This window comes from Cibotium barometz, chromosome 23 (assembly GCF_041138505.1).
Source record: "Cibotium barometz isolate CiBa-2024 chromosome 23, ASM4113850v1, whole genome shotgun sequence".
Lineage (NCBI taxonomy): Eukaryota > Viridiplantae > Streptophyta > Polypodiopsida > Cyatheales > Cibotiaceae > Cibotium > Cibotium barometz.
The window spans coordinates 48,323,874-48,395,962 of NC_141068.1; the positions used below are offsets into that span (position 1 = coordinate 48,323,874).

The 72,089-nt window shown below is 39.2% G+C and overlaps 1 protein-coding gene across 1 annotated transcript; it reads right to left on the reverse strand.

Moving 5' to 3' along the window:
* Positions 1–21,221: 21,221 nt before the first annotated feature.
* LOC147626032 (1-aminocyclopropane-1-carboxylate oxidase 5-like) lies at positions 21,222–22,911 on the reverse strand. The gene is made up of 3 exons (XM_086817595.1): positions 22,220–22,911; positions 21,794–22,121; positions 21,222–21,640 (listed from the first exon to the last, which is right to left on the reverse strand). Exons 1-3 carry the CDS (start codon positions 22,816–22,818, stop codon positions 21,380–21,382), a joined length of 1,188 nt encoding a protein of 395 aa, XP_086673721.1. The 5' UTR covers positions 22,819–22,911; the 3' UTR covers positions 21,222–21,379.
* Positions 22,912–72,089: the final 49,178 nt, after the last annotated feature.

The following is a 72,089-nucleotide window of genomic DNA, read 5'->3' on the forward strand; positions in this document are numbered from 1 at the left end:
TCACCATAGATGTCATATATGCATAGTGCATAGCAAAATCTCGATATGTCAATCTGTCAACTGGATATCTGACTCTCTGGGATCTCCGCGATGCATGTGGGTCACTCTGTACACCTGTAACTCTAGCATGTGGTGGCACATATCTATCCTGCCTAGCACCAGGTGTGCGTAAAACAGGTATGCCAAGCTCCTCATCCAAACTCTCCGAACTAGATGACTCATAACCTGTGATTCCAATTCCTTCAACTTTCTTCTTGCCTTTATCCATAGCACTACTCCCAGTGCTCACACTCTCATGCCTCAAACGTCCTGACCATGGACGTACACTGCTACTCTCAGCTTCTGCTGCTGGCCCAGACATAGAAGTAGAACTAGAACTTGCTTGTGGCAAGTTCACAGGCACATCTACCTCAAGTGACTCAATGACACCCTCATCTTTTTCTTTGTACCAACTAGCAAGCTCATCAAACACCACATCTCGTGAGATGACCACTTGTCTAGTTTGTGGGTTGTAACATTTGTATGCCTTTCGATCCTGTGCATATCCAACAAATACACATTTCTCTGCCTTAGGATCCAACTTCCTTCTTCTTTCATCAGGCACATGTACATAAGCTATGCATCCAAAAACTTTGAGGTGTCCAATGTCTGGCCTATAACCTGTAAGTTGCATTTCTGGCGCTGTAGGTGTTTTGTTCAGTATATACACTGCAGTAGCACATGCTTCTGCCCAATAGTAATCTGGCATGCTCTTTTCATTGAGCATTGCCCTAGCCACTTCACATATGACTCTATTCTTTCTCTCAGCCACACCATTCTGCTGAGGTGTATACCTGCAAGTCAATTGTCTTCTTATTCCATGCTTCCTCAAGAAATGCTCAAAAGCTTTTGAGGTGTATTCACCACCTCCATCTGTCCTCAAACATTTAATCCAACAGCCATATTGCTTTTCTGCAAAAGCTTTGAAATCCATGAACTTTTTCAATACTTCACTCTTCTCTCTAAGAAAGTATATCCATGTCATCCTGCTAAAGTCATCAATGAATGTCACATAGTATAAACTGCCTTTGATAGATGGGTTTTGTGCAGGACCCCATACATCACTATGTACAATCTCAAGTGGCCTACTACTCATATTTCCTTCTCTAGGAAACCTCAACCTTGCATGCTTTCCAAACTGACAGGCTTCACAAACATGCATATTTCCATCATATTTGAATCTAGGCAATCCACTGACAATGCCTCTTGTCTGCATGTTCTTTAATCTTTGTATATTGACATGCCCAATCCTCTTATGCCACATATCAATGTCCTGTACCACATTCCTGCTTTTAGAGAACATGGCTGATTTTAGCTCAAGAATTCCAGCATCCAGCTTAAACAATCTGCCTTCTTTCTTGCCTTTAGCACAATTACTCTACATCCATGTTTGAAATCTTAAACGAAGCATCCATGCTCGTTGAAACGAACCTGTAATCCCTATTCCACCATTTGACCAACTGAGGCCAAGCTCTTTGTGATAGAAGGCACATACAATACATCAGACATAGACTTTGTTTGACCATTGTGCATAACCAATGGTACACTTCCAACATGTGTAATGACATGCTGGGTATCATCACCTGTCTCCACATAGCCTTTTACATCCATAGGCTTCATATGCTCAAACCATTCACCATGACATGTCATATGGTTTGATGCTCCTGAGTCCATATACCATGTGTCATCATTCTCAGCATTTGTCGTCATAGAACCCACAACATGCTTCATGGCAAACAAATGATTTGCAGTGCCATCATTACTGCTTGATGCATAGTTTCCACCATGTTGATGCATAATTTCCACCATAATGACCACCACGTTGTGCTCTACCCCCTCTCAAATCATTTTGTTTGCGGAAACAATCTCTCGCCATATGTCCAAATTTGCCACAGTAATGGCATTCCACATCTTGCATAGAATTTTGTTGGCCTTGCCAACGTCCTCTACCACGGGGGTTACCTCTGCCTCGCTGAGGTGCATATCCACGACCACCTCGAGCACCATATGAAGGCTGAAAATTTTCTTGTGGAGGCCTGTCCTACCATCCACGACCATTACCACCACGTCCACGTGATGCGAATCTCCCCCTGCCTCTAAAGCCTCTCTGAGAATAGAAAGCCTGATTTCTGCAATCATCATGGCTAGTAGATGCATCCAGAAATGAATCACTGAGTTTGATTTCCTCAACAAGTAAGAGGGAAACCAACTCATCAAAGTCCGGTAAACCTGTACTCCTCACACTGAGATAGGATAGATGTATCAAAAGATTTATATTCCTTACCAAGACCACGCAAGGTAATATCCACCAAATCATCATCAGGCATGGGGGCATTTATTGTTGCCAATGCATCTGCAAACTTCTTGATTTCTTGCACATAATCATGTATGCTCCTTTTATTCCTTTTCACATTATGTATCTACTGTCGCAACTGAGACTTGCGAGCACTCGTATCTGTATCAAACATCTTGACCAAAGTATCCCATGCATCTTGACCAAAGTATCCCATGCATCTTTGGGATTCTCAGCATCCTGTATGTGTATGAGCATAGCATCAGAAATACATATAGACAGATAATGCAGCACTTTGAATACTCTCTCTGACCATTGCTTATGAGCAATAAGCTGCTGTTGTGTAGGTTGTCGAGGTAGCTCAGGCGCTGGCTCAGCACCTGTAATGAGATTGCAAAATCCTTTTCCTTTCAAGAAACTTTTTATCCTGTACTTCCATGCCTGGAAGTTCTTCCTATCCAGCTTTTCACCAACAATTTGTACTGGATTATCCGACATGTTTGATCAATGTGCACCTTCCGCACTCTTCCAAATCTGTAAATGAGCCTTCCTCAGCTCAACCACACTCCAATGAATGTTCCAGATACTCCAAAGTAACCACAAATCTTCAAATTTGATGTAGAAAATCAACCTGTATGCATCCAAGATGAACTGTCTCACACATAGTCAGAGATACCCTGCTTTGATCCGCCTTCCAAGGCTCTAAATCACAATGTAGTGGTGCAATCAAGTATGGGAAACTTGCATTGACACCTAAACAACCTCAATGTAGAATATCAACACCATCTGACATGTGTACATATCAATTTTTGAAAACCCCTTTCTCTGTTTTGGGAAAAACCAGAAAAACCAAAAAAACCAGTAGGAAAATGGCTCTAATTTCTTCAATATTTGACCAAATTGAGCAACCAGGCATTCATTAGCTTAGAAATAGTGTCCATCAACTTCATGTAAGAGGAATTTGTCCAATTGTATAAGACCAAGGATTAATTGCTCAATTAAAATGACCCTGTTTCTCTGCAACTAGTGGACAGCCTATTTAATCAGCTCATTCCCAGCCCAATTAAGCATAATTCATCAATCCAATCACATAGCCCTCTTCTCCAAAGTGTATAGCAACCAATTGCTAAAGCAATTGTGGAAGTAATCAACCAACCAAGTATTAATTGGCCTCCTTGCTCCAAAATGAACACAAACTGCCCTGTTTTCTCTGTGCTGGTTGCGCCGCCTGCTGTAGAGGCCTTTGGGAAGGTTTGAATTGCTAATTGATGAGGTAATCAAGTCTCTGACACTCCTAGGTAAGTGTGTGACCCATCAATGCTTTGATTTTTACCAAAAACATGCTCTAATTTCATCAATTTTTGGCTTCCTTTTCTCTGTTTTGTGAGAGCTCAAAAACCAAAAATTTCCACACATTTAAATGCATCCAAATTGCTCCAAAATGAGTTTAAGGCTTGCATAGGAGTTGCCAATACATCCCTCTTTGTCAAATACATGTGTCTTTTTGCCAGAATCACTTCTATTTCACCATACATCAGTGTTTCCAAGCTTTAATGGAAAGCTTCCAAAAAACCAAAAATTTGCTTTGCTTTGAGTTGCTCTAAATTGCTTTGTTTTTGCCTGTATCACCTGCAATCCGCTAAAGGATGTTTAGAAGACCTTACCCGGTAGGCCAAGCTCTCAGATCTGATAGTAGTTGGTGTGCTCCAAGCTTCACAGCTCTAATGGCAAGCTTCACAGCTTCTTTTCACAGCTTCTTCTCCCTCTTCACTCACTCACTCATAAACCCTAATAAACAGCACAAGGCTCTGATACCATGTTGAAAGAACGGTAGAGGGGGAGGAGACACACACACAGGAGCAAACCCTAATGTATATTGCAAACCCTAACCATAGAGGGAAGCCATCTCCCTTCTCACACAATGCATAATGCAATAATCCATAATCCACACAACACCCTATGAGTTGTGTCCACACACATCTAACCCTAGCTAATGTCCACACACTATGACCAACTGGACACGCGGTCATTTATGTCTCACACATGTTCCTACCTAATCTGCCAGCACATAGCATAGCTGGCTCACACTGACATCGAGCTTGAATCTCAACAAGTCCCAGGGGATTCACTCTTAGAAAACTTATGACATCACATGAGTGTACAAGAGGGGTTTTTTTTCAAATGAGAAATAAGCTTATAAGGTAGGGGTAAGGCCATGTATTTAGGTGAATACTAAATCTTAAATGATATTGAGGCCATATCACATTAGGGTTATGTGAAACCAAAGAGAAGAGTATGAAACACTTGAAAGTGTTTCACTGTAGGGTTGGGGCAGTATGTGAGAGGTGGCCAAAGCTCAAAACAAAAAAAGGAGTGTAGAAAAGTATAATAAATAAATGATGTGTAATGAATCCTAGGTGGCAGGAACAACATGGCAGTGAGGATAAGAGCATGTGCTAAAAGACCAAAATAGAAGGCGCATGCATAGGTGAAGGAGGAAGACAGCACAAAGGTTCCAAAAGGCTGCGAGGTGGCGACGGGGCAAAAGGGGTTTTTGGGATGATTTACGGGATGGACAGGGAGAAGAGATAGAGAAAAAACAAGAAGCATAGGAGTGAGTGAAGTGGGAAAAGTACCTACAGTGAAGAAAGCTAGCTGCAGACAAAAGATCTTCTTGTTTTCGAGGGGAGAAAAAGTGATGTTCAAAGCAATCAAAGTGAATTTGGGTAAATCAAAGCAAAGAAGACGCTAAGACCTAGAGAATCAATCAAGAGAGCTGTTCTCAATGGTTTCTGTGAGGTGTCTCTATTAGAGATGTTCTCAATGGTTTCTGTGAGGTGTCTCTATTAGAGACGTGATTTAATCCAAAAGCATGTTCAATTGTTGCTATTGTAAGTCAATTGTGTGCTAAGTTGAGTCTATCTAAGGAGGACCTACAGTCTCTGATAGTAGTAAACTCACTGTAGCTTGAATAGTAGCTAGAGTCTACAAGTGGAGAATCCCTAAGTTTTTGAGTGTATGTTATCTGATATGTTTGAACCCATTTTCTTAGGGGTGTTGAGACAGTCTTTCTTTGCTTTATGAAGACAACAGTGAGTTTGAAGATTGTATCTGTGTCATGGTCAATGAGAATTTATGTTTTGGAGCTTGGTTTGAGTTTTTTTGTTTGATTTTGTTGAGATAGAACACGTGTGAAGAAGTGTCTAATGATTTAGGAGGTTTGAGCTACTTCATGATTGAAACCATCTTTTGCTGTTGAGAATATGCTGCCAAAAAGGGTTAGAAGAGTGTACAGGTATCCGTGTGTCTAGGGTTTCAGTAGATGAAGTAAAAGCATCCTTTTGATCATTTTAGGTACAAGTGAAGCTATTCTGAGTCGAATCTAACAAATTGTAGTCTTACAGAAGTTAGATGGGTTGTGGAAAAACTGGTCATTTTGGAGTAGTTGTGACTTGATAGTGATCAATTGTATGTCTAGAGGGTCATATTTTGGTTTGGTTTGTGTGTTTAGAGGGTTTAGAGGTCTTGGAAGACTCAGAATTAAGAAAGTTTGCTTCAATTAAGTCAGTCGTTTCACAACAATCAACAATCAGAGGTCAGATCAGTCTCAATAGTAGTCAATTGTTGACAACAAAGTGTCTTTGGAGTCATATATTCATGAAACTAGGGTAGTCTAAGGGCTAGGAGGATACGGCGGACATAAAAGAGAGAGTTCTTGATATAGATGGGGATTTAGTGTCGGTTGGTTCTGTCTCCAAGAGAAGAATTGATAATAGTTCAGACCAGTGAGATCACTGTCAGAGCTAAAGGTTTAGCAAAGCATAAGGGGATGCATAGAGTGGTTCTCGGGTTGAGAGATTGATGCCAACTGGATCAGGAGGACAATAAGGGAGCAAGGAGGACAAATATTAGGGTTAAATTCTACGTCAGTCATTTGAGGTCATTTTTTATCAATTTTTTTGTCAACATGGGATTAGAAGGGTGTTCGCCAAGAGTTTGGTAAGCCTCCGGGGTAGTAGCTATAGGGTTAGATAATGCAAGAGGATTGAAGAAGATACAAGAAGACTCACTTTGGACTGGAAACATAAAGAGGATTTTGGAGGCAGTTTTTGGTCATTTATAAGTTGAAGTGAATTCTAGTCAGTAGAAGGATGCTAACGAGTGCTATGGAGTTCTGAAGCAAGTTTTTAAAGTGTTTTGATATTGGTAGATAGTTTTTGTCATGGGGTCATCAGCTAGTGTCTGTTTTCAGTAACAGTCAACATCTGATCTATCTGGGGTAGTCGGGAGAGATTTAGGCTAGCTTCTTGTCAGCTAAAGATTTTGGATTAATGATCTAAAGTCTTGGAGGTTTGGTTTGACCATGGAGGACAGTTGGAAGTAACAGCCCAGGTGGATTGAAGGTGTAGTGGTGACCATTTGTGTCAGCCAGAGGACAAGGGATAGAGTCTGAGCTAGGATCCTAGTATCCCCAAGTTTTGATCCTCTTACATATTCTTCTTGTGTGTCTGTTGGTTGGTGTTATACATGCCATCACCCAGCCCACCACACAACGCATACCCTCCTAATGTGTGGGATCTCACATTACAAGGAAACTTCCATCACCAGCTTGATACACCCTTCAAAATCAACACATGGATCACCTATTTTCCCAGTGGAAAATCAACCAACACCATAGAAGGCTAGCACTTTGTTGATCCGAGGGACTACCCACAGCCCAAGTGGCGCATGGCCTATCTCCTCAGTTATCATCACCAAATGTTGTGAAAAGGCATTGCCACACCCCGAGAAGGTAGAACCCTAGGTACATGCAAATCAAAAGAAGGTAGTCATGGTGCAAAGGGCTCCACCCATCTATAATTTCCCATATATTGATGGGCCCACATCACTCCCCACCATAGAGATACAACTCCAAATGAGAAAATTTAATGACCTCTCCTACACCAAGATCCCCCACCCCACTATAGTAGCCACATGATGTCAATTCTTCCAACTCATCATCCACCTCCTCATCCTTGAAGAGGTGCCATGGAACCAATGGGGACAAGCAAAGAGTGGCTAATCTTCAACCTCAATATGAAGGCCCCAACTTTTGCCAGTAAATAGGTCTTTATGGCATGGTCAAATACTTCCATGAACATAGATTGGTCACTTTTTAAGATTTGTTAAATATTGGGTTCTAGAGGAAACCCTTTGACAACATCATGCATCAAGCCAATATTTAACATATTTAACTCATTCTTCCAATCACAGGGTGCGAGTCACTTTTATACCACAATCGCCTGAATTTGAATGGCCCAAGCCATTTTCACAACAGATGGAGGCCTCGTGCACAACAAAATTCTACTTCACATCTACCTTTCATGCCATCTCAACAAGTAGCCTACCGCCTCAACAAGTATCCTATCCCTTGGGCTATCCAAAGCTTTCACCAATATGCCTTGCCTTGCATCTGGTTGTGCGGATCGGTCCCAAACCATATCACTTAACCTTGCATACCACCTTCATTGGGTATCTTGGACCATCCACAGTTTCCTCCTTGGCAGTAGCTTCACCACCCACTGATTTGGCGGTCATGCAAGGCTGCAATTACCATTAGAAAGGGGGCTATATTAACCATTACATAGGTTAACGTGGTTTCACCCTCCCGACCTACTGTAAGGTGCTTTGCCATCTTACTCGCTCAAATATGGAAGGAATAAGGCGAGAATTCATCAAGAATTAAGAAAAGGAGTGGTTGTATCTAGAGTAAAGGGAGTTGCTGTACACCAACGACATCCAATTCTAGTTTTCATGGTTATACATGTAGTTTTATAAGTGTGTATAGCCACATTTGTACCATGAGATGCCAACCACATTCTAGTTTTTGTGGTTATACATGTAGTTTTGTAAGCGTGTATAACCATGTTTATACCATGAGATGATAACCACTTCTCTCACTCCCTTCTCTCTCTTAAGTGTGCGGTTAAGTTTCACTGCTAGACCTCCCATTCTCTTGTAGTGTATCTCGTCTACTACACCCAATCAAACATCTTTTGATTTGACTTAAGTGAGCTTTGATGCTTTAACCTGCCTCCTATAGTAACAATAGATAGCATTGGAATATGATAAAGTGGCCTTACCTTGAGCTTAATGTCCAATAGGAAAAGTCTAAGGACTTTGTATACATACTTACTTAAGACTAGTAATTGAGGCCGGATTATTTTTAGGTTTGGTCAGCCAAGTGTGAAAACTAGTCAGTTGTATATAAGTCATTTTTTACACTAACAATAACAATCATTCCCCTTGCAATAGAATACTTGTGAGCTCCCCTTATTCTATGTTCTTTCTTGCTTTTGATGGCTGTATGCTAGATAGGTTGTTTGTAGGTTTTTCTCTTACATTAGCTTCTTCTTCTTCCCCCACCTTTTATAAGAGAGAACCATCACAAAGGCTATCTCTCTTTACCTCCATCTAGGCATCATAGAGAGATCTACATTCACCCCATTGGTAAAGGAGTATTCTAGTGTGACAACATAGCAAGGACACAAGATGGATGAGCTACCATATCCATATCAGTAAGTTGTAATTGTAGCTCAAAGGCAAGGACTAAGGACACATGATTCGACAAGGCTAAGGTAAGCTCTTGACTTGAACAGAATGTTATAGACACCCATCCAAGTTGTAGATTTGGACATTGTTGTTTCATATCTTAATCACATACATCCTTTTAGTGTGTTTGTGTTTACTCTTTGATGTAGAATATTATTGGAGCAACTATTAGTCCCAAAATGGCCAACCATCGTGACCAAGAATTTAACAATAACTAGAATATAGATATAGTAGCTCTTGAGGTATGGATAATGTGAGTTTGGGTGGTAGTGCTAACATCACATTTGGTCCACAAGTTGAAGGGGTTTTAGTGGTGGTGTTTGGTTGAGTCCATCCCCTTTTTGGGATTGCTTTCCAAATATCATCCATCATGTTTTCATGGTTTTCTTCTTTTTACAATATTGATCAAAAGAGTGTAGATTTGAGACTATGATTAAGTTATGCAAAGTGTTTTTCTCTTTAATGAGGAAACATCGCTTCATTTGTGTGTAATTGATTTTCTCCCTATCCTTGTTTCATGAGTTAAAGGTTTTCAAGTGAAAAATGTAATCCCTTATAGTTTTCTTTAGTTTTTACTCTATCATGTAGAGTTTTATGGTTGCATTTTCCACCTAAGGCCTTTCTTCAAGTATCCATACATGAAGGTTTTTTTTAGTATTCTTAAGTTTTCCTTAATCCATGGCCTCAAATGATAAACCATCGCATGGCCTTGTGAAATGTATTAAACCAAGATTCATGAACATATGACCAAGATTCAAGAAACATGAGAAATTTATGGAATTATTAAGAAAGTAGAGTAAATCCATATACACATGTAGCAAAGGAAGATATGTGCATAGGCCTAAGTGATTTAACCTCTCACATGAGGATAGCTATCAAGCTAGCCCATGAGCCCTAGACCATGGAAGTCCATCTCCAAGAAAGGAGCCAAGGTACATGTAATGTCCAAGATATGAAAATTTCCTACAATGAACCCAAGGCCCTATTTATAGTAGCCTTGCCATTCTTTACATATTTTCAGACCTTAGTCTTGCCACATTACAACCATCCCTTCCCAAAGATTTTGTCTTCAAAATCATATAATATATCTACAAGTCATCATAGCCTCAAACGAACTCAATGGGAAGTGATGAAGGCCCAAATATGCTCTCCAAATGTAAGAAAGTCCACAAGTCTTCATCTTCAATGCATATGTGTGGGACTGTTATGGGCAGCCCTTGTTGTAGATGAAATCCCTTTAAAAATTCTTCATGAAAACTCCATGGATAGGCTGCAAATGATGCATACACTTAGCTAATCATGTCCCGCATCATCATATCCTTCCATTGCGATAGCTAATGAAGCTTGTTAGGGTAGAGCATCGACCCCAAAAATGGACTTAACCAAAACTGTCCAGAAATTACAACATGCATGCTCTCCAAAGTATTGCCCATTTTCTCCATGCAAATTATGCCACTTGGTCAAGCAACATCTTCCTCAAGTAGGCCATGTTGTTGCACATACTCCAAAGATTTCCAAGTAGCCTCATCCATGGGTAATTGCTTCCACTTGACAAGGAATGCTTCAATGTTCCTATTCATCAACTCCCTTATCCTGTTATCCACAATCCTTTCCGGATCATATATAATCTCCCCTTCTTCATCCATGGGTGGTAGCTCTTCAATTTCTTGTGGAATAGTGCCCACAAATCTCTTAAGATTGGACACATGAAACACATCGTGAATTCTTGTAGAAGAAGGAAAATCAAGCTTGTAAGCCAAGTCACCCACCTTCTTGACTACCATGTATGGGCCATAATATCTATGAGCCAATTTTGGATTGGAAGATCCCTTGAGGAGGTTATGAAGGCTCTTAGGAAGCTTCAATAGCACATAGTCACCTTCTTCAAACTCCATCTTTTGTCTATGCTTATCCGCACTTGCCTTCATGACATTTTGAGCCTTCTTCATATTGTCCTTGCAAAGTTGAAGAAGTTGTCCTCATGAAAGGAAATAGATGAGACATTTACTTGATACCCATAGAGAGCCTCAAAATGTGACATGCCTATACTCAAGTGCTTGCTTGAATTGTGACAAAATTCAGCAAGATAAAGCCACTCATCCCAAGGTGTTTGCATATCATGACAATAATGTCTCAAATACACTTCAAGCCATTTGTTTTGGCACTCCATTTGCCCATCCGTTTGAGGGTGATAGGTTGTAGATGGAGTGATTTGGGTTCCCAATATCTCATATAATGTCCTCCAAAAAGTACCCATGAACTTGGTATCCCTATCACAAACTATGTTAAGTGGGGCAAGCCATGTATCTTGAATAGATGTTCCATGAATTACTTGGCAATGTGAGAAGCCCCATAAGTAATCTTTGAAGAAATGAAATGGGATGATTTTGTGAGTCTATCCACAAATATTTGATCCCATCCATGCTTTATCTTTAGTAGACCCGTAATGAAGTCCATAGAAATGTGAGTTAATTTTCCATTCGAAATTGGCAAAGGATGAAGCAATCCACTTGGAAGTTGATGTATATCCGTATTCTTTTGGCAAGACACACATTCCAACACAAACTTCTTGACATCTCTCCACATGCCTTTCCAATAGAAGCTCTTGCTCACTTTGTCAAAAGTTTTAAGCACACTAAGATGACCCAAAAAGTGGTGAAGAATGCATCTCATATATCACCTTGGAAATTTAAGATGAGGTAGGAACCAAGTACACCTTATCCTTGACACCCTATGATCACTTCCCACCTTGAAATGTGCACCATAAAGATAGTGATGCCATTTCTTGATTGCATGAAGCATGGCCAACATTTCTTGCTCATAAACATGCAACCCCATCTCCTTCTCGGAAAGCTTTCTACTCTCAAATACAATGACACCATGCTCTTAATATAAAACTACCCCAAGACCTTTTCCACTTGCATCTGCTCTCACATAAAATGTCTTTGAGAAATTGGTACAAACAAGAATAGGAGCTAATGTGAGCAAGGTTTTGAGATCATTAAAGCTCTTATCGGCAATTTAGCATCCCAAAAGAAATCTTCCCTCTTGAGTAAATCAATTAGAGGTGCCACAATAGTTGCATAATGCTCCATGTCTTTTATAGAAAGAAGACAATCCCAAAAATCCTCTCAATTGTGTTGTATTGTTAGGGGTTGGCCATTCCTTGATGCATGCTACTTTCTTTGGGTCAGCCCTAATGCCTTTCTCTCCCACCAAGTGTCTAAGATATTCCACTTCATTATAACCATAAATGCACATTTTGATTTACAAAAATTTTACCATGAGCCCATTTTTGTAGAGAGGGAATGTGTAAAGGGCCCAATTTGAGTCTAAATTTAGCTCCTTCTTCATCAAAATCCTTTTCTCCAAAGCTTGCAATAGTCAACCAATCCAAAGAGAAGAAAAACAATGCCCTTACCAATGCATGAACAATGCAAGAGGCATCAAAAGTTGCATACTCTTCTCTAGCTCAGTCCAAATGTTGATCCCATTTACATGTATAAGGAAAAACTCATTGGAGAATTATATGGAAATTATAGAGAACAAGTAATGGATCAAGGGAATGCAAGCTATATGCATGGAAAGGATGAGAATCCCATGATATGCAAGAATCTACCCTAAACCTTGTTTCTTTCCAAAACCCTAAAAATTATGATCATTGTTATAAATCATTGATATGAGAGGGTAGAATAGTGATAGGAAAAGAGAATTATCCCCCTGGATCACAAAAGATTTGGAAGGAAACCCTAATTTTCAAGAAAGCCCCAAATCACTCAAAGAGGCAAAGAAACCCTAAATGCAAGTTGATATCCAACATCAAGCATATGTATGGGGAGAGGAAAGCATGAGAAAGTAGATTATGATAGTAATTTTTGGATTAAATGGATTGAAACCCTAATTTCTCGTGGATTCCAAGATATGCAAAATGGGGAGAAATTAAAAGCATTAATGATGAAAAGAAAAGCTTGCTTACACTTTGTAAAAGTCTGCCAACATTGTAATCATTGTAATGGTGTGATATTTTTGACCTCCAAGCTCTCACGTAAGCGCGCGGCCGCCAGCAGCCTCACGGGCAAAAAAAAAACGTGACTTTTATGGCCAAGAAAAGGTTCTCCTTCAAGCTCACAAGATGGCTAATACAATGGGAGAAGAGATGGGAAGGATTTTGGCTTATGCAAAGGGTTCCATGGCCATCAAATATCAAGAAAAAGAGTGAAGGAAAGAGAAACATTTTGGATTAAGAAACTAATCAAGATTAGCAAAAAGTTTTCTCCAATTTTGGTCCCAGTCCCAAATTTGATCCCAAAATTTAAAATTTGGTCCAAAACCCATACACAACACCCTTAGAACTTGATCAATTGAGGTAAAATTTTCCATATCCACCCTCTTCCCCATCAACATCAAGAAAATCCAAGAAAATACAGACAAAATAACATGCAAAAATCAAGAAAATTATCAAAATCACATGTAAATTGCTATTTACTTGCAAATTTCTTACCCAAATGCATAAGAAAGCTCCCCAAAATCAAAATCAAAGCTCTGATACCAATTGAAATGAATTAAAACCAAGATTCATGAACATATGACCAAGATTCAAGAAACATGAGAAATTTATGGAATTATCAGAGACAGTAGAGTAAATCCATATACACATGTAGCAAAGGAAGATATGTGCATAGGCCTAAGTGATTTAACCTCTCATCCATGAGGATGTCTATCAAGCTAGCCATGAGCCTTAGACCATGGAAGGCCATCTCCAAGAAAGGAGCCAAGGTATATGTAATGTCCAAGATATAAAAATTGACAAAAGGTTCCTACAATGAACCCAAGGCCCTATTTATAGTAACCTTGCCCATGGCCCATTATTTACATATTTTTGGACCTTAGTCTTGCCACATTACACTTTGTGCACTAAGCATAGAGCCGATGCATTTACCAATTGTTTGGTAGGGTAATTCAAATTTCCAAAAGTTCCACATATCTTGCATAGATTGAACAGTGTCAATGGTTCCATCATATTTCCCCACCATTAGCTTGGAAATCTCTAAGACCATGAGTCGAGATGATTTGCTTGGGCCATGTGCAACTCTTTTGTGATTTAGAGTACCATTAATGCCTTGTGCAACCCTTCCTAGGTTATGCATAGTATGGCTAAGGTTTGGGCATCTAGGGAGTATTATTGGATATTGACTGTGCTAGCATTTACAACAGTTTAGGACTCAGGGTTGTACTATGTAGAGGACCAACAATCATTGGGGGAATCGGAGTTACCAATTAAAACTTGATGGCATAATCGGATGCATAAAGTGGGCCCAATGCACAATAGAAGTGGCTAGAATCTGTACTTGAGACATGGACCTCAAGGGTTGGTATATTGTCATCCCCTTGCATTTATCATTTTTACGGATGTGAAAGATTGATTTTCATACATGTGAAAAAATCATTTTGTATAATTTTCTATTTTTATTTTTTAAATGTAAAAATTGAGTTTTTAGAAAAATGAAATTGTTTTTTGGGCCCAATTTTTCATGGTGTGAATAACTTAGTCAATTTTGCGAAATTTTTTTGGTCGAAACTTTAAAAAGTGTTGGATATGATCCATCACATGAACACATAAACTTCCCCTTGGTAGAGCTCAAACTCAAAGGTCATTAAGGTATTAGTATTGGCCCTTTTCACTCTTGTAACAAGGTCATAAAGCAACCATAATAAACATGTCTACATCCACCTTCATTGGAGATATTCTTGGAGACAAGAGGTGGAGATAATCAAGGAGTTAATGTAGGAGGGGATTATGGAACAAGATTAGTACTTAATCTCATGTACCTAGAGCCTATTTAAGAGGCATCGAACTAATGGAATCATGCATCTCTATTTTCTATTATTTGTAGTGTTATTATGATTAATGTTAATTGCTATTATCAACCTCCTTAAACAACAAAAAGTTGGTCAACATGAAAAACTAAGTCAACGTGAAAAAGTTTTTTTGGGCGTGGTTTTTCACGGCATGAATAACTAGGCACATTAACATGAAAAATTGTTAGATAGTCAACATGTGAAAAACTAAATTACCACTAAAAAGAACTATGTTTTTTTTACATGCCTAGTTTTTTCTACAACGATTTTGAGTACATGTGGTTTCAGTTTTCATGTTGGTTTTTGAAATGCAAGTTTATAAAGGATATGGTTTCCCCATCACTCTGTCTTACACCCTCTTACACAACATATATTCCTACAAGAGGATAAGGTTTTCCCATAAAAGGTAAGAGGGAATAACAAGTTAACACTCCCTCTTACACGGCATAAGGACACCAAATGTGTATTCTACCCAAACCACTAGGCATCTAGTCATTAAATGAAATGTGTGTAGAAAAAAGTGATTAAGGGCTTAATCTATTGGATTAACGTAGCCCTTAATAAGTTGTGGAAAAAAATTATTAAGAGCTTAATCCATGATTAGCTCTTTCACGAATTGTTTTTCCTTTTGGCTTGATTTAGAGACTCTAGGTAACCACTAGGTAATTAATTTAGAGACTCTAGGTAACCACTAGTTAATTAATTTGTAAGTTTTTTCACACACAATTGAATAATTAATCCAATTTCTAATCATGCTACACACTCAAAATAGAGATGATTTCTAGATTGTTATATACAAAGCAAGGGTTACAAATGGATTTATCTTAAGGCTGTAGAAGAGGGGCAGCAATGCACCACTTCTAATCCTTGTCCAAGTCTCTTGTCTCCAAGACACATTGTCATGTGCATGACATGCTCATGTATATTCTCAGGGCTAATCCAGAAGGGGCAGCCAAAAAAAGACCATTAGAGCTAGGACTTGGAGCACAAGATACAGAAGTGGCTAGTGTGGACTTGAGGAGCAAGACTTGGAGGACTTAGAGGGCTCAATCGGCTGCAAGAAAAGTGGAGTCGGTTGTACCAAAAGAAGTCGGCTGTAGTAGGCGCTTCAGTCCGTGGAGAGGCGCAGCAGCCCGACCAGCGTTTTATGGAATTCAAGCCAAGTCGGCCAATCGGCCAGCTCCTCCAATGTTCAAGAAGACTATATAAGGCATTGAGTGCTCATTGGTAGAGTCATTCGCTCCCATAAGGGGTGGGTCCTTAGGGTCCTTAGAGTAGGACAGATTTTGGTGTTTACCACCTTTTATGCAAGGCAGCCTATGGCTGTAGATTAGGTATCTTTTTGTACCATATGAATATACTGAATTTTCAGCATTTCTCTCACTCTCTACTCTCCCTTCTGTCTGCGTTTTTGCATCAGCATGTTCTCAGTGGTGTTTAGGGCTAAAAGAAGACCCCCCATTAGGGAAAATGTGGACTCATTTTTGGGCCCTCTAAGAAATACCAAGTCATCATTCTATTACGAAAAGGGGGATCGTGTGGATAACTCTATCCATAGTACCTCAAAACTATATCATGTAACATATCATTGGAAAGATCTTGAGATGAGAGGATTCTAACGCACCAACCTCCGACAAGTTTGGAGTTTTTATGCTCAAGTTATGGCCTCCCCACTAAAAAAGTAACCTCAAAAGTTCCGTAACGGAAGCCTCACCCTCATTGGTCCTTATGGAATATTTCCTAGAATTTCAAAGAGGTTAAAAGGCCCAAAAGTGAGTCCTGATTTTCCCTAATGCAGAGCTTCCGTGTGTTACATTGGTATCAGAGCATCAAGCTCGGCAAAGCTAAACGCTAATTCAATCCCATATGATGGTGTATAGGTCCAAGGTACAAGAAAGTATAGAGATACAAAGCCCAAGGCAAGGAACACAGAATCGGGAGGAAGAGCTCCCACCAGGAGGTTTGTTGGTGACGTTCTACAAAGCCAAAGGGGATGGCAGTCCTGTGAGCCAGATAGGTTCTTGGGCAATGGTCCCAAGGGAGGATTATCCTCCAAGGGGGTGATGTGAGAGTGCCAAACTCATTTCTCAAGAATGAAGACCAAGACAGTGTTCAGAGTCAGGGCAAGAATGGATTGGGGACTGGAGGGAACAGATGCATAGATTTTATTTAGAGTCGAAGTGGTTTTGGAGACCGAGCCGAGTTTCAGAGAAAAAGGTTGCCAGGGATGGATGGATGACAGAGGGACTTTGGGAAAAGATTGGGATGATGACAGTCATCCAAGGAACAAGTTGGAATCCCGTCTCATCAAGTTTAGCAAAGGGGGATGTCATGTGCATGACATGCTCATGCACATTCTCAAGGCTAATCCAGAAGGGGTAGCCAAAAAAAGACCATTAGAGCTAGGACTTGGAGCACAAGATACAAAAGTGGCTAGTGTGGACTTGAGGAGCAAGACTTGGAGGACTTAGAGGGCTCAGTCGGCTGGCAAGAAAAGTGGAGTCGGCTGTACCAAAAGAGGTCGACTGCACAGCAGGCGCTTCAGTCCATGGAGAGGCGCAACCCGCTGACCAGCGTTTTATGGAATTCAAGCCAAGTCGGCCGGCCAGCTCCTCCAAAGTTCAAGAAGACTATATAAGGCATTGAGTGCTCATTTGGTAGAGTCATTCACTCCCATAAGGGGTGGGTCCTTAGAGTAGGACAGATTTTGGTGTTTACCACCTTTTATGCAAGGCAGCCTATGGCTATAGATTAGGTATATATGAATATACTGAATTTCTTGCATTTCTCTCTCTCTCTACTCTCCCTTCTGTCTGTGTTTTTGCATCAACATGTTCTCAGTGGTGTTTAGGGTTGAAAGAATACCCCCCAGAGCTTCCGTGTGTTACATTGGTATTAGAGCATCAGGCTTAGCAAGGCTAAATGATGATTCAGTCCCATATGATGGTGTACAAGTCCAAGGTACATGAAAGTACACAGATACGAAGCCCAAGGCAAGGAACACAGGATCGGGAAGAGCTCCCAAGAGGTTTGTTGGTGGTGTTCCACAAAGCTAGAGGGGATGGCAGTCTTGTGAGCCAGATAGATTCTCGGGCAATGGTCCCAAGGAAGGATTGTCCTCCAAGGGGTGATGTTCCACAAAGCTAGAGGGGATGGCAGTCTTGTGAGCCAGATAGATTCTCGGGCAACGGTCCCAAGGAAGGATTATCCTCCAAGGGGTGATGTGAGAGTGCCAGACTAATTTCTCAGGAATGAAGACAAAGACAGTGTTCAAAGTCAGGGCAAGAATGGATTAGAGCTAGGACTTGGAGCACAAGATACCGAAGTGGCTAGTGTGGACTTTTGAGGAGCAAGACTTGGAGGACTTAGAGGGCTCAGTTGGCTGCAAGAAAAGTGGAGTCGGCTATACCAAAAGAGGTCGGCTGCAATAGGCACTTTAGTCCATTTGGAGAGGCGCAGCCCGACTAGCATTTTATGGAATTCAAGCCGACTGCTGTCGGCTAGTCCGCCGACAACAGTCGGCCAACTCCTCCAATGTTCAAGAAGACTATATAAGGCATTGAGTGCTCATTGGTAGATTCATTCACTCCCATAAGGGGTGGGTCCTTTGGGTCCTTAGAGGAGGATAGATTTTGGTGTTTACCACCTTTTATGCAAGGCAGCCTATGGCTGTAGATTAGGTATCTTTTTGTACCATATGAATATACAGAATTTCTAGCATTTCTCTCTCTCTACTCTCCCTTCTATCTGCATTTTTGCATCAACATGTTCTCAGTGGTGTTTAGGGCTGAAAGAAGACCCCTAGAGCTTTTGCATGTTACACACAAAATCCACATCGAACATTACTTTAATTTGAGCCTCCTCTCTCCACCCAAGAAGAGGGCCATCCCCAACAGATCTTCAAGGTGACCAATTATTATTCAATCTTTTAGCAACTTGTAGGTCTAATATTTGCTAGAGGAACAAATTGGAGACCATATGTGAAGATCCACACCAATAATTCTGGCTTAGCCAATTTGGCTTTGGCATGACGCTGAATATTATGTATACATAAACCAATCTGGCTTTGGCATGAAGTTGAATATACCCAGCTCCCCAAAACTTTTTAGGTTGGCAAACCGTGTCCCAAGTAGCCCAGTGTAGGGGTTTCTAATGTATTATATTCCTCCATAGGAAGGGTTTCACAAGGGAGAGAATCTTTAACAAATGACACTTATTGAAATAAAAAAAAGGACAATAGATTTACACATAGGAGAGCAAGATGTAGTTTATAATAGTAATCCTAGCATGTGAAAGGGGAGAAGCACAAAACTCCATTTTTAAACTTTGAGTGTAATACTCTCTATCACCAAATCAATAAGTTGTTTATTAGATACATTCACTCCCATGGGACAAACCAAATGCCTAAACACTTTCCCTTTCTTAGCAATATGACAACCCCATCTATCAAGCTCAATAAGGCTAGTAATGTTTGAATTGAGAAGATTACATCTATACCCATAAGCTGTAACAAAGATCCAAAAATAGTTAGAGCCTTTTTAACATTCTCATATCCACCTGTAAAAAAATGGAGTCCCCAATAGGATCACAAGCTAAATAAGATCTCAAACTAATGATTTGCGTTTGTGAGGCGCTAGATAAGGAACCAAGACGAGGTAGTGAGTAGCAACAACAAATAACATAGGAGCAAGGAGACAACCCTATCTAATAGACCTTTTAAGAGTTAATTCAAGAGTGATTTGCGTTTGTGAGGCACTAGATAAGGAACCAAGACGAGGTAGTGAGTAGCAATATGACAACCCCATCTGTCAAGCTCAATAAGGCTAGTAATGTTTGAATTGAGAAGATTACATCTATACCCATAAGCTGTAACAAAGATCCAAAAATAGTTAGAGCCTTTTTAACATTCTCATTATCCACCTGTAAAAAAATGGAGTCCCCAATAGGATCACAAGCTAAATAAGATCTCAAACTAATGATTTGCGTTTGTGAGGCGCTAAATAAGGAACCAAGACGAGGTAGTGAGTAGCAACAACAAATAACATAGGAGCAAGGAGACAACCCTATCTAATAGACCTTTTAAGAGTTAATTCAAGAGTGAACTTCCCTACCACTCAGCCAGGCTAGACTCAGCCCCAAAGCTTAAGACATAAATGTTTGAGGATATCTATTGACCAAAGCCCATCTTAGATAGGACCCTACTTAAAAAGAACTAGTGGATCCTTTCTAGATCTACACTTGAACCATTATGCATTATCTATTTTTGATTGGTATTGATAGCCAATTCTTTCCCTAACAAGACTGAGTAGATACTATCAATAATTGAGCTACCCTTTATAAAGCCATGTTAATTGTTGGCAATTGAGTTATTATGTACTAAAGGGATGATCCTGATAGCTATTATATTGCTGTATTTTTGTAGATGATAGGAAGCATGGTAATGAGTCTAGCATGAAACCACACGAGTACAGAAAATTACCCCACATTGATATGAAGGAAGGATAAAAATATATTATAAACTCACATCTGACCATCTTGCGATAGTCTAAGAAAATGACACCAAAAGAGAGTGTTATAAAATGTAGTGGCATTGTGCACAAGAAAGAGATAAAGAATGAGAATGAGTAACGACCATTTAAGCAATAAACACAATCACTTACACTTATCTCATGTCTCTTTATGTATCCAAACTAATTCACCTTTATGTCAAATTATACTTGAGTACATCTTAATTAACACACACTCATTATAAGTTTTCTTCGTTTATATCCATCTTAGATTAACGTTATCATTAGTACAAGATTAATTAATGATTAAGTAGATGTCTTGTAATTAGTAGAGCTCGATCCATACTTCTCAACACAACATGACATGAAGATTAACCATGAGAACACATGTGCGAGTTTATTAGAAGTCGTTAAACTTTGCATGCTTAAGAACACATGTATATTAATACCCCACTTTTAAACTTTGCATGCTTTTATGTTTTCACTTTGCATGCTTAAGAAGCACATGCATATCAATACCCCACTTTTAAACTTTGCATGCTTTTATGTTTTCATGTAGAACTAAAAAAGAAGATAGAATGAACCAATGAAGAGAGGAGTGGTGATACCAACAAAGATGAGTAGAGTCCAATAAGCCCCTCTTGTTTATTTTTAATTTATATTTAAAACCCCTCAACACTGAGTGAAAGAGTTGTGTAAGTCATATCCATTGCAATCTCTGGTTAAATATAATGGTTATTATGCAATGTTTTGATAAAATGTGAATTGCAAGAATCTAATAACAAAGGTTGTAGCAATGCTTACTTTAAGACTTTAAATTGTATTCACAACCTCCCCATCCTAGCTCACACATTAACACACAACCTTTTAGAATTCATTGCACCTTCTCACAATGGTCTTCCCTCTACATAATGATTTGCATTAAAAGACAATTTAAAATACATCATTTGTGCACATTAGAGGTGTAAGAAAGTGTGTATTATAGATACAAACATCTCTCTTTATATTTAATAAAGAGTGCTCTTCTCTACCAACACCTACACTATAGATCAAATATTTGCTATGGCAAAGCACAAACCAGGATCTCTTATTACACATTTATGGCCAAATGGTAGATTTGAAGGTTCTCGACCCCCAAATTCTTGAAGTTGCTATCGTTCCTGCTTTTTATATATTTTCCCCAATTGAAAGGCCTATATCTGGGGGGATGCTGGTCATTTGTCAGCTCAGGAACAGGAGCCACATTCACCCAATGAGCAGGGTTGAAGAAAAGAGGGAATGAGTACCTGTCAGTGTTCTCATTGACCACAACTCTATGCTCCACACTTTGGTACTTATCATTGCTATATACCTGTTGCCACAAAACATGTGTCATGCATGGACAACGCACACGAATGCAGTTGCAAACCATGAGCCATGTATGAGCATCACACATACAAGCAAACCAGACTAACATCATATCCCCCACATCAGAAATACAAAAGCAAACTAGACTAATACTTACCTGTATCATATCCCCCACATTGATGACTGGAGCTGTTGGATCAGGCTTGACACCTATCCATTCCCCATCTTTCCTTCTCACCTCCAACCCTCCAACTTCATCCTGTAAGAGGACTGTTAGAGCTCCCACATCCTTGTGCCTGCTCACACCCAAGGCCAGCTCAGGAGCAGGACAAACTGGATAATGGTTCAGGCGAAAAAGACTCGTCCCAGAGGACGCGAATTGCTCATGGAAATGGTGCTTTGGAAGCCCCAGGCTTTGAGATATCAGCTCAAGGAGAGAAAAAGCAAGCTTCTCAGCAGCAGATATGTAGTCTTCACAAACCTTCCTGAATCAAAGCGATTTGAGGCAACTCAGGTTTAGATGCATAGCTACCAACAAGGATTAGGATACCTTAAATTAGATTTGCAAAGAGTTAGTGTGTACCTTAGATTGGGCATCCTGGAAGGCCACTGATTTACCATGATGTGGGTATGGTGGTCATCCCCATGGAAGTCTGCGGGGAGCTGGTGGGATCCTGCGGTAGCGATGTCGAGGACCTCCTTCCAGTCGCGGACGTTCTTGGTGAGCTCTCCATCGTTGTAGCCCAGGGCGTTATCAGAGGTCCTCTTCACCTCCAGCTTCTCCTGCAGTGGCAGATTAAAGAAGGCCTTCGCCCCTTCCTTCAGATTGTGAATGACGGTCTCCGGGATGCCATGGTTGATCACCTGGAAGAAGCCCCACTCCTCGCAGGCCCGCCCCACCTCGGCTACCAGAGCTTCCATGGTCGCTGCATTCACAGACGGCACCTGCTGCAGCACAGCTAAATCGATGACAGGGATGTGATCTGCGCAGTGCAGATAGGAATTGTAGCGGCGAGAAGGCCTGTGCTCCGGCGGCACAACGAAAGTGTCGTCGACTGTAGGGTTAGGGACAGGGTTGGAATTTGCATAAGCTGGTGCTTCGTCTTCTTGGTGCACAGAGAGCTTGAGATGGTTGAGGGGTTCGACAAGGTGTGCCGAAGCAGGAGGAGATTCTGCGCCCATTGTTGTCGTGTGGAGGTTCCGACAGAAAGGAAGCAATGGGTAAGCAGGCGGCAGGATCAGGTGATTTTGAAGGCAGTGCAGGCAGTGTCCAGGTTCATGCACCTAGAATCTTGGACCCTAGTACTTGTCCAATGTCAACAATCATCCAGGGTTGGGAAAAGACGGGTTTGCTTTATCTTGGAACTTCTCAAAAAGCCTAGTACTTGTCAACAATCATCCAGGGTCCGGAAAAGACGGGTTCGCTTCATCCTGGCGCTTCTGTAACTTCCGAAAAATCCGCCTCTCCTTGAGAGATCACTAGTGGCTCACGTACAAGGGGACATGATATTAGCTAGGAAATTGGAATGGAAGTCTCTAGGTGACTCCTAAGAGCACCCAAAAAAAAAAGCATGCAAACACCTTTGGCATTTTCAAATGGAGTTTTGCCCACTTTTTTTGAAGTTGTCATGAATTGCATTGATAAACGCTTCCCGATTGATCACCTTATTAGAGGTTGCCAAAATGCTCTACGCTCAGTAATGTTCAAGATCAACCTTGTAGTGCTAATAAAAAACCAACAACAAATACCATTAACATAATTTTCTACACATGAGTTACGTTCCAAGAAGGTCTAAGTAGACTAATGTGAAAGGAATTATGAATATTCCAATGGTCAGGAAGAGACAAACGACAAGCATTATCATTGATCGTAGCAGTTATCCTAAAAGGCCCATAAAATCGTGGAGATAATTTAATGGCTGGATGTTTCTCAACAGACTTTAGCCTACGCTTTTCTATGCGAAGACAAACTAAATCATTTTCTTCAAAAGGCTTGTCTAGTGTAAACTTGTTGAGCCTTAAGAATAGACTCACGAGCTTCAGCCAAAATATGGTTATGAGTCATGGCAAAATCATCGACCACTAGAACTTCATGAGAAAAAGTCTAGTAATTGGAGTTGGAAGTTTCTTACCATAGACAATCTCAAAAGGAGCTTTGCCAATGGTTATATGAAGTGTGTTATTATATGCAAATTGCAAAAGATGCAAATATTGATCCCAATTTGCAGGAGATGAGATAGTGTAAGACCTTAAAAGATCTAAAATAATACAAAAATAAGAATCACGATCTAAAATAATGACTTTAGGTAATCCATGATTTATGAAGACAGATTTGATAAACAATTATGCAGCATTTGAAGCATTCAATGTTTTACGACATGCAATGAAATAAGCTTGCTTAATAAACCTATCCATAATTTTCCATATCATATCATTTTGAGAAGATGTGGTAGGTAAACCAGTTATAAAGTCCATAGAAATTTGTTCCCATAGTGCCGTGGGAATAGGTAAAGGCATGAGTAGCCCATATTGTTTTCCTTAGCGTCTTTTAACTCGTTGACATATCACAAATTCCGATACAAAAGAAGTAACATCATGTTTTAATTATGGCCAGTAAAAATATTCTTCTATGGTGCGAAGAGTAGTGAGAATGCCACGATGACCAACATATGGGGGGCGATGCATCTCTTCAAGAATAAAAGATCTATAAGGAAGTGTAATGCATAAACGCTTTTGAAAGAAAATGAAACCATCATTATATGCATAATCATGAAGAGGCAACCAATTATTAGTTTCTCACTTGTGCCAAACATCAGAAAAATTAGGATCTGTAACATATGAATCACACATATCACGCAAAGAATGAATGTCAAGCATTGAAATGTTAGAAATAGAAGGTCTTCGACTAAGTGCATCAGCCATTACATTCTCTTTACGAGGTTGATATTGGATAAGAGGATGAAAACTCTGAATAAAACATGCCCATTTCATATGTCGGTCTGAGATAAGAGGTTGATTAAGAAGAGATCTAGTACTTTGATAGTCGGTCTTAATCATAAACTCATAATCCATAAGATAATGTTTCCACATGCGTAAGGCATGGACAAGTGCTAATAACTCCTTGTCATATGTACTATACGAAAGTTCAAAAGGTGTCAATTTTCTACTCTCATATGCCAAAGGATGTCCATCCTGCATGAGGACAGCACCGATTCCTGAGCCACAGCATCAATGACTACGAGGAAGAACGGTCGAGTAAAGTTTGGAAGTTGGAGGATAGGGGCATTAGTCAATAAATATTTTAGTCTATCAAATGATTTTTTTTAGTTTTCACCCCATCGAAAAACTAGACCTTTCTTAAGCAACATTGTCAAAGGAAGTGCTATCAATGAGAACAAACTTCCTATTAAAACCAGCCAAACCAAGAAAATATCTAACTTCTTTAACACATGTTGGAGTAGGCCAAGTCTCAATGACTTTGACCTTTTTTGGGTCAACTTTGATACCTTCACCTAAAACAATGTGGCCTAAGTACTCAATTTCATCTTGGAAAAAGAGACTTTTATCTGGATTAGCATAAAGTTTATTTTCTTTAAGAAGATTAAGCACTAAGGCAAGATGCTCTTCATGTTCAGCATGATTCTTACTAAAGACAAGAAAATCATCAAATAAAACAATGACGCAATTCTGATGGTCAAGAAATATACAATTCATCATGCGTGCAAAAGTAGCAGGTGCATTGGTTATACCGAAAGGCATAACCAAAAATTCATATTGACCAATTTGAGTACGAAAAGCAGTTTTATAAACATCAGAACTAGTCATTCTTTCGAACTTGATGATATCTAGATTTCAAATCAATTTTACTAAAGACAGATGCACCTTTAAGCTTGTCTAGAAAATCATCAACACAAGGGATGGGATATCTATTCTTAACTGTGACCTGATTGAGAGCTCTATAATCAATACACATGTGGTAAGTCTTATTTTTCTTTTCAACAAGAAGAACAGGTGCACCAAAAGGAGAACTACTAAGTCGAATAAGTTTCTTGTCTAATAATTCTCTAATTTGGCGTTCTATTTCTTTTTGTTTAAGATGATTTGTATGATAAGGAGCTCTATGAGGTGGCTGGCTACCCAAAATAATCTCTATAGTATGGTCTTCAACGACATGAAGGAGGTAAGGTAGGAGGTAAATCATCTACAAAACAATCATGAAACTTAGCCATAAATTCTTGTTAAGAAGGAGTGAGATTATTTTCATATACTTGCACTTCATTAACTAAAATCATGTATATGCACGTGATTGCTTTCAAAGTTCACGTTTAGCTTGGGTATGGGATAATAATGGATACATCTCAAGAGAACGATCACCAACTAATTTGCATGAGAGTACCATTATGTGTGAAATCCATAGTATGCATGGAATAATAATGGATACATCTCAAGAGAACGATCACCAACTAATTGCATGAGAGTACCGTTATGTGTGAAATCCATAGTATGCATAGAATAATCAATATGTGGATTGAATTCATGTCTAAATGGCATACCAAGTATGATGTCACTAGAATGCAAAGGTGCAATGAGAGTTTTGTTTTTGTTTATAAGGTCCAATTTGTATCTCAAGGTCACGTACTTCATGAGTTCCCATGTAGCGTGTGCTTTGAAGTGCAGATTTAACCTTATAACACGAAGGATGAGTCTTCATATGCAACCTATAATACAAACTGCTTTTTTAGAAATAAAATCATGTGTACTACCATCATCATGCAAAATAGTGATATCATTTCCATTAATAGATCCTTTCATGTTAAGATATTGAGCTCATCTAGTGAGGCGGTGGACATTGATGACCCGCCTGGGGGATAGGCCCCACACTTATACCACTGGCATGGTTGGTGAGATCGTGGGTGATATGCGGCCAATGGGATGACAGGCTGTGTGACAGCCATTCTAGAGACTGGCATAGTTATAGCGCCAGCTCATTTAGTTGGGTTCACACTATAGAGAACCCTAGTATGTATTTGGTTGAGTACCTTTTCATATTTGTGTGTACTCTTATCTTTGTATATGGTGTGTTGAGTGTTGTGTGAAGAAGAAGAAGATTTTCAGCCTCTCACCTTGAGTGTGTGTGTGCTTGCAAGAGCTCAAGCTCTTTTCTCCCCTGCATCTTTCATTTCATACAAAAGCAAAGAGTGAGGAGTGATTGAAGTACCTACCGATTCGCTTTCCGTACCCACTTCTTCATTGTTGAGTTGTTCTTTCATCCAATCCAGAGCCATATCACCATCACCATCGTAGTATGTGTCGTCTTCAATATTGTGAAGTTGTGCCACTTCTTGAGTAGGATGAAAGAACAACTTGTCGGCTTGATGTCCCACTTGATGACACTTGAAGCAAGAAGGCATATTATTGCCTTGACGAGGTTGGGTAGGGCGAGGAGTGGGTGCATTACTATTGTGACTAGAATTGGGTTTAGGGTGTACATTGCTTGGATTGGGAGTATTAAAATTGTTCTTTACATTTGAATTGGAAAAAGCGTGTGCATTGCTACTACCATTACCAAAATTACCATTATTATCATTCCATGGACACCGTTGTTGTGATGAAGGAGATTGATAAAATTGAGGGTATCGAAAAGAAGATCTGAAACCTTAATTCCCCACACGAAAGAAGATTGTCGATTGGATGGAGAAGCATATTGACCACTGCGAGGTAATTGACGAGGCAAACCTTTCTTACGCTCAGAATCATGAGCAAGAGAGATTGTGTCATCAAGAGAAGTTGGCTTGTACATGTTCACCGCTTGAATAGTTGTCTCAAGACCATCTTCATACTTTTGTTGGAGTGACTATTCAAGAACATCCGTGAGCATACGAAGCATAAGAAGTGATTTCCAAAATCTCTCCATGTATTGAGAAACAGTATCACGATCTATCATGCGGAGAAGATTCCATGCTTGAGGAGTATTAAGGTGGAATTGTGGAGGAAGAAAAGTAGATTTGAATTTACCTTGGAATCGATTCCAAGTGAGAGGCTTGGTAGGACCCATGGGAAGTGCGTTCCACCACAAAGAAGCTCGATCACTCAAATAATTAGTAGTACACTTTATTTTATCTTCCTCAGAGAATCGTTCGCCGACAAAACAATCATCAAATTGAGTCAACCAAGAGAGAACTAGACGAGCATCTTTTTTACGTCAAATTTGGAGAACGAGAATGCGACGGTTGATCTTGGAGTCCTTGTGAGTCCGTTGTTGCAAGTCAAAAATGGATTTGAGAATCTTGCTCAAGCGATCATCTTCGGGAGGCATGACATCAGGAGATTCTTCACGAACGTGCTAGCATTTGCGTTGTTCTTCAAGTTGCATCTCGAGTAGAAGAATGTACTCCTCCAAAGTAGGAGTAGGAAGAGGTGACACATTTGAAATGGTTGGTGGTTGAGTGCCATCATCAAAATCAATGGCTGAAGATGCTTGTTGTTGGTAGAAATCGGGAATGTAGAGGATTGGAAAAAATATACCCCTTCAAAAGATATATATATATATATTTTATTTTTTTAAATACTTCTTCTTCTTCTCTTTTCCTCTTCTCTTCTCTCTCTACTTCTTCTTCTTCTCTTTTAAATACTTCTTCTTCTTCTCTTTCCCTCTTCTCTTCTATCTCCTCCTTCTTCTCATCTCTTTCTTCTTCTCTTCTCTTTTCTTTTTCTCTTCTCTTCTCTTCTCTTTTTCTCTCCTTCTACTTCTTCTCTTCTCATGGCTCACTAGAAAGCGCCACATAGCCCCTTAGTAATCCCACATCGTGTTGAAAAAGGGAACGCACTGGGTATAAAGGGTAGAAGAGAGTAAGTACTCTTTGCTTATGTCTCTTAGGAGACACCCACATTGGAGATTGTGGGAAGGTGAGGTCGTCAATGCGCTTGCCATCTGCCGATGATGTTGTCGTCCGTCACTTGTCTTGTCGGTACTTGTGGGAAGGTTAGGTCGTCAGTGCGCTTGCCATCTGTCGGTGATGTTGTCATCAGTGCGCTTGCCATCTGCCGGTGATGTTGTCGTCAGTGCGCTTGCCATCTGCCGGTGATGTTGTCGTCCGTCACTTGTCTTATCGGTACTTGTTGCTGGTGTTGTTGTCGGTGCTTGTTACCGATGTTGGCTGTACTAGATGCCCCTTATGCTCACCTGTGTGCTGGCGGTCGATAGTCGGTGTGTTCGTTGTTGGTGGTCCGTGTTAGGCGGTGAGCCGGTGGCGTGCGCTGTCAACTGTAGAGCAGTGTGCACTGTAGACAGGAGACAGGTGGCGCTCTAACAACTGGTGTCACCCTAGGGTTTCTTGCCAACGTCTCTCACCTTCACGCAAAGGACAACAGTCTTGGGCCGTCTGAGTGCCCAATACACAACTTTTTTTTCTCTAACAAGAAACGTACGACGGCACAATTCTCTGTGATCCCTAGCTCTCTGGCTCTGATACCAATATTGGAAGCTCATAGTTGGCCCTCTATAAAAATCAACTTGAAAGAAATGCTCAAGCTCAAAATAGAAGAAAGCTATGCACACGACACAAGAATGGGTTAAATATCCCCCACCATGAGAGTGGCTCATGTCCTCTTCATGGTGTATTTACACATATTTCCTTGTACAAAAGCAAGAGCCAAAAATACATGTAGCCAAAAATATGGATCTCCACATTGGGCTTGCATAAGCCTAAATTAAAAAATGTGAACATTATAAGGTTCACTGATGAAATAGAACTAATGTATATCAAAATATTGCACACTAATGTGCACACAAAATATCACTGCCACTGCCGAATAAATAATCGCCACATGCCATGCATCAATAAATTTCCATCGAAGTAAACCCAATGGATCCATGCATATCCCGCATACTAACCCTACCACCACTGATCTGCATTGACATTCACAATATAAGCTCAAAATATGTGACAAGTTAGAGGTGATCAGACTCGCTTGCACATAAAATAAATATCCATCAAATAAATCCATAAATCCAAATAGTGCGAATAATTCCAACAATGAGGATATGATTAGGCCATTAAGCCTCTTCAATGGGATGGTCATTATACTTCACTAAATATCTATGAATAAATATTTCCTCTTGTTGTTGGTCTAAAATAATGTCAGGTTTGATGATCTCAGAATCTACGTATTGAATAATAAAGGGTCATCATAGACTGGATATCTAGGAAGAATGCCTCAAAATGGTCTCAATAGACTAATGTGAAAAGAATTATGAATACGCCAATGTGATGGAATATCCAAACGGAGAAAGTATTGTAAGATTCCTTCCCATCCCCTCAAGATGTTCAGTATCTTCCCCCTGTAATCAATTCCCTCTTCAGAATAATAAAAGATCTTGTTTCTACCTGTTTTGAGAGAGAAAATATTCTAGAGAGAGATTATTCAGATTTTAGATATTTTTGGATGGAAAAATATCTCTTCTTATTAAAATAAATTTCCCCGAAACAAAAGTTCAAAAAGATTTTCAGAAGGTGCATTAGAAATAAATTATAATCTATTCAAAAGGCCTTATCCTAAGGGTCCAGATTTTCTGAAAATTTTAAATTAATGTTTTGAGGAGCCAATCGGATTCATCCAAATGTATGGAGGAGATAAATTGAAGAAATAAAGAAAATCCCCCCAAAAATGAGTAAATACTCACATATAAGATGAAGAGTGGACTAAGGACCAAAAGAAATACTTAAAAAATGAATTTTTGACACCTCAAGAGTGGGGATTCGCCCTCATGAAGGAGGCACCTATTTCACATGTGTGGTGGAGTTTTAAATTTTTAAATATTGAGATATTTCATCTCTCCTCTCTCCTAATTCAAGTCTAGTTCCAAAAAGTAAGCTAAACTAACCCAAAAATAGTCAAAAATTGACCAAACTGATTTGGAAAATTCTAGAATCAGTTTGCTTGGTTAGAAGCTCACTTTTTCCTCAAATAGAAGCCTCCCCCTTTGTAGAAGCTTAATAGTGTTTTATGCACTATTAGTCTACTCCACCCTAGAGCCAAAAACAGTGAATTTATTGATAATTCATTAGTTTTTGACCTTTCCCTCTTCAAAAGAATTGGTGGCCACTCTTGTTGCAAACAAGAGTAGATCCCTCAAACCATCAAGCCAAAGGAAAGCTCACAGAAATTCAAGTAAGCTAGAAATCCTACTTTTTCTTGATTCCTTTTAATGGTTTTCTAATTTTTGTTTTCTTTAAACTGAAAAAATGATGTTATGCCTTGTTGGAAAGGCTTGGAAAATGGTCAGCCATACAAAGGAGGTTATGGTAAAATTTTCTTAAATTTTGTGAAATAAGTTTTATCTTTTATTATTCAAAAAGAGTAATCCCCACCATTTGTGTATTCTAAAAGTGTTATTTTCATTCTAGGCATTTAAAAAATGCATATTAGAAATATTTTTATTGAAAAAGTGTTATTTCCATTAAAATTTAAATTCTATGCACATAAAGATGCATATTGGTTATGTTTTTATTATAAAAGAGTGATTTTCATTAGATTTAAATTCTATGCATAGAAAGATGCATATTGGATATTTTTTTATTATAAAAGTGTGATTTTCATTAGAATTAAATTCTATGCATAGAAAGATGCATATTGAAAATAATTTTTTTATTATAAAGGTGTTACTTTCACCAATATTGATTTTTATGCATAAATAGATGCATAAAAGAATTTTTTTATTATAAAAGTGTTACTTTCATCAAAATTGATTTTTATGCATAAATAGATGCATAAAAGAATTTTTTATTATAAAAGTGTTACTTTCACTAATATTTATTTTTATGCATAAATAGATGCATAAAAGAATTTTTTTATTATAAAAGTGTTACTTTCATCAAAATTGATTTTTATGCATAAATAGATACATAAAAGAATTTTTTTATTATAAAAGTGTTACTTTCATCAATATTGATTTTTATGCATAAATAGATGCATAAAAGAATTTTTATTATTATAAAAGTGTTACTTTCATCAAAATTGATTTTTATGCATAAATAGATGCATAAAATAATTTTTTTAATAAAAGTGTTACTTTCACCAATATTGATTTTTATGCATAAATAGATGCATAAAAGATTTTTTTTAAAAAATAAAAGTGTCCCTTCCCCAATATTGATTTTTATGCATAAATAGATGCATAAAAGAATTTTTTTATTATAAAAGTGTTACTTTCATCAAAATTGATTTTTATGCATAAAAGAAATTTTTTATTATAAAAGTGTTACTTTCATCAAAATGATTTTTATGCATAAATAGATGCATAAAAGGATTTTCTTTTATATAAAAGTGTTATTCCCATAAAAGTTGGAATTTATGCATAAATAGATGCATAAAAATTTTTTATATCAAAATAAGAGTTCTCTTTAATCCTATGTTTAAATCCCATGAATATTGGTAAATGAATAAGTAAATACTCTATGAGAGAAAATTCTACCGTTTTATATTCTCTAGGATGGTAATGAGAAAACTCAGAAAAACTATCGAAGTCAAAATTTTAGATAAATGATTAATTTATTCCTCATAGGAATTCATGATTAGTTTTGAATTCAGTTAAGCAAATACTCAATGAATGAATTCAGTAAAGTAGTAATTGAAATATTACCCTTCGAGAAAGATAATTGAGGAGAACCTTTCCAGACTCAAACCCTGAATCAGACTATGACCAAGACTTAACTCCTTCGTCAGTTTCAAGAAAAGACGATGTGACCAGTTTAGGAAAATTTCACTCAAATCACCCACCGAATCTAAGACCCTTGATTCAGATCTGAGGATCAAGGTTACAAAATTTAGGAAATTCTATTGGAATTTTACACCTGCGATCTAGAAGTATTGGGATACGGATTTAAGATATACCCATTGTATTCAAAAGAAAATCAAAACTGAAAACTTGCATAGAAACCCTGATTTCTTAAAGGACTATCTTACGCCAGAATGCTGGAGGGAGCATTTGGTATATGTGTTTTTCTAAGGGAAGTTCGGTTGCAACAGCTGGAGGGGAGTGTTGGTCATAGTGCTTTTGGAGAGCCGTGGAATATTCTTCCAGTGCTTCCAATAGTTGCAACCTTCTTCTGTTGGTCAGTGAGGGCTCCTCTCTTCTGTCTGAGGTAAGGATGGCTTTGCCTCTTCTAGTAGCGATATACCCACTGCATCTGGTATACGAGTACCGAGATGGGTGGCAAAAGGTGTTGCCCATGATCCTTGAATATATGCCTTCTTATGCTTTTGTCTTTCGGAGATTGTAGTGGTGTTGGTACTGTGACATGAAAAATTGATCTATTTCATTTTTAATTTTGTACATATTTTGATTGTTTCTCAATGGTAATAAGGTGGAAGCTTGTCCAAGAAGATTGCGGCGCCCACAATGGAATAACGGCGTGGTGATGCGGTGGCTTGCTGATAACAGCATTCTATCTTCAAATATTATGGTTTTACTTGATTTAGGGTGCACACATTGTAAATGCCACAAGTATGCTTGATAAATACTTTGGTATGGTAGATAGGCTAGTGATGTGGAAAATAAAAGTGGGCCTTCATGCTCACATGGATTTTAATTGTATTATTAATATAGTATTCACCATAAGGCTACAAGTTAGGGAGTGTGGAAGGCATGTGGAGGAGTGTGTGTAGGTGCATAATTGGGAAAGATTCTTCTAGAATGCCTACATGGAAGAGGAGAATTCTGCCATGTGTAAGTGGGATCTCCACCTACATGCCACTTAGACTTCGCTATTATCTCATCACACTTTCAAAGTCAAAAAGTCTTCAATTTAATATAATCAATAGAAGACTTAGCCTAAGAGGACAATTGATGGTGACATCTACCCTTATGTCACTGAAGGGTTGAAGATTTTTATGTTGTAATTTGTAACAATGGAAGAGAGGGTGATTCTCCACCTATAAAAGGATCCCTCCTCTCCCTTTCAAATCAAGGAATGAGCCTCCTCAATTGAGCATTTTTGTGTCATTGCCATTCTCTTATCTTCAAACCCTTATTCAAACACTCTCTTTACATGTGAATGTCTCATTTAGCATTAGCTCCTCATGCTTAACCCAATTTTGGACCTCTTTAATGATTCATGATAAGTGGGATAAGGAGTTATTATCTTGGTGGGCCTGTTAACCCTTACCCTCTAGCTTGAATCATGAAGGAGATGAAAGGGAAGAGGCTATGTGAAAATTGAGGTTTCATGCAAAGAGAGGGAAGTGCAGTTTTTGTGGTCTAATACCCAAATTTCAACCCCCGATAATTACTCATCATCACTCGGGTATTGGTTTCTAAAATTGATCATATGGCTAGGAAGCTCTTTATATACTCTTTCCACTCATGTAACTAATTTCTTAATCCTTTACTTCATTGATGATCAGAATTTCTCCCAAAGTTGCTAACTTTTAGGCAAATTTTGGTAGTTTTATAGTCTTGTAATAAAATGCTCATAACTTTTCGTTCAGTTGCCCGTTTTCTATATAGGTGCAAAGCTCTATTCAAGCTCTACGTACCTATGTAATCCTCTTTTGTACATTCTGTATGGATTTAAAACTGCAATTCTCTGTGTATCTCTTTTTTTATAGACTTTTGGCCATTATTTCTTTCTAATAATGATTAATTCCTCTTAATCTCTTATCAAAAAGCAAATCCCATGCATCTTATCCTCTTGTAAGTGATTGTTATATTCTTTTACTTTAAGATGTTCCGTCCAAATCGCCCAATTCGAACAGATGAACCTTACCAATATTCCTCGTATGTTTCCGTTCACATAATCCTGAGTCGGAAGATTTTCTTCCAGCAAAGAATTGCCCTCTTGTTTGGAGCTACAAGACTGGCAGAAATTTTTGCTTCTCCTTAGCCTTTCATCTTTCCTTCCATGAATTATGATCTCACCTTTGATGTGTTTATCTTTATCTTAACCTAGGGAGAGAAAGGGAGGTGAGGAGGCTGTGAGGTTTCATACAAGTGTGTTTCGATTCTAAGAAGTGACCGAAGTCAAAACCCCAACTTTGTGTCATAGTACCTTAAGAACCATACTATCTTCTTTGAACTGTTTAGCTGGTGTCATTGGTAATGCATCTTCCTTGTGCAGGTTGGTGGTTTCTTTGCCCTTTCCTTTCATAGTAATTATCTTTGTTTCTCGAACTTTGACTGTCGGGGTATCCAGGACTGAGTTTTTGTCTTCATGCCTTGATCTCTAGTGTGGTGAGAAAAATTATTCTCTCTCTGGTTGCTGGTGGCTTGTCCCTTTGTTGTAAGGATATTGGCTAGCATCCCTTAATGGTTGTCCTTCATCGATGAAACTGCTTTGAGATTGTCGATGGGCTCCGTAAGTTGTGGGCTTCTTTTTGGGGTGATGGTAAGTGTGGTCTGGGAGAAGAATAGAAGAAGGAGCTATGGGCTCTAGGCGATGGGAAGTGTGGGGTTCTTTAGGGAGGGTGGGTGTACATTCAGGTGGTACTTTAGTTGTAGATTTGGGGATGGGATTTTCTAGAGTGGGAATGTTGCTCTTGGGGATATAGATGGTATTCTTCATGACTGTGTGCAGAGCAAATGGAAGGGAAGAGAGAGTGTAGAGAATGGTTGGAGACAAGGGCTTAGAGCTTGCGATGGAAAAAGTTACTGTATGCAACAAACAAAGACAGTTTTATTAGTTGTATCCTGTAGGGGTTTAAAAAGAGTTACCATGTAGCATTGGCATGGAGTGAATGTCGATTCTTGATGGTACTGCATTATGTCAGTGAGTGTAAGATTTCTCCCCAGCCTCTCAAGATGTCCAACATCTTCCCTTGTAATCAAATCCCTCTTCAGAAATTGAAAAGATCTTATTTCTACCAGTTTTGGCCTAGAGAGAGAAAATCTTCTAGAGAGTGGTAATTCAGTTTTTAAATATTTTTGGATAGAAAAAATTCTCATCTTATTAAAATAAGTTCCCCTAAAACAGAAGTTCAAAAAGATTTCCAGAAGGTGCATTAGAAATTAAGTATAATCTGTTCAAGAGGCATTATCCTGAGGGTCAAGATTTTTTTGAAATTTTAAATTAAGGTTCCTATGGACCAATAAGATTCATCCAAATGTAGGGAGGAGATAAATAGAAGAATAAAAGAAAAATCTCCCAAAAATGAGTAAATACTCACATAAGATGAAGAGTTGACTAAGGACAAGGTTAATAGTTAAAAAAGAGATGTTTAGGTGAAATGATGCATTTTTGACACCTCAGTATGGGGGAGGAGGCGTCTATTTCACATGCTTGAATGAGTTTTAAACTCCCAAATAATGAGATATTTTTATCTCTCCTCTCTCCTATTTCAACTAGATCCAAAAAGTGAGCAAAACTGACCCAAAAATGGTCAAAAATTGACCAAACTGATCTGGAAAATTCTAGAATCAGCTGGCTTGGTTAGAAGCTCACGTTTTCCTATAAATAGAAGCCCTCCCCTTTGTTGAAACTCAATAGTGTTTTGCACTGTTACCCTGCCTCTCCCAAGTGCCAAAAACAGTGAATTTTACTCATAATATTCATTAGTTTTTGACCTTCCCTCTTCTAAAAGATTGGTGGCCACTCTTGTTTTCAAACAAGAGTAGAACCCTCAAACCATCAAGCCAAAGGAAAGCTCTCAAATTCCTTTGTAATTTGGAGATTCTTCTCTTTTCTATTCATTTTATGGTTTTTTATGGTTTTTATGATTTTTGTCTTCTCTATAATGAAAATGATGTTATGCCTCATTAAAAAAAAGGCATTCCCCTCTCTTCTTTAGTAAATCCAACCATTCTTTATCCTAGATGATTCATTATTGGATAAAATTAAATTTTTCATAATGTTTCTCTTAAATAAGTAGAAAATTTTACATTAGAATGATTTAAATACTCTTGGTGAACTTCTAATTAATTTTAGTGAGCTAAAAATTGAAAAATGGTCAGCATACAAAGGAGGTTATGGCAAAATTTTCTAAAAATTTGTGAAATAAATTTCATCTTTAATTAATCAAAAAGAGTAATCCCCATTGTTAGAGTATTCTAAAAGTGCCATTTTCATTCATGCATGGAAAGATGCATATTGATTAATTTTTCTAAAAAAATAATTTTCAATAGAATTAAATTCTATGAAAGATACTTATTGATAATTTTTTTATTATATGAAAGTGTTACTTTCTTCATTATTGATTTTTATGGATAAAAGTATATATTTTTTATTACAAAAGAGTTTCTTTCATCATATTGATTTTTATGCATAAAAGAAAAAAAAATGTATTATAAAAGTGTTACTTTTATCATTATTGATTTCTATGCATAAAAGTATGCATAAAAGAATAATTGTTTTATTATAAAAGTGTTACTTTTATCATTATTGATTTCTATGCATAAAAGTATGCATAAGAGAATATTTTTTTACTATAAAAGTGTTACTTTTATCATTATTGACTTTTATGCATAAAAGATTATTTTTTTATTATAAAAGTGTTACTTTTATCATTATTGATTTCTATGCATAAAAGTATACATAAAAGAATAGTTTTTTTATTATAAAAGTGTTACTTTTATCATTATTGATTTCTATGCATAAAAGTATCCATAAAAGAATAAATTTTTTATTATAAAAGTGTTACTTTTATCATTATAGACTTTTATGCATAAAAGTATGCATAAAAGATTATTTTTTTATTATAAAAGTGTTACTTTTATCATTATTGATTTCTATGCATAAAAGTATGCATAAAAGAATATTTTTTTATTATAAAAGTGTTACTTTTATCATTATTGATTTCTATGCATAAAAGAATATTTTTTTATTATAAAAGTGTTACTTTTATCATTATTGATTTCTATGCATAAAAGAATATTTTTTTATTATAAAAGTGTTACTTTTATCATTATTGATTTCTATGCATAAAAGTATGCATAAAAGAATATTTTTTATTATAAAAGTGTTACTTTTATCAAAAATGATTTTTATGCATAAACATATGCATAAAAGATATTTTTTTATATTAAAAGTGTGATTTTTATCATAAATGATTTTTATGCATAAAATATATTTTTAATATTAAAAGTGTGATTTTCATCATAAATGATTTTTATGCATAAAAGAAATTCTTTTATATTAAAAGAGTGATTTTCATCATAAATGATTTATATGGATAAGCATATGCATAAAAGAAATTCTTTCATGATAAAAGAGTGATTTTCAACATAAATGATTTTTATGATGATAAAAGTGTGACTTTCATCAGAATTGGATTTTATGCATAATTAGATGCATATAGAATCTTTATAATTAAATAAGGGTTCTCCTTAATCCTCTGTTAATTTTCGTAAAAATTAGAAAAATGAATAAGCAGATAATATGTGAGAGGAAATTCTACCGTTTCATATTCACTAAGATGGGAATGAGAAAATTCAATTAAACTATCGAAGTCGGAGATCGAGATAAATGATTATTTATTCCTCATAAGAAATTCATGTTTTAGAAATCTATAAGCAAATATTCGTCGAAATTTAGAAAAAGAGAAATTGAAATAGTACCTTTCGAGAAAGATAGTTTAGGAAGAACCTTTCCAGACCCAAACTCTGATTCAGACTTTTGACCAAGACCTAATTCCTTTGTCAGTTTCAAATCAAGGACGATGTGCCCAGTTCCGAAAAAATATACTCAAAACACCCACCGAATCTAAAACTAAGTTAAGACTTTTGATTTTGATCTAAGGATCAAGTTAACAGAATTCAAGGAATTCTATTTGGAATTCAGACCTGGATCTAGAAGTATTGGGATACGGATTTAAGATTTATTCATGAATATTCAAACAAAATCAAAACTGTAAACTTGCATAAAAACCCTGTTTTCTTAAAGGACTGTCTTACGCCAGAATGCTGGAGGGAGCATTTGGCATATATGTTTATCTAAGGGAAGTTCGGTTGCAACAGCTGGCGGGGAGTGTTCGAGAGACAGCTCATGTGGCAAAAACCTATCCAGGTCTTGACCAGCCTGGGTATGGTGAAAAATGGTGTGCTTCCGGTATGATGGGCGAGGGCCAACGAAGCAGTCCCCCTGAGTGAAGTGCCAGGACACCTAAGGAGGATCCTGGAGGGTTCTGACCAGGCGATGCACGGGCTCACGGTGCTTAGGACACCCATACGTATGTCGAGGAAGATATATATGTATGTTGACGAAATGATTATTGTAATATGTTCCTAGATCTCGTTGGCTGACCAGCTTTCCCAACGGAGAGTCCAGAGTGGTACTGTTTTTGTGAAACAAGGGATTGAATGGAAATTTTGAATTATGAAATCTGTGATCATATCTGTTTTGTCAATGGATTATTTTTATATTAAAGTTTTAAAGAGGAGTGTGTGCGTATCTGTTTTCTAAAGCTAAAGTTAAGAAAGGCATTTCAATTATGGGTGGGTGAGTACTTGTATGGTTCCACCGATTCCAGTGGTAGGGTGGTGGCTAACCCATGGACCGGATGGGGTTAGGCTGAAATCAGTGGAGTTTTTATAATCAAACTAAAAAATCTTAGGATTACGCTAGGATTCGAGTAGCTAGTTAATTCCCGGATAAAATTCTCAATTGAGTGGATCAACGGCTATGCCTGATCTTGATTAGGAAAAAAGCATTGAATTTACTCAAATGATCAAATTATATCAATGATAGTTTCCTTCTATCTGGTTTATTCAGGTGAAGGATAGTTTAGAACTGATCTCGTTAGAAAAAATCGTTAAGAAAATTCAAAAAGATGGAATCATCCCCGCTTTTCGGGCATGGGAAATTTTCTCGGTTTCAGTTTTCGGAGTGACCACCAGCCTAGTCTTGTGCCCGGATATTCGTGGGCGAGGCCTCGAGTGAGAAACCTTGCCCCGCGCATGAGGAGGCTGCTCTGCTATCAGCTACCGAGAATCCGGTGCGCGGAGGGGGCAGAACGATCTCACAGTTGGTATCAGAGCTTTGTTAAAAACTAATAAGGATAAACAAATTCTTATCAGAAATTGATAATAATACCACACATTGAAATAATATTTAACAATAAAAAATATAACAAATATATATACAATGTCTTATCTTTTTATAAATGTAAAATTTTTATATGTTTAATTATACAACTAATATTTATGTATAGTACATTTATAATTTTTTTTGAAGATACTTATATTCTAGCAACTATTAAACACAAATATAATAAATTTTAACAAATGGAGGATTTTAAAAAATATAGATATAAGAAGATTTTGATAAAACCTTGCAAATAGGATTTCTAGCTCGCAAGTCGTCTGACTTTTGAAGAGGAGAGGCAAGGGAGAGGCAACAAGAGGGAGGCAAGGGAGGCACAAGGGGAAAGCGAGGGGAGGCGGCAACAAGGAGGGGAGAGGGAGGCATGGGGAGGCATAAGGGGAGAGGGAGGGGAGGGTCGACATCAATAGACAGGGGAGAGGGAGGTGGTGGGTGTGGCACAAGGGGAGAGGGAGGGGAGAGGGAGAGGAGAGCTGGCCTTGCACAATCAATATCTAAGGTAAGGCTTAGCTTTGTGGTTGGGTAGCATTGTCTCCCAAGAAGTCATAATTTAAAGAGATCTTTCACTTGTGTTCGAGGTTAGAAATTATTCTCATAAAGCAATTTCATGATTGTTACACCAACATGCACTCTACTATGGAGTAGATTTTTCTATTCGAATTTTTTGTTGCATCCACACCAACCACATATAGTTTAGTATAAAAAAATATGTAGGCTATCTTGTACCATTGATTAATCTGCTCAAAAGACCTTAGGCTAAGGGTCCAGATTTTTCCTTGTTAACATTTATGTATTAGGCTCATGCATTAGCCAAGTGCTACCTAGACATGCCAATAGCCATGAGAATGCATGAGAAGATCCCATTACGTGCTGGGTGCTACCTAAGCATGCCAGTAGCTACCGACATACCTCGGTAGCTATTGACATGAACCGGGAGCTCCCAATGAACGCCCGCTGCTACCTAAGTATGCCGGTAGTAGCTATTGGCATGCACCGGGAGAACCCAATGCATGCTGGGATGCACCGAGAGCAAACAATGCATGTTGGGTGGTGGTACCTAGGCATGTCAGTAGCTTCCAAAGCATGCCACGTGATACCTAGGGATGCAGGTATCTATCCATATGTACCATGAGCTCCAATGCATTTCGGGTGCTACCTAAGCATACTGGTACCCACCACCGGCGTGCACCAGGAGCTCCCAATGCATTCCAGATGCTAACTAAGTATGCCAATAGCTACTAGCATGCACTCAGAGCTCCCAATGCATGTCGATAACTATCGACATGAACTAGGAGCTACCTAGGCATGTCAGGTGCTACACCTAAGCATGGTTGTAGCTATCGGCATGCACCAAGAGCTTCCAATCCATATCGGTAGCTACTAGCATGTACTTGGAGCTACCTAGGCATGCTGGTAGCTACCTACATGCACCAAGAGCTCCCAATGCATGCTGGGTGCTACCTAAGTATGCCGGTAGCTACTCATAGGGCGTTGGGAGCACCCAATGCATGCCGGGTACCTAAGTATGTTAGTATAACTACCGGCATGCACCAAGAGCTCCCAATGCATGCCGATAACCACCGGCATACACTAGGAGCTATCTAGGCACATTGGGTGTTACCTAAGCATGCCCGTAGCTTTGGCATGCACCGGGAGCTTCCAATGAATACCGATAGCTATCGGCATGTACTAGGAGCAGCCTAGGCATGCCGATAGCTACCGACATGCACCGGGATCACCACCCAATGCATGATGAGTGCTACCTAAGTATGCCGGTAGCTATTAACATGCAGCGGGAGTACCTAATGCATGTCGGGTGTGCTACCTAGGCATGGCGATAGCTTGCTATGCACGCCGATAGCTACTGGCATGCACCGGGAGCTTCCAGCCGAGTGGTACATAAGTATGCACCGGGAGTACCCAATTCATGCTGAGTGCTACATACATATGCCGACCTGGCATGCATCAGGAGTACCCAATGCTCCAACGCATACTGGTAACTACCTACATGCAGTGGGAGCTCCCAATGCATGCGGGTGCTACCTAAGTATGCCAATAGCTATCGGTATGTACTAGGAGCACTCATGGGTGCTACCTATGCATTCCAATAGCTTCCAATGCATGCAGGTAACTATCGACATACCAAAAGCTCCCAAAGCATGCCGGGTGCTACCTAAGTATGCTAGTAGTAGCTACTTTTACTAACATGCACCCGGAGCACTTATTCATGCATGCTGGGTGCTATCTAGGCATGTTGGGACCTCCCACCAATGCATGCCAGGTGCTACCTAAGTATGCCGATAGCTATTGACATATGCACTCGAGCACCCAATGCATGTCGAGTGCTACCCAATGCATATGCTGGTAGCTACCGTCATGCACCGGGAGCACCCAATGCATGCCGAGTGATACCTAAGTATGCCAGTAGCTACCCACATGCACGGGAGCACCCAATGCATGCTGGGTGCTACCTAAGTATGCCAATAGCTATCCGCATGTACCGAGAGCACCGAATGCATGCCAGGTGATACCTAAGCATACAGGTAGAGACACATTGGAAGCAGCACATTTAAACTCCATTGAGGCTATTACAATGGCTGAGAAATACTTTCCAACAAGTATTTTAACCATTCAATTGCATTTGCTAGTTCATGTGGTTGATGAAGTTGTTGTGACTGGGGTTGTCCATAGCTGATGGATGTTTTTCTTGGAGAGATTTATGAAGACAATTAAAGGATTTGTTCATCAAAGTAATAAGATTCATTGATCTCACATCAAGGTAATCTACCCATCATTTGACTGAATTTCTAACTTGATTCTTGGTGATTTCGGTTAAGGGAAAACTACTCTAATTCAACGATAATCTATTCTTTGTGTCAAGATTTGGAATTGGTCATAAGGTTTTTGCTTGATTCAAATTCGAGAGATGGGTAAGTAATTTACTGGCGCCATTCTCAGCGTCGTGCTCTAACCAAAATTTAATCGGTTTACTTCTAACTTTGATTCCTAAGGACTTTCTTATCACAGAAAAATTAACGAAACTTCTTATCGTAAGAAAAATTCTAACTTTATAAGTTTCTTTCCTTCCTAAACCACAATAGAATTAAAAAAATAGTTCTATACGAGAATATCAGGATTTTTATAAAAATATTCTTCGTTCACTAATCCAATTTTGGGTATGTATCAATTTGTTGATTTAACCATATATAAATATCTTAAAATATTCTTCCACCAAGTTAATCATCAATATTAGTAAACCCTAATTTTTTATAAGAATTATGGTGAAATTTCCTCTTTTATCATCAAAATTAATTTAGACCTTTTTCTACTTAAATACCAAAAAATTCTCTTTTTAAATTAAATAAAAATATCCATTATTTTCAATATGCCAAAAATTCCTCTTTTTGCATTTAAAGGATTGAATCTCGAATGTCATGGGAATTCCTCTTTTAACATTTAAAAATTCTTATGCATAAAATAAATTTATGGTCAAAATCATTCTTTTTGCGTAAAATTTCTAAATCTACAATATGGTAGGATTCCTCTTTTAGTATTATTCATAAAAATAAGATATGTATTTTTTTCTGAAAAATTTTGCCATAGCTTCGCTGCTATAACTGATAATTCTCAAATTTCCTAAAAGAGTAAAAGCTTGTAATGAAAATATGATAGAAGTTCTTCTTTTAAGCTAAAATTTAAACTATGTATTTAAATCATAATTTTAACCATAATTATAAACATAAATATGCTTTTTCCACTGATTAAGCTAATGTAGACATTCCTCTTTTCCCAATCTACTAGGAGAATCCTTTTCTCATTTCGAATAAATTAAAGTAATTTTTATCTACTCATAAATAATCTAAAAAGAAATTACTGGCACAAAATCATGAAAATATCATTTTCTTAATCTCTAGCTCATCAAGCCTAGAGTTTAGTTTTGAAATAAGAGATTATCATTGAGAAACATTCTTTTGCTAAAGAATTAGCCATAAAGAAGACTATTCTTTTTGAGAGAGAGATTTACTTAAAGAAAGAATTACAAATAAATTAATTCTAATTAAACATTAAGAATCTTAGGGAAAGCTTGATTTGAATTAAGCTAAAGAATTAGCCATAAAGAAGACTATTCTTTTTGAGAGATTTACTTAAAGAAAGAATTACAAATAAATTAATTCTAATTAAACATTAAGAATCTTAGGGAAAGCTTGATTTGAATTAAAACAATCATTTTGAAAGCTTCTCAAGCTTGAGAGGGATTGAGAAGAAGAAAGTCATTGAGAAAATTGAAAAAAACCATAAAAATCAATCATATCTCTAAGATTGGCTTGATTCTTTCCTTAGTAGTGAAGCCCCCAACCAATCAATTGGTTACCATGAGGAGAAGAGCAACTTCAAGAGTTGTTGAAGAGAGAGAGAAGCTCCAAGGTCCCCAAAAGAAGAGAAAAATACATGAATAATAGAAAATATGATTATTTTAATATAATACTGGCCTGGTATAGCTCAAGAATGAGAATACAAATGAATGAGGGTCTATTTATAGGTGAGGGAGGCCACTAACCAAGTCCAACTGGGTTCTAGAGCTTTCCAACTTCAATTTGACTCAATTTGGACAAGATTTGGACCAATTTGGCTCCCTTTTTTATCTAGTTTGTTCCAGGAGAGAGAAAAATATCACATTGTTTGGATTAAAAAACTCAAGTAAACATGAAGAAAAAGGCACCTCCTTGATGTGGCATTCCCTCCTTCCTGAGGTATCAAAAATGTATCATTTCTTCTAAATATCTCATTTTTTTACTAATAAACCTTGTACTCAGTTAACTCTTCATCTTATGTGAGCATTTACTCATTTTTGGGGTATTTTCCTTTATTCTTTGGATCTATCTCATCCCAATACTTGGATTAATCCTATTGGCCCATTGGAACCTTAATTGGAATTTATTTTGAACTTCTGTTTCAGGGAATTATATTTTAGATATTAGGAGAATTTTTATATCCAAAAATATCTCAATATTGAATTACCTCTCTCTAGAATTTTTCTTCTCTCTAGGCAAAAACAAGGAAAACAATATTTTCTTGCATTCTGAAATAGGGAATGGCTACAGGGGATTGAGGTAAAAGCTTATTCATTATTCAGGCTGAGAAGGAATCTTACACCCTTACCCACTTTTTTAACTCTTCTCCTTCGGCCAGTTCTGGGGAATAGTCGCATCCAGTTGATTTCTTCCCTTGTCTTCTAGTTGACCTTGAGCGGTGTGATCTTCCCAGGTTGTACACTAATGGTCCGGATGGTGGTTTGATTGGTAGTAGAATCAAGGCTACTTGCTCGGTATGGATAGTCTTTGATAAAATGATCAATCCCACATTTAGTAGTACAGGTGAGCACTGGCATGTCATTGGGCGAAACCGCCACTTGTTGTGGTTGATGTGTATGACTCATATTCTTGTTTGGGCAATCGGCTACTCGATGTGGCCCTCCACAGCCAAAGCATTGTTGCAGTCCCCTTCTCGAATTCGAGTTCATGTCCTTGGCCTTCCATTGTATCGTGGTTTGAAACACGGGTACTGGCGTGTTATATAGGACATGGTATTCCGGCGTAACCTCAGTCGTATCCTTGTAATACTCTTCGCTAAGTTCTATTTCCCACACCATATTGACATCTTATGATGGCTCTTCAATCAGCACACCTGATTGATCTTAACCTATGGTGGTTGTGGTGGTAGAACTGGTGGCGGCAAGGGTGAAGCGTCTTGCACCCGGAACATTCCCCTAGGCAAGTAAGAAGAGCTGGTTGTCCTACCATAGTGGTGATCTGTACAAGTGGTGCTGGTAAAGCCAATGGGGTTCTAAGTATTGGTAGTTGTGTAACATTTTGAAACCTTGGATATTTACACATTGAAGTGTCATGATTTCCTAATTTTACACAGTGAGCACAATAGAGTAATGGCCTCGCTCTTAACTTTGGACACTCAATGGTGGTGTGATTTAATCTACACATAGAGCACCACACCAATTCCCTGCAGGGGTAAAGGTTATTATGCCCATGCCCAGATGTTTCTCTTCCCTCCTTGACTTTCAATTTCTCTAGTATGGCATTACTGAGCTCATCCACTGTCATGTTTCCGACTTGCTTGCTTCGGGTTCCAATTTCTTGGTGGTTCGAGACATGCGAAGTTGTAGTTGTTGCTGAAGATGTTTTAACATCTTCTGGTTGTGGAAATTCCAACATATTGTCTTTATATTCGATTGCCAATTTGCAGTATGCATCAAGAGCAGCAGGTCAGGCTAATACCAAGTAATCATGCATTTTAAGGTCTCTAACCCCCCTCCGAAAAGAAGGCAACAACTGATCACATCAATTAACCTTTCCCTAAGTATATATCTTGAATTTAAGTGCTTCAGATGAGAAACATAGTCCCTCACATGGACTCTTCTTCCTTTTGTTTAATATTATGTAATTGTGCCCATAGGGATCCATCTGTCTCACCAGTACGAGCAAAACTAGGCACAAAAGCATTCTTTAGCCTTGTGAAGTTAACCTTATCCTCAGGCTTAAGATTTCGGAACCATTGATGAGCTTTTCCTTCCAAGGTCAGTGAGAAGGCATGTAACATTGTCACATCATTGATCGACCTGTAGGTTTCGCATGTGGATTCAAAAATCTCTATATATGTTGGATAGGATCCCCGTTTCCCAGAGAACTTTTGAAATGATATGTGGTTTCATCTGGGAAGGTCAGGGTTCTAGAGTAGTACCTAGTTCTCTGACCATCCCTCTCTACCACCATATTCAGCAAATCCGCCCTTGTGGCTACATTAAGGTCCATGATTGGATCTCTCCTAAGTACTTGGGAAATTGCTCCCCCCCTTCCTAGGCTATGTCCCCTATCTATATTGACTCTTCTAATAGGTATTTCGGGTCCATGGGATGGAGCCGCGGTCTCTTGGAATGACCCCCCATTCGCCTCTGTAGTACGTCTTTGCAGAATCAGGAGTTCCATGTCTTGTAGAAACGCAGGACTATTGATGATCTGCTCAATATCCTTTTGGGTGTAGAGTCGGTCCTCTACTTCAACTACCCTACCAGCCAGGTTACCCTCTTCTTCTATGGTGGCTGTAAATCCTTCCTCTGTTCTGGATTCCTCATTTATGGGTTCCAAGTTTGGAATTTCTCCCTCGCTTCTACCCATAGCTATTTCTGGTTCCTTTCCTCGTGCTGAAGTGGGTTAAGACTTCCCGTTTCCTTCTTCTCAGCTCTTGTCCTACGAGTGTCGAGCTCTTGTTTCCTTAAGCTCAATTCTCGTAGTTGTCGTTTCGCCTCATTCTGTTTGAGGTATAACTTAAATTACTTCCTTGGTAGTTGGGGAATAATATTTGACCCATCCTAGCCACACTTTCCATGTCTCATCTTATTCGAGGGGTGCCGGTATTCGACAACCTAGAATTTGACAATTGGAATAGCACTTCTTGTCGTGGATCGAGTCCAGCGTTGGTTGACGGACCCATGCCAGCAGACTGCGCTTCTTCCTCATGGCTAGTTTGGAGACCAAAAAATCCCCGGGCGATATCAATGATACCACTAGACCTCGTTGGGGAGGGTGGTTTCTCCTCTTCCCCAAACCCAGCGTATTTTAGCCCTTCTTCAATGGACTCTTCACTACTACTAGCTTTAGCGGTGGTCAGTTTTCTTAAGACACTCAGGTGTGTGGGAATGTCTTGATCCCACACTTCTTTGGCAGGAAGATCATGGGTGATTCGATGCACTATTCCTTTATCTAGCTATATGACTTTCGGGTTCGGTCGGATCAGTTGGTTAGTTAAGACTTTGACTCGTTAGATCAATTCTCCCGTTAGATGATTTTCCTGGTGGAATCACCCGTGCCTTCTTCCAGGTGAGAGAAGTTTTTTCGAGTTTGGTTTCGTAGGAACCACTGGGCTAGTCTCTTGTCCGGACATCTGTGGTGGGTGAGGCCCCAAGTGTGGATCCCTACCCCACGCGAGAGGCTGACGCTGCTTTCGCTGCCAGTGCTCTTGAAGGGGGAATCACACAGGGGACTAGGGTCTCACAAAGGGTGAGACACGAGTCACAATCGAAGACGAATCTAAAGAAGATACAATTAATACTGGATCCACCCAATCGAAGGATGAAGGGGGTCAAGAGATCAATCATAGAGGATCAGATCAAGGGAAGCAAGAAGAGTAACCGACAACTCCTAAGGGGGTCGGTGAATATCCCAATGCCGACGAAGAAATAAGAAAGCTTAAAGATGCCAAGACCTTAGTTGAAGAATTTCAATGGCTTCATGATGCCAAGTTAAGGGCCAGCAGAATAAGGGATACAGTTTACCCACCACGAAACGAGGCAAACCGGAATAAGATATTGGATGTGCCAACCCTAGTTCTAGAAGGAACAGAAGAGGAGTCTCAAGCAGACACAATGTCTAGAATGTTTAAAGAAAATGGGTTAGGGGAATCCATCCATTCTTTCCCTGTGGTAGAATACGAGACACCTACATGGGAAAAGTCCTCTCTCTACAAGGAACCTAGAGATATAGGGAGTCTCGCAAAGCGGCTGTGCTATACACACCTGTCCAAATGCCATTGGGACAACTGTTACGCAATTCACCAACCTTATAGACAGACGTAAAAGAATGGGTAGAGGGCGGTCTAAGGCAAGCCGATAATATAGATGAGACTCTGCCACCCCTGGCAGAAAGAACCTTGAAGCATACAAGGGAAACTTGAGTCATTAATACCAGTTAACCAACTAGGGCGCTACTATGAAAGCGACGACACAAACACTACCATCCTCCTGATTCATCATAATGGATACCAGGCATTGGCTATCTTGGAAGGTGGGGCGGGGGTTAGCATCATTACCAAATGTTGCTGGGAAAACTGGAGGAAACCTGATCTCAAAAAAGCAGATTTAATCGGGTTAAAATGGCTGATGGAACATCTTCAAGACCCATTGGGCTCTTAGAAAATGTTAAATTCAAAATTTTTACGTTTAGCTCTATTGTCATACATTTGTGGTGATGGGCTTTCTACATGAAGTGGATACATATGACATAATATTGGGGAGACCCTTCATGAGGGAATCCAAATTGGTGCATGATTAGACCTTGGATCACATGTATGTACGTACATGTATGTACGTAGGGATTCACAAATCTTGAAGATTGATCTGAGAGCATGGAAAGAACACCCCATGGAAGGGCAGTTGTTTGGTAACGATTCGGTCACAACGGAATGAACCATGTCCATACAGATATGCCAACCCATAGAGGGGGAATCCAAGGATAAGGAGGAAACAAAAATGTATGTGTCACTACCTCCTCTGGACTTCAGTGAAAACTGGATGTATGTGTTGGCTACCATTGATGTAATACAGCCCAGAGGAACCTAGCATTTGGAATCTAGAACCGTCCCTATGACCTCTATCTGCATGGTTAATTGGCAGACCATGGATGAGGAATCAAGAGGGGAAACATCAAGTACAAAAGGTACTATGGCACGAAGCTGTACAAAAGGTACTATGGCACGAAGCTATACTAGTGCTCAATGCCTCAAACGATGGTGGCGGAGACAGAAACAATATATAGCCCGAAGAAATGCCCTGTTATACGAAGCAGACCTATGGACACCTAGTGGCTGAGATACCTTGAGGCTATTAAGGTACACGATGAATTCTCAAAGGATTGGAGCGTGGAGTTGAGTAAGATATCGTTAGAGGGGAGGCATAAAGAGAAATTCGTCCTTCAAGTGCCAGACACACCCAAGTTTACAAAAGCAAGATGTTGAAAATGCAATAAAGCCCTAGGAGAGGTAGAACGTGAGGCGAAAAAGATCATGGCTAAAGCCAAAAGTGACAATGAGGACAAGCTAGATTTGCTTTCTGTGTGACACCCGACCATTTCAAGAACTACACTGTTGAACAAATGGAGGGTGGTCCAACTGACAGCTACTAGCGTGAAAGAGGATGGGTTGTTCGTATCATACGATGGCCCAATAGAAGTTAAGGAGGTGGATATTGCAAGACCGGGGGAAGAAGCTCAGCCCATATACATTGCTAAATATTTGACTTCGGCTCTAAAGAGGAAGAGCTCATTGCTCTCCTTAAGGAATTTAAAGATTGTTTCGCCTAGAATTATAAGGAGATGAAAGGGGTACCACCTGAGGTGATATAGCATACGATTCTAATCATGGAAGGTTCAAGACCCCAACTAGGCAGAAACCATACTAGATAAATCCCAAGTATGCGATCAAGACCAACTAGGCAGAAACCATACTAGATAAATCCTAAGTATGCGAAAATATAAAAGGAGGAACTTGATAAGCTTATTGTTGCGGATTTCATCTATGAAATCGAACATACGGATTGGTTGTCACCAATCGTGATAGTGCCTAAAAAGAATGGAAAACTTAGGGTATGTGTTGATCTTAATGCAACCATTGGGAAAGATCATTACCCATTACCTTATACAAAACAACACGTTTTGGAAAGAATGGCTGGAGAGAAGCGTACTTCTTGGATGGTTTCTCCGGCTATAATCAGGTGTCCATAGCACCAGAGGATCAACATAAGACAGCTTTCAACACAATGTGGGAGACATATGCAGACAAGGTTATGTTGTTCGGCCTCACAAACGCCCCGACCTTTCAATGGCGGTTGATGTGCATAGCCTTCAAGGACTACTTACAAAAGTGGTTGGAGGTATTCATTGACGATCTATGTGCACACTCTCGATGGGTAGACCATCTGACTTGCTTAAGGAAAGTGTTCGAGCGATGTCGATTATATCGTATATCGCTGAACCCATTGAAATGTCAGTTTTGGGTCAAGCATGGTGTGATATTGGGACACATTGTCTCAAAGAATGGTATATCCACTGACGATAGTAAGGTCAAACTAATATTAGAGCACTACCTACCAATTACAAAGGAGTGCAAAGGTTAATGGGTAATGTGGGATATTATCGACGCTTCATAATTTTTTATGCTGAGATAGCCAAACCTTTATACAAGCTTCTCATTGTCTTTGAGTGGACTCAAGAGTGTCAGGAAGCATATGATCATCTAAAGCAAGCATTGGCTAAGCGCACCAATTCTATGACCCCCTAATTGGGATCTCGTATTTCACGTGCATATTGATGCATCAAATTACGCAATTGGTTACATATTAGCCCAGCTTGATGAGTTCAAATTGGACTGTCCAATTTGCTTCGCTAGTCATCAGTTGAACGATGCAAAGGTGAATTACACCACCACAGAAAGAGAAGGATTGGCCATGGTTTATCACGGCATCAAGAATTATCGACATTACCTCTTGGCCAATAAATTGATTATTTTCATGGACCATCAAGCCTTACTATACCTAGTAAACCTTGCACCATGGGGAGAATCACACGATGGTTGATATTGTTGTTGGAATTTGACTTTACAGTCACGGTGAGAAAGGGAACACAGCATGTGATGTCAAGAATTCCAAATGGGAAGCCAGCAACTAGTGTTGATGATGATCTTCCTGATGCTTGTTTATTTAAGTTAGACATGGTACCCAAATGGAGTGAAGAAATCTCGGAGTATCTAGCTTATGGGTTTTGGTTGTTTGCTTGAGAATAACGAAAAAAACAAGAGAGAAAATTTTGATCTTATGCACTCCAACGTGAAACTGTAAAAAATGGTTTCACGCCAAAAAGGTCTGACGTGAAATTGTAAAAAATGGTTTCACGCCGTAAAAGGGGCCGACGTGAAACTGCAGAAAATGGTTTCATGCTGTGAAAAGGTGTGATGTGAAACTACAAAAAATGGTTTCACGCCGTGAAAAAGTCCAAAACAATTCACGTCTTGAAACGGTAATTTTCACATAGCCACTCATGCAGTTCCACGTGGCTTCCTTTCATTTAGGTAGCCGCCCTGTTCGATGGCTCCGTTATAAAATCGAATTCTCTTTCTTCTTTTGTCATTTCATCGTTTGTTGCAATTATCGATCTTCTGCATTCGATTGCGTGCACATCTCCGAGCTCCCATTACGATCTTCTCGACCATTCCCTTCAAGGTGGGAGCTTGACTCTTATTTTCTTTTCTTTTCTTTTTGTTGTTTTTGTTGTTGTTTGCAAGGAATCATAGGCATCAATTATATTGCAAAAATCATCGTTTCTCTCTCATTCTCACGAACGCATCGCAAGAAAAATCATACAAGTATAAAAATGCTATACGTAGATTCACGAACACCGAATCTTAGTTACACGATAGTTATGACCCCTTTTGTTATGGGTCTACGCTATCATGACTTAAACCATTTCACAAGTCTGCATTTTCACGGCCCAACCATTTCACGACCCTACCCATTTCATGGGTCTGCGTTTTCACGGCCCACCAACCATTTCACGGCCAACCGTTTCACGACCCAACCATTTCACGACCAACCATTTCACGACCTAACCATTTCATGGCCTACCATTTCACGGCCTACCCATTTCACGTGTCTGCATTTTCACAGCCCAACCATTTCACAGCCTACCATTTCATGGCCTACCCATTTCACGGGTCTACGTTTTCACAGCCCACCATTTCACGACATACCATCTCATAGGTCTGCATTTTCACGGCCCACCAACCATTTCATGGCCCAACCGTTTCACGACCCTACCCATTTCACGAGTCTGCATTTTCATGGCCCAACCATTTCACGGGTCTGCGTTTTCACGGCCCAACCATTTCATGGCCCACCATTTCACAGCGTACCCATTTCACGGGTCTACATTTTCACGGCCCACCATTTAACGACCTAACCATTTCACGGCCTACCCATTTCACGAGTCTACATTTTCATGGCCCAACCATTTCACAACCCAACCATTTCATGGCCCAACCATTTCACAACCCAACCATTTCATGACCTAACCGTTTAACGCCCAACCGTTTCACAACCTAACCATTTCACGACCAACCATTTCACAGGTCTGCACTTTCACACGGGTCAACCCTCTTCGCACACCCTGCTTATTCATGCCATATGCTGATACTAACATATAATTACTTCTACACTAACGAACTCTCTAACCTATTCCCCATTAAAAATATTTATATATAAACATATGTATATACCCAAAAAAAATTGTATCAAGCCCCACCAGTCATGAGACTGATCCCTTGTGATTGACTGTATGAGAAGCAAGATAAGAATAACTTCCAAGCATGGAAGTTTAGAATGACCAATTTCCTTATGGGAAAGGATATGGGAGTTCATCCATAGGTGATGAAAAAGAAGAAGAAATTAGGGAAGAAAGTCCCACCCCTTAGCAAGTGCAAGCATATAAAGCATGGCAAAAAAGAGCCAAAAATGTGTTGTATTGGTTATTTGTTAGTTTGACAGATTCTATGATTATGTATATACAGGATACATAAACGCCTAAGGAGGCTTGGGACACCTTGGTGAAGATGTAAAGTATAAACACCCAAGCTCGAAAGATCTAGCTAAAGCAAGAGCTACACAATGTGACCAAAGGAAAACTGAGTGTAATTGATTACTGAGTGAAGGGCTTATAGTAGATGCCCTTGCTTCTATTGGATCACCAGTAGTAGATGATGATGATATGGTGTCCATGACCTGGAATAGTCTTAGAAAAAGGAATACAAGCAGTTTCAGACCTCCATTGGAGCTTGAGAGAACTTTCCTAATTTTTATGAACTTATTGCTCTTCTCATCTGTAAGGAGACGGATCTTGGGGAAGGTTCATCCTCTAAAAATTCAAATGACCAAGCCTTCTACTATTAATCCATTTTTAGGTTTAACAAGATCTACTGCCATTATCTTACATCAAGGAGTCAAGGTAGACACACCAAAAGGTCGTACATTCAAGATATGAAGCAATGGCTGGTTTCTCTCATTTAGGAGTGATTAATCCCAAGAGTTAAAAAAAATCATAAATATGTTGTTTGGAGTCCATTTCCATCATGTAAGAGGTCGAAATTAGTGTTCTTGAGTGTTTTGAGAGCATCTACATGCATCAAAATACCTAATTACATCAATTTTTTCATTAATTGGAGAAATTTCACTCTCTTTTGCTTATTTTTGCATAAAGAGAAGAGACTAAAATTAAGAGCCTAATTAATATCTAATTATGGACTAATTCATACATTAGTTGATGCACAAAAGCTTAGAAATTTCATGCCCTATCTAATGATGTGAATTAATTAGTGATTAGTGGTTAATTAGAGCTCTTAATTAGTCTACAAGAGGGAAAAGATTAGTGAAAGAGTTAATCTTTGATTAATTATTAATCATATTTTTATACAACTCATTAGTGCCTAATGAGTATTCAATGTAAAGATGCCAATGAGTGTCCACTTGTCCATTTTGGGGGTCATTTATGAAGGGTGTAAGGTAGTGTCATAAAAGTGTTGACTTTTTATATTCCAACCTACCTTTTTGGGAAATGCCCATATCTCTCCAATATTAAATTAAAAAAATATTCCCTCTACACAAAAAAAACCTGAATTTCCTTCTACACTCCAAAAAAATAAAAAATAAAAAAACGCTTCATAGCGTGAAATAATCTCTATTTTCACGGCACCCTCCATTTCACGGCGTGAGATAGGTTTGTGAAATTTTTTTTAGAAATGTTTCACAACATGAGATAGCCTCCATTTCATGGCGTGATAGATCCGTGAAGTTTTGTTTTTAAAGAGTAAAAAACAACCCTTTTTGGGAAGCTTGTATCTCCTAAAAATAGCCCTGTTTTGGAGGCTCGTATCTCCTAACCCGTGAGGCCGATGAACATGTTCTAGTGCTCATCATAAGGCCTTAATCAAGCTCTTTGAAATTGGTCTTAAGCATCCAAGGACAATCATTTTGGCCTAGCCTCAAAATTGGACCCAGAAATCAAGGCAGAAATCAGGCTTAGAAGCACTAAAAATCGACCAAAAAGACCGCGTACCATATTCGGGCTACCTTTTTAATGTCTAAACAACGAAATCACAAAAAAAGTTAGACAAATAAAGTTGTAGTAATCTAAAAATACTACAACTCTCTCATACATCGTTTTTCCAAATTCCTTTTAGAACCATTAAAAAATGGGCTATGAAAATGAAAAAATCTTTCTTGAAAAAAATTTCATCTTCACAAAGTGATGGTGGAAAAGAGGTTTTGAGACCTCCTCTTTCATCTGGGATGCTACTAGCATGCACTTTTTTTTGGAAAAGTTCATCCTAAAAGGATGTTCACATGCACTTTTGAGACATCTTCCATCTAAGACACCAGTGGCACACTCTTCTTTTGAAAAAAATATAAGGTTCACGTGCGCTTAGCGTCTAAGCAAATTAAGGCAAACGAACCCTCGTTTGACCCAGAGAAAGGTGGGCTAGGCCTCCTAAGGCTGTAATGGAATGTAAGCCTAAAAAGAAAAAAAAACCACGTGTGCGCTTACTCATTAAGGAGAAATTGGCAATGTCAAAGATATGGCAATAATAGAGGGATTACGTGGGCCCACACCCAAACTGAACCCAATGGCTTGAGATCCATGCCTCACATACATCTCCCAATACCAATTTACATGCCAAAAATAAGCATGTCATCGGGTTTTACATCCCCTGACACTCAATCCCTCTAGGACTTGGTCCCTTGCCTAATACTACCACAAGTCCTAAACCTTTAAAAGTTCTAGGTACTAACCCTTTGCAACCCCTAAATGTCCAAACCTTGGACATATTGACTAATCTAGTAAGGGTGGTTGCCCAAGGACTAAATGAGGTCCTAAAAGCAAAGAGTACCTGCACACGGCCTCAGTGACTCATCCCAAAACATGGTTGTAGAGAGTTCCAAATCATTGGCAACAACGATGGAACGACCGATCATGTTTAATTCATGAAAATGTTTGAGCAGAGATGTGAGAGTCAGTTTCTGCCTTTTCAGTGAGGTATGAAGCCTTGTTTCATCAAATATCAACAAGCTGCTTTACATGTTGTTGCTTCTTCTTCTTCACCTTCTATGGAAGATTCAAAGAGTTCTTTAGCAATGGAGCACCTTAAGATGAGCAAGTTTATCAGGGCTTTGGATCCCCCCCTGCATGGAAAAGTTCTTAGCAAAGATCCCACTAATTTTAAAGAGGCTCTTCGTATTGCTTTGAAGAAGGAGGCCACTCTTCATATTGAGTCCACATTCCAATCTTCTTCGAGTATGCTGACCCCACCACGAATAGAGATAGCCTCAACATCTCAGGTATAAGCTCCATCCTTGGATCATAACATTGCACAACTTATGGCAGAATTTGCTGATTTGAAGTTACACTTAGTCAATGCAAGTTGAGGATAAACCTAGGGATAAAAGTAGTGTCACATGCTATGAATGTCAAGAGAAGGGGCACTATCGCACTGAGTGTCCAAAATTGAGGAAAAGAGAGGATAAAAGTTTAGCACTTTTAGAGGAAACATGCTCAGAAGAAGAAAAGGAAACATTGATGCCATTAATGGCAAAAAGGGGGTCGTAAAACTAGGAGCCAAGAAGAAGAAGAACAAGAAGATAAATTTGAAGAAGAGGAGAAAAATAAGAAGAAGAAGAAGAAGTCGTCTAGGAGAAAAATTAGACAATCTGACTTTTCTCTTGGATAAGGATCTCTTAGTTATGACCTCTTAACAGATCTTAGGGAGAAAACGGCACAAATCACATTTGGACAGCTTTTGGCACTCTCTCCAAAGCTCAGAAAGGAATGGGGTAAGCTGGCTAGCACAAGGGAATCTAAGAAAAAGAAGAACAGGGATAATGGGACTCCTATGGCTCAAAAGGTGGATATTGATGTAGGAGATGATGTGCATGATTGATGTCATCATTGAGGGGCAAACAATTTCTAATGCATACATTGATGGAGGTACGTCAATCAATGTTATGAGTGAAAAAACAATGAAAGATACCGATTTAAAGTTGTCTTCTACTAACTCTCCCTATTGCATCAAACTTGTTGATAATACTAGGGTGAAAACCTTAGGAATTGTCAGGAATTTGGGAGTGGATGTATGTGGTATTTCTGTGCCTACAACTTTCCAGGTCATTCCTACAAAGCCTAATGCTAGGGCTTACCCATTGATATTAGGTAGGCCATGGCTTCGCCTAGTGAAGGCAATTCAAAAGTGGGAGACAGGTGATCTTATTCTACAAGGTGAGAATAAGAAGGTCCACTACAACATCAAGAGTCATCGCAAGAAAGTGGTAAGAGGTGAACCTTCAACTTTCGAAAGTTCAGAGTCAGAGTCATGCGATGAAGAGGAAACAAGTGGTAGCTCCGAGGATTCCATCTCAGAAGGGGAGGTGGAGGGAGTTGCATTTGGTCTTTTCCTGGGAAGGGATCGAGGGGATGCTGAAGACAATGGAGCCTTGGAAGGGGAAGCTTCTTCAACCATGTTCAAGAAAGAAGATGTGGACCTCACTAGTCTTCACCACAACAAAATGAGCTTCTTCTTGATGAGTCCATAGCAAGTACTGAAAGGGAGAATTACTTAAAAATGTTGGATGGATTTCCTAACCTTTTTGCAAACAGCTATTCACAAGTACGCCAAGTTACCCTAGTAGAGCACAAGATTGATCTCAAGCCCCAAAGTAAGCCAGTGGTATAGCGGCTAAGGCATTTGGGAGTAGTGCAAGCGGAGGTGCTTAAGAATGAGGTAACTAGCTTGCTTGAAGCTGGATTTATTTTTCCAGAAGAGAATTCAGAGTGGATTTTCCCAGTTGTAGTCACTCCCAAAAAGGGTGGAAAATGGCGTGTGTGTGGACTTTCGCCCTCTGAATGCATGCACAAAGAGGGATTATTATCCTCTATCCTTTTAGGAGGATGAGATTTTGGATCAAGTTGCAGGTCATGAGTTGTATTCAGTGTGTGATGGATACTCTGGATACTTTCAAATCCAGATTTGTGAAGAAGATCAAAGGAAAACCTCATTTATCACCCCTTGGGGAGTGTATGCCTATAGGGTAATGCCATTTGGCTTGACCAATGCACCAGCAACTTTTCAACGCTTCATGAGTCAGGTATTTACACCTTACTTGGGAAAGTTTATAAGGGTCTTTTTGGATGATTTTTGCATTTATTCAAGTCGTATGGATCACTTGGAAAAGTTGAGGTTGGCCTTGCAAAGTATTGATGATGCAAAAGGGTGTCTTAATCCTAGAAAATGCCACTTGGCACGAAGGAAGGTGGTTCTCTTGGGACATGTTATCTCAGAATAAGGCATAAAGATGGATCCTGAGAAGGTGCAGGCAATTGTGGCCCTCCCACCACCTACCAATGTAAGGGAGGTAAGGAGGATTTTGGGTAAAACAAAGTATTACCAATGCTTTGTTGACATGTTCTTTGAGAAGATGTATCCTATAAATCTGTTGACAACAAAGAAGAATATTTCTTTCCAATGGGGGCCCGATCAAATTCAATCTTTTTGTTTGCTCAAGGAATGCATGAGTCAAAGTCCAATTGTGCAGCCTCCTAGGTGGGGGGAGGACTTTTATGTGAACCCAAGTGTCTCATCACATTCAGTGGGTGCTATACTCTTGCAAAAGGGAGAGCAAGGGCATATGCAACTAGTGTATTATGCAAGCCGACAACTCACTGATGCCGAGGAGAGGTATGGTGAAATGGAGAAAGGTGGTTTGTCTCTTGTTTGTTGCAGAGTAAAGAAGTTCAAGTCATACTTGTTACCTTGCCCTTTTTTCTTCCTCACATCTCAACCTTCTTTGCAATTCTTGGTCCGCAAACCCAATCCTGCATGAGGGAAGTTTGCAAAGTGGATTTGTGAGCTTCAAGAATTCTCTTTCACTTTTATCAGAAAACACCACTAGGGCCTCTCTTGCAGATTTGCTTACAAGGAAGGAAGAGGAAGAAGGAACAGGAATAAAGGAAGAAGTATATGAAGATTTGGAGACACCACCAAACTGCATTCACTATGCATTTTGATGGAGCCTTTAGCCCTTCCAGGCAATGTGGGGCTGGGGGGATAGTTTTATTTGATCCAAAAGGAAAAGAGGTATGGGCCAAGGGTAGGGAATTTCCAAAGGCTATATCAAATAATGTGGCTGAGTACAATGCATTAATTTGGAGATTAGAAGATTGCATAAAAGATAGAATTAAAGAGGTAGAGATTAAAGGAGATTCGCAATTGGTCATCCAAAAAATGAAAGGAGAATATAAGGCAAGGAGTCCTAATCTCCATAAAAGGGCAATGGAGTTAAAAGAAGCTTTTGAGTTTTGTAAATTTGTGCATGTTAACAGGAAGGATAATCAAAAGGCTGATGAATTGGCTACTAAAACCTTGGCTTCTTTCAAAGTAGCTACTCTTGCATTAATGGATACAGGTTGGCCTGAGCTCCATGGCGGCCTGAGCTCCAAGATGTTCAACACTATTTAGATACAGGATACTTCCCTCCTAGATTGAATCCTCAACAAAAGTAAAGGCTTACCAGGAAAGCTCATCCTTACACAATTCTAGGGGATGTTCTTTACAAGCAAGGTAAGGATAAGATTCTTAGGAGAGTAGTGAGCCTGGAAGAATATAAAAGGATTATGGAATTATGTCATGAATGTTCAGGTCACTTTGCCTCAACCAGCACAACTCGGAGAATCCTTAACACAGGGTATTATTGGCCTCAACTCAGCAAAGATGTCTATGAGTGGTGCAAAAACTGTGAAGTATGCTAGGCATATGGGCATAGGCAATTGGTTCCCAGACCTTTAAACCCTATCCTAGCATATGGTCCATTTGAAAGATGGGGATTAGATTTTGTGGGCCCACTTCCTCGTTCCTCACATGGGAAGTATTACATATTGGTGGCCACAGATTATGCAACAAGGTGGGCAGAAGCAAATGCCTCGTTCCTCACACGGGAAGTATTACATATTGGTGGCCACAGATTATGCAACAAGGTGGGCAGAAGCAAAGGCCATGGTCAATAATAAAGCAGTGGCTGTGGCATCCTTTCTCATGGAATACATATGTGCCCAATTTGGGTGTCCATTAGAAATCCTTACGGATGGGGGGAGGTCTTTCAGGAATGACTTGATTAAAGCTTTGGTGCAGAAATTAAAAATAAAGCATGCTATGTCAACTCCCTATTATCCCCAATGTAATAGTTAGTAGAAAAAACTAATGGACTGCTTTGTGGATCTTTGTCTAAGCTAGTGGATACTATGAAGAGAAAGTGGGATGTGCATTTGCCAGAGGTCATATGGGTCTATAGGACAACTCACAAACTCTCTCTTGGTTTCACACCTTTTCAGTTAGTTTATGGAATGGAGGCTATTTGCCAATAGAATTGGAAATCACAAGCCTTCGCACATCTTTTGCACGCTTTAATAATGAAGAAGAAACACATGCCCAACGCCTAGTACAACTGGAGACCTTGGATAAGAGGTGACTTTTCAGGCACTTCAAAATTTGGAGGCTGCACAACAATTGCGCAAGGCAAGGCATGACACTCTCACGAAGAAGAAGAAGAAGCCTGAACTCAAGCAAGGAAGCTTAGTCATGAGGTATGATGGGCGTGTGGAGAAACACCTAGATAAGAAGCTTCTTCGACGCTAAGAAGGCCCCTTCAGGATAAAGCAAAAGTTCAAAAATAACACCTATCTTCTAGAGGATGCAAATGGCCAGGAGGTTCCTGGACGTGCCAATGAGTATTGGCTAAAGATATTTTACCCTAGAGCACCGTGGCCAGTAGATCCCCAAGACAAGCATGGAGGATCTGCTAGGGGGGGAAGATGTGACATGAAAAATTGATATCTTTCATTTTTAATTTTGTGGATATTTTGATGATTTCTCAATGGTAATAAGGTGGAAGCTTGTCCAAGAAGATTGTGGCGCCCACAATAATGGAATAATGGCGTGTTGATACAACGGCTTGGAGGCTACCCAGATAATAGGATTCTATCTTCAAATATAATGGTTTTACTTGATTTAGGGTGCACACATTGTAAATGCCACAAGTATGCTTGATAAATACTTTGGTATGGTAGATAGGCTAGTGATGTGGAAAATAAAAGTGGGCCTTCATGCTCACATGGATTTTAATTGTATTACCATAAGGCTACAAGTTGGGGAGTGTGGAAGGCATATGGAGGAGTGTGTGTAGGTGCATAATTGGGAAAGATTCTTCTAGAATGCCTACATGGAAGAGGAGAATTTTGCCATGTGTTAGTGGGATCTCCGCCTACATGCCACTTAGACTTGGCTATTATCTCATCACACTTTCAAAGTCAAAAAGTCTTCAATTTAATATAATCAATAGAAGACTTAACCTAAGAGGACAATTGATGGTGACATCTACCCTTATGTCACTGAAGGGTTGAAGATTTTTATGTTGTAATTTGTAACAATGGAAGAGAGGGTGATTCTCCACCTATAAAAGGAGCCCTCCTCTCCCTTTCAAATCAAGGAATGAGCCTCCTCAATTGAGCATTTTTGTGTCATTGCCATTCTCTTATCTTCAAACCCTTATTCAAACACTCTCTTTACATGTGAATGTCTCATTTAGCATTATCTCCTCATGCTTAACCCAATTTTGGACCTCTTTGATGATTCATGAATAAGTGGGATAAGGAGTTATTATCTTGGCGGGCCTGTGACTTCTCAAGGTAGCCCTTGCCTTATTGCCGCCCTTACCACCAATGGTTTTAGCGGTAATGAGCATGTGGAAAGACTTTGGGGACCATAGGTAAATCTTTACGATTGTCCACTGAGCAATGTTAACCCTTACCCTCTAGCTTGAATCATGAAGGAGATGAGAGGCAAGAGGCTATGTGAAAATTGAGGTTTCATGCAAAGAGAGGAAAGTGTAGTTTTTGTGGTCCAATACCCAAATTTCAATCGGTAATTACTCATCACTCGGGTATTGGTTTCTAAAATTGATCATATGGCTAGGAATCTCTTTATATTCTCTTTCCACTCATATAACTAATTTCTTAATCCTTTACTTCATTGATGATCAAAATTTCTCCCAAAGTTGCTAACTTTTAGGCAAATTTTGGCAGTTTTATAGTCTTGTAGTAAAATGCTCATAACTTTTCGCTCGGTTGCCCGTTTTTGAAAGTTTTTATATAAAAGCTCTCTTCAAGCTCTATGCACCTATATAATCCTCTTTTGCACAGTCTATATGGATTTAAAACTGTAATTCTCTGTGTATCTCTATTTTTATAGATTTTTGGCCATTATTTCTTCTTAATAATCATTAATTCCTCCTGATCTCTTATCAAAAGGTAAATCCCATGTGTCTTATCCTCTTGTAAGTGATTGCTATATTCTTTTACTTTAAGAGGTTCCGTCCAAATCGCCCAATTCGGACGGATAAACCTTACCAACATTCCCCGTATGTTTCCATTCACATAATCCTGAGTCGGAAGATTTTCTTCCAACAAAGCATTGCCCTCTTGCTTGGAGCTGCCAAACTGGCAGAAATTCTTGCTTCTCCTGAGCCTTTCATATTTCTTCCCCATGAATTATGATCTCACCTTTGATGTGTTTATCTTTATCTTAACCTAGGGAGAGAAAGGGAGGTGAGGAGGCTATGAGGTTTCATACAAGTGTGTTTTGATTCTAAGAAGTGAGGACCAAAGTAGTGTCACACTACAACTGTCCTTGCCTCAAATAGAAACAATCCAAAGGGTAGAAACTACTCAAGAAGCAGTTAACCAAACACTTCAGTGTTTCTATTGTCGTGGACCACACAGTTTGGAATACCTCCAGGCCCATAGTCACTAACACTTTGCAACCCATATGTGAACGATGTGGCATCGATCACATATTCTAAGATTTCCCAAGGTGAGTTGCTTTAATGCAACCTCTCTTGCAGAGTACAACTCTGCAACCTCTCTTGCAGAGTACAACTCTTAACATCTTGAGTGTGCAAAACAGGCAATTGTCCATGGTACCCTTGAATGTGCTTACACGCTTGTTGCAGGACAAGGCACGAGAAATAGTAAAAAAGAATGCAAAAGAACACAATTCGAAATGGTTTGAAGAGCATATATTCAAATAGAAAAAAGAGGATGCAAAACCTTATAAACCCAAAAAAAAACAAGGGCCAACAAACTATCGAAACCAAGGTTGAAATAAAGGATAAGGGAAAGGAGCCTGTGGGAGGACCTAACCTCAAATTTAAAGATCCAAAAACTACACATGATGTGAATGCATCCACCTCAAAGGCTATCCTTGAAATCACAAAACCCACATGTGACACATCATACAAAAGCATGAAATAAAGTTCATTCTCGTCATGGGAAAACATAATGAAAACCTGGTGATCCAAGGAAAGTCAGTAGATGAAACAAGTTCTAGTACATCACTTAGTGAGGACAAAACAAGTTTTGACTTGTCACTCAGTGCACCTCACAGCCCAATCAAGAAACTAGAACCCGCCCAACCACCCCAAATTAAAAATCATGATCACATGATATATGGCAAGCTCAGGATAGCATGCTTAGCATTGTTGAGAGTGTCAAACAAGATCACCGATTGTGATTGAACCTCATAATGTCAAACCTAAAAAAGCAACCAAAATACAAAAACTAGAGGAGTATTGCTTCTCCTTTCAAGAGGAAGACGTAGTGTCTACAACACAGAAATGAACTCATCAAGCCAAGAAGAGTTATCTGAGGAAGATTGCACGAATGATGCAATTGAAAAAGTAGGTGAATCTCTTAAGAAATTTAAGCAATCTCTCAAATCCTCATTTGGAGGAGTGCTCTTGTTTTGTGGTGAAGGCTAGTGTAGCTTCATCCCTTGCATCTTTAAAGGCTAACCACACGAGTTGTACTAAGATCTCAAGAGCTACATAGAACAGGACTATAAGGATTACAAAGTTTCCAAACATACCTCAGTTAAAGTGTTCAGTGGACCCAAGGTACCATTGTACACATTGGGCACAGTTGAAAAAAAATGAGAGCCAAGATGAGGATGAAAGTGTTCATGGGAATATGAAACCAAAATGAGATCTGAACCTGAAATAAAAACTAAAACTTTCATGGTTCTGCTTGAGGATTGTATAATGGTATGGTTAGATTTCCCTGTGGGGGAGAAATAAGGTTAAGCACAAACACGCATTGATTAGCCCTCAAGCAAGCCATAATCTCATGACAATAGACACTTGGGTATCATTAGCCCATCCCTAAAGGAAATTCTCTTGTGAAAGGTGCTAATGGAGAAACCATTGAAGTTCCAGGTTACTTTCTCTATGCTACTCAAACAATCGATTTCCATGCAACCTCAGATTCCCTTGAATATGATGCCATCCTTGGGGTAAGTGACTCGTGGTATTCAATTGATGAATCCATGCAAACAATCACCTTGAACACTCCTACAGGCATTGTGAAATTGCTTCTAACAAGAGGAAGAGACCTTGGAGGAGCTAGAATTCCTAACATATCTTACTCAAAATATCCCAAGAGTTATGGTTGGATTTGAACTTTACAATAAAATCAACACAATCCAATCATAGCTCTATCCACAAAGAGAAAACAATCTCATAACCCTCGAGTTATGGGATTTGTTAGGTTAACCAACACTAAAAGCTCATCTAGAGAAAATTCCATTCACAAAAGACATGAACATGCCATGTTTGGGGTACTTTGAACAAAAAATGTACATAGAATCTAACCCCCGCACTTGCAAGTATTTTGTGGTTGAGTATGTGTTGGAAGCAGATTTGATCTTGGGGCATAAATGGACTATTGCTGCCCAAGCACCACTATGCTTTGCTAGCAATAGGGTCATCATGAGATGGTCAACATCACAAAGTTGATAATACCATACTACAAGAAAGCGGCCCCAACACTGAAGGATCTATATGATGCTGAGTGCAAAAAAGTAACAAGCCTCTTCCTTGAAAGTATCTCTAGTCAAAGACCTACCATCTACATCACTGACCAACTCCGACAAAATATCTACCCCTTCAACTCCATCCTCACTAACAAAGTTCAATGCCAAAATCTCGCAGTCAATAGTAGCTACTCTTGAAGAAGTCCCCAAAGAGAAACCAAAAAGAACTTAAAGGAAAAGCCTCAACCTTAAAAACTCCTCATTGACCAACCTCACCAAGGGAGAAAGCTACATGCTCAAAAACCTCAACATCAACAACCACCACCACTCCATATAAGAGACTCAAGCCTCATTGTCAACAATTCCCACAAGTCTCAAACCTGCAACCTCAGCATGCCAACCAATGTGAAGAAGGATAATAAATCTTCCACTTCATCCCAAAAAGAACCCTCCACAACGAAAAGCCTCAACCTTGAAAACGTCTCATTGACTAACCTCACCAAGGGAGAAAGCTACATGCTCAAAAACCTTAGCATCAGCAACCACCACCACTCCATAAGAGACTCAAGCCTCATTGTCAACAACGCCCACAAGTCTCAAACCTACAACCTCAGCATGCCAACCAATGTGAAGAAGGATAATAAATCTTCCACTTCATCCCAAAAAGAACCCTCCACAACGATAGCCAAAATCAAGGTATCCTCATGGTATCAAAATGTGGGTGGAAAAGCAACTACTTGTAGCTCAAGGCTACTATGAAGGTGCCAATACAATTTGGGCGCCTCAATAATCAAGGCTTCTTCCTCAATGCAAAACTCAAAAGTTAAAGAAGAATAAAATTACTCCGTGTAACATTGTCGCACAAAAGCTTATGCAAGTTCCTCAAAGAACTCCAGCCACTCAACAAGTGTGGGTACCAAAAAGATTACTGCAAGCTCAAGGGTACTACCAAGGTAATACCAAAGCGTGGATTCCCAAGTGCATCAAGAAGTCACCTAAGCTTGCACAACGAAAGAAACCTCAGCACCAAAAGTATCAGCCCACCACCAAAAGTATCAGCCCACCACCAATTCATAATGTTCATCAAAGATGGGTGCCTGTGGTGGTCGTGCTTCAAGAAAAAGGATATTATGATGGAAATCCCATCATATGGTTGCTCGGATCAAGCAAAGAAATCCTCACCAAACCAACTTCAATTCCAAGAACTTCACCTAAAGTTCGACAAGAATGGAGGCCCAAGAAACACCAAGCAAGCCACTCAACCCCTCTCATGCATACAACACATATACAAGAGCTTGTGTGTTCAATCAACACCAATGGTAATCAACCAAAAGCTATACCTACTGCCTTGACAACACTTGAGCCATAAATTCAAGAATCAATCCCCACATCTGCAAACGGAGACTTATGATTGCATCAAGGAAAAACTCACAATGCTCTTTTCACCCCTCTGGATGAGAAGCATGAGTGCAGCCATCTACGCCGTAGACATAAGAACCTATTCTCTCAAAAAGGAGAGTAGCCACAAGAACTTGTTTCTCGTAAGGTGGTAACAAAAAAAAAAGAGACAAAAAGATAAAAACACAAGGGAGTCATACAAATGGCCTACCTAAAATGGTAGAATATCACAAGAAACTCCCAACGATCTTCAAAATAGCCAATACATTTTTGTTAAGCTTATAGTTTACTATTCTTTTGGCTAAGTTAATGTAGCAACTGCTCCATGAGTACATACCCATACTCATCCACCACCACGGAGGAAATTGGCACCAAAGCCTCATCATCAAAACTTTCCAGGTACATCTCTAGATGGGGAGCCCATGGTGGACGAAAGCCTAGTTAATGGTACAACCCATCGCCTAGAATTTTTCGTCAAATTACAAACCTCTCCAAACAAAAACTAAAGTCTTCACAACACATTGATCTCTATTCCTTCATGACGATGTCTATGATAAACTTGCCAGTCGGTCGCCGCCGTAATTCTTTCATGCCTCACCAATAAGTAGTTACTTCAACAACAGCAATAGAGAAATAAGAGTCTATATGGCTCATTTCATGTACTTCATGTATATCTACTTCATAGAACACTTAAATATACATAAAAGCATAAAAAGCACATGGGAAGAAGTATGTAGGAACAGGTCCTCAACAACCTTTGACAAGAATCCTGCCATAGAAAGGGACATCATCGAAGGCCAAATTCTTCAAGAGATGAATGTCGCTTCAATGAATCAAATGAGGAACTAAGAATCACAATCTCATTCTGATGATTTTTTCTACATTCCTTCGGATCCTTCTAACACAAGACAGTGAGTCATTCCCGCTTTCCAGTACAATCTCATTCTGATGATTTTTTCTACATTCCTTTGGATCCTTCTAACACAAGACAGTGAGTCATTCCCGCTTTCTAGTCATTCTCGCTTTCCAGTCAGTGATGAATTTGGCGGCTTTTCCAGTGGAATGAAATATCACTCCACACTGATCTAACCAAGCATGGTTTTCTTAAAAGGATCCTTCCTTATCTTCTCCCCCATTATTAACATCTCTTAGATTCTCCACTAACACCAATAACATGTAACTCTTCTTGTGATTTGCCAAAAACAAATTAAGCAAAAAGTATATCCCAAAAAAATATAGCATGCTCACAAAAATATAAAAACACAATCACTCGCAAAAATCCCCACCTTGTTAGGAATTCCCTCTAATTATTAAACTTTTCATTTACTAACTAGCCTTTCTTATTCCTTCGAAAGGTAGAATGACCATTGAACGTCATCACTAATCTTTTCATTTACTAACTAGCCTTTCTTATTCCTTCAAGATGTACAACGACCATTGAACTTCACTCAACATCAAAACCCACCAACAAAGCTTGTCAGTTCTCCCCACACAAAGGTCTTCAATGCGATCACGAGGACGCAATCGGTATCAAGAAGGGGGGAATGTCAACCCATTTCTAGGGTCAACAAGATCTACTACCATTATCTTACATCAAGGATTCAAGGTAGACACACCAAAAGGTCATACATTCAAGATATGAAGCAACGGTGTCCAAATATACAACTTGGATGGGAGCTCGTAAATGGTCCGATGGAATACTTCAAGAGCGTGTGGTAGCAAGTTACGATGAAGTACCAAGTGATGTAATTCATGGATATATTATGAGAGTAGTCATTGTAATGGCATTAGGTCCCTTATGAGCCTGAAGTGCTCGGCTTGTGTGTGAACACTTATGACCATGTATATAAGTGAAAATATGTCATAATATAAAAAACTCTCCCACTGTGCAATTGAGTGTGTCTCTTACTAATCTCTCTCTAATGCATGCTAGTGACTGTGTGAGTCCCAGGGGATTCACTCTTAGAAAACTTATGACATCACATGAGTGTACAAGGGGTTTTTTTTCAAATGAGGAATAAGCTTATAAGGTAGGGGGAAGGCCATGTATTTAGGTGAATACTAAATCTTAAATGATATTGAGGCCATATCACATTAGGGTTATGTGAAACCAAAGAGAAGAGTGTGAAACACTTGAAGGTTTTTCACTGTAGGTTTGGGGCAGTATGTGAGAGGTGGCCAAAGCTCAAAAAAAAAGGAGTGTAGAAAAGTATAATAAATAAATAATGATGTGTAATGAATCCTAGGTGGTAGGAACAACATGGCAGTGATGAGGATAAGAGCATGTGCTAAAAGACCAAAATAGAAGGCACATAGGTGAAGGAGGAAGACACCACATAGGTGAAGGAGGAAGACACCACAAAGGTTCCAGAGAAGGCTGCGAGGTGTGGCGATGGAGAAAAAGGGGTTTTTGGGATGATTTACGGGATGGACAGGGAGAAGAGATAGAGAAAAAACAAGAATCATAGGAGTGAGTGAAGTGGGAAAAAAACAAGAAGCATAGGAGTGAGTGAAGTGGGAAAAGTGAGAAGAGATAGAGAAAAAGGGGTTTTTGGGATGATTTACGGGATGGACAGGGAGAAGAGATAGAGAAAAAACAAGAAGCATAGGAGTGAGTGAAGTGGGAAAAGTACCTACAATGAAGCAAGCTAGCTGTGCAGACAAAAGATCTTCTTGTTTTTTAGGGGAGAAAAAGTGATGTTCAGAGCAATCAAAGTGAATTTGGGTAAATCAAAGCAAAGAAGACGCTAAGACCTAGAGAATCAATCAAAGTGAATTTGGGTAAATCAAAGCAAAGAAGACGCTAAGACCTAGAGAATCAATCAAGAGAGATGTTCTCAATGGTTTCTGTGAGGTGTCTCTATTAGAGACATGATTTAATCCAAAAGCATGTTCAATTATTGCTATTGTAAGCTAGTTGTGTGCTAAGTTGAGTCTAAGGAGGACCTATAGTCTGTGATAGTAGTAAACTCACTGTAGCTTGAATAGTAGCTAGAGTCTACAAGTGGAGAATCCCCAAGTTTTTCAGTGTATGTTTTCTGATATGTTTGAACCCATTTTCTCAGGGGTGTTGAGACAGTCTTTCTTTGCTTTGTGAAGAGAACAATGAGTTTGAAGATTGTATCTGTGTCATGGTCAATGAGAATTTATGTTTTGGAGCTTGGCTCTGATATGTTTGAACCCATTTTCTCAGGGGTGTTGAGACAGTCTTTCTTTGCTTTGTGAAGAGAACAATGAGTTTGAAGATTGTATCTGTGTCATGGTCAATGAGAATTTATGTTTTGGAGCTTGGCTTGAGTTTTTTTGTTTGATTTTGTTGAGATAGAGCACGTGTGAAGAAGTGTGTAATGATTTAGGAGGTTTGAGCTACTTCATGATTGAAACCATCTTTTGCTGTTGAGAATATGCTACCAGAAAGGGTTAGAAGAGTGTACAGGTAGTCGTGTGTCTAGGGTTTTAGTAGATGAAGTAAAAGCATCCTTTTGATCATTTTAGGTACAAGTGAAGCTATTTTGAGTCGAGTCTAAAAGATTGTAGTCTTACAGAAGTTAGATGGGTTGTGGGAAAACTGGTCATTTTGGAGTAGTTGTGACTTGATAGTGATCAATTGTATGTCTAAAGGGTCATATTTTGGTTTGGTTTGTGTGTTTAGGGTTTAGAGGTCTTGGAAGACTCAGAACTAAGAAAGTTTGCTTCAGTTAAGTTAGTCGTGTCACAACAATCAACAATCAGAGGTCAGATCAGTCAATAGTAGTCAGTTGTTGACAAACAAAGTGTCTTTGGAGTCATTTATTCATGAAAATAGGGTAGTCTAAGGGCTAGGAGGATATGACGGACATAAAAGAGACAGTTTTTGATATAGATGGGGATTTTGAGTCGGTTGGTTCTGTCTCCACCAAGAGAAGAATTGATAATAGTTCAGACCAGTGAGATCACTGCTGTCAGAGAGCTGAAGGCTTAGCAAATCATAAGGGGATGCATAGAGTGGTTCTCGGGTTGAGAGATTGATGCCAACTGGATCAGGAGGACAATAAGGGAGCAAGGAGGACAAATATTAGGGTTAAATTCTGGCGTCAGTCATTTGAGGTCATTTTTTATCAATTTTTTTGTCAACATGGGATCAGAAGGGTGTTCGCCAAGAGTTTGGTAAGCCTCCGGGGTAGTAGCTATAGGGTTAGATAATGCAAGAGGATTGAAGAAGATACAAGAAGACTCATTTTGGACTGGAAACATAAAGAGGATTTTGGAGACTATTTTGGTCATTTATAAGTTGAAGTGAATTCTGGTCAGTAGAAGGATGCTAATGAGTGCTATGGAGTTCTGAAGCAAGTTTTTAAAGTGTTTTGATATTGGTAGATAGTTTCTATCATGGGGTCATCAGCTAGTGTCTGTTTTTAGTAACAGTCAGCATCTGATCTATCTGGGGCAGCCGGGAGAGATTTAGGCTAGCTTCTTGTCAGCTGGGGTCAGCTAAAGATTTTGGATTAATGATCTAAAGTCTTGGAGGTTTGGTTTGACCATGGAGGACAGTTGGAAGTAACAGCCCAGGTGGATTGAAGGTGTAGTGGTGACCATTTGTGTCAGCCAGAGGACAAGCGATAGAGTCTGAGCTAGGATCCTAGTATCCCCAAGTTTTGATCCTCTTACATATTCATCTTGTGTGTCTGTTGGTTGTTGTTATACATGCCACCATCACCCAACCACCACACAATGCATACCCTCCCAATGTGTGGGATCTCACATTACAAGGAAACTTCCATCACCAGCTTGATACACCCTTCAAAATCAACACATGGATCACCTATTTTCCCAGTGGAAAATCAACCAACACCATAGAAGGTGCTAGCACTTTGTTGATCCGAGGGACTACCCACAGCCCAAGTGGCGCATGGCCTATCTCCTCAGTTATCATCACCAAATGTTGTGAGAAGGCATTGCCACACCCCCAGAAGGTAGAACCCTAGGTACATGCAAATCAAAAGAAGGTGGTCATGGTGCAAAGGGCTCCACCCATCTACAATTTCCCATATATTGATGGGCCCACATCACTCCCCACCATAGAGATACAACTCCGAATGAGAAAATTTAATGACCTCTCCTACACCAAGATCCCCCACCCCACTATAGTAGCCACATGATGTCAATTCTTCCAACTCATCACGCACCTCCTCATCCTTGAGGAGGTGCCATGGAACCAATGGGGACAAGCAAAGAATGGCTGATCTTTAACCTCAATGAAGGCCCCAACTTTTGCCAATAAATAGGTCTTTATGGCATGGTCAAATACTTCCACAAACATAGATTGGTCACTTTTTAAGATTTTTTAAATATTGGGTTCTGGAAACCCTTTGACAACATCATGCATCGAGCCGCACAATGGTCAAACAAAGTCTATGTCTGATGTGTTATACGTGCCTTCTATCACAAAGAGCTTGGCCTCAGTTGGTCAAATGGTGGAACAGGGATTACAGGTTCGCTTCAACGAGCATGGTTGCTTCGTTAAGGACTTTAAACATGGATGTAGAGTCATTGCTAAAGGAAAGAAAGAAGGCAGATTGTTTAAGCTGGATGCTGGAATTCCTGAGCTAAAATCAGCCATGTTCTCAAAGAGCAGGAATGTGGTACAGGACATTGATATGTGGCATAAGAGGATTGGACATGTCAATATACAGAGATTAAAGAACATGCAAACAAGAGGCATTGTCAGTGGATTGCCTCGGTTCAAATATGATGGACATATGCATGTTTGTGAAGCTTGTCAGTTTGGAAAGCAGGCAAGGTTGAGGTTTCCTAGAGAAGGAAATATGAGTAGCAGGCCACTTTTTTATAGATGATTTCAGCAGGATGACATGGATATACTTTCTGAGAGAGAAGAGTGAAGTGTTGGAAAAGTTCATGGATTTCAAAGCTTTTGCAGAAAAGCAATATGGCTGTTGGATTAAATGTTTGAGAACAGATGGAGGTGGTGAATACACCTCAAAAGCTTTTGAGCATTTCTTGAGGAAGCATGGAATAAGAAGACAGTTGACTTGCAGGTATACACCTCAGCAGAATGGTGTGGCTGAGAGAAAGAATAGAGTCATATGTGAAGTGGCAAGGGCGATGCTTAATGAAAAGAGCATGCCAGATTACTATTGGGCAGAAGCATGTGCTACTGCAGTGTATATACTGAACAAAACACCTACAGCAGCCATTCATGGAAGCACGCCAGAGATGCGGCTTACAGGTTAC

Bases quoted from the DNA above. Each gene is read 5' to 3' on its own strand.
- LOC147626032 (XM_086817595.1), bottom strand. From the start codon at position 22,818: ATGGGCGCAGAATCTCCTCCTGCTTCGGCACACCTTGTCGAACCCCTC. The intron at 22,122-22,219 runs GTACACACTAAC...GCTTTGATTCAG, and splicing joins TCCAGGATGCCCAATCTAAG to GAAGGTTTGTGAAGACTACA. The intron at 21,641-21,793 runs GTAAGTATTAGT...TTGTGGCAACAG, and splicing joins ATGTGGGGGATATGATACAG to GTATATAGCAATGATAAGTA.